This window comes from Nicotiana tomentosiformis, chromosome 6, assembly GCF_000390325.3.
Source record: "Nicotiana tomentosiformis chromosome 6, ASM39032v3, whole genome shotgun sequence".
Lineage (NCBI taxonomy): Eukaryota > Viridiplantae > Streptophyta > Magnoliopsida > Solanales > Solanaceae > Nicotiana > Nicotiana tomentosiformis.
Window position 1 is genome coordinate 15,824,216 of NC_090817.1, and position 72,089 is coordinate 15,896,304.

General features: G+C 39.2%; 4 protein-coding genes and 1 long non-coding RNA gene across 7 annotated transcripts; 1 reads left to right on the forward strand and 4 right to left on the reverse strand.

The window, feature by feature from the left end:
* Positions 1–10,552: 10,552 nt before the first annotated feature.
* LOC138893610 (uncharacterized) lies at positions 10,553–11,122 on the reverse strand. The gene is made up of 2 exons (XM_070178254.1): positions 10,940–11,122; positions 10,553–10,834 (listed from the first exon to the last, which is right to left on the reverse strand). Exons 1-2 carry the CDS (start codon positions 11,120–11,122, stop codon positions 10,553–10,555), a joined length of 465 nt encoding a protein of 154 aa, XP_070034355.1.
* Positions 11,123–15,671: 4,549 nt separating this feature from the next.
* LOC117279796 (uncharacterized) lies at positions 15,672–19,450 on the forward strand. Its single transcript, XR_011408365.1, has 4 exons — positions 15,672–15,900; positions 17,053–17,226; positions 18,754–19,172; positions 19,436–19,450. It is a non-coding gene; the product is annotated as an uncharacterized lncRNA (long non-coding RNA).
* Positions 19,451–19,519: 69 nt separating this feature from the next.
* On the reverse strand, positions 19,520–25,234 carry LOC104109069 (transmembrane emp24 domain-containing protein p24beta2-like). Its single transcript, XM_009618262.4, has 4 exons — positions 24,875–25,234; positions 20,920–21,106; positions 20,729–20,836; positions 19,520–19,919 (listed from the first exon to the last, which is right to left on the reverse strand). The coding sequence occupies exons 1-4, from the start codon at positions 25,088–25,090 to the stop codon at positions 19,786–19,788; spliced, it is 645 nt and encodes a 214-aa protein (XP_009616557.1). The 5' UTR covers positions 25,091–25,234; the 3' UTR covers positions 19,520–19,785.
* Positions 25,235–25,580: 346 nt separating this feature from the next.
* On the reverse strand, positions 25,581–26,114 carry LOC104109071 (agamous-like MADS-box protein AGL29). Its single transcript, XM_009618268.4, has one exon. The coding sequence runs from the start codon at positions 26,112–26,114 to the stop codon at positions 25,581–25,583; it is 534 nt and encodes a 177-aa protein (XP_009616563.1).
* A 1,569-nt stretch (positions 26,115–27,683) lies between these two features.
* Positions 27,684–43,586, reverse strand: LOC104109072 (uncharacterized). 3 transcript variants are annotated; one of them, XM_009618269.4, is made up of 6 exons: positions 43,084–43,586; positions 38,658–38,972; positions 38,523–38,571; positions 38,157–38,448; positions 30,414–30,492; positions 27,684–28,031 (listed from the first exon to the last, which is right to left on the reverse strand). In XM_009618269.4, the coding sequence occupies exons 1-6, from the start codon at positions 43,414–43,416 to the stop codon at positions 27,825–27,827; spliced, it is 1,275 nt and encodes a 424-aa protein (XP_009616564.1). In that variant the 5' UTR covers positions 43,417–43,586; the 3' UTR covers positions 27,684–27,824. The 3 variants fall into 3 exon arrangements, with proteins under 3 accessions (XP_009616564.1, XP_009616566.1, XP_009616569.1); XM_009618271.4 differs by having other exon boundaries at positions 38,157–38,442; positions 43,084–43,563; XM_009618274.4 differs by lacking the exon at positions 30,414–30,492 and having other exon boundaries at positions 43,084–43,563.
* Between the last annotated feature and the right edge of the window lie 28,503 nt (positions 43,587–72,089).

A 72,089-nucleotide genomic window follows, 5' to 3' on the forward strand; every position in this document is an offset into this window, starting at 1 on the left:
AATTTATGTACATTTTACTAGACACTATGCAATATGCCTGCTCGATTCTTCGTTCGTTCTTAACTATCATCCGTTGATCCCCGAACACGATCCCGGCTTAATTCCTTGGGCTTTTACTGAAACATCAAAGCTCAAAATCACTTGAATTCATTCCACAACATCTACATAGCTCGGAATCACTCCTACAAGGCATAAAAGACACAATTAGTGTAAAACACTGGCGATTAAAGCTCAAACTCAACTAAAGTGCAGTAAATTAGAATGTAATAATCGACTAAAACATGATATTATAGCCTACCATCAACTAACACATACTAACTCTAGATAAAATTCAGGCAAATGAATTATAACCCCTCATTTCATAAAAATAATAATATCAAGTGTATCTGAGCCCCAAGAATCAACACACATGATTTATGTCGAGGTCGTACGAACCGATCCAGAATAATGTGTATATTGCCGAGGGTCGAGCGGCACGAATCATAGATGCATCTATTATACTGCCGAGGTGTTCGGTCCGCTCTACAAGAAGAGAAAATACTCTATTAACATCCGATTTAAAAACTATTACAAGACTAATACACAAGGAAACACAATTTCTATTAACGGTCAAGTAACCCGCCAAAACTCAAAGTAAGTGAAATTCGGTCTTTTCGAATCCTTTATCAAGTTTCAATATAATTTAGGCACTTCAATTAACAAATAAAGTGCAAACAATACAAGTATTTCATGATTTGGGTCCTAAAACTACCCCGATTTAAGCATAATTAGTAGTTATGCATGGACTCTCGTCACCTCGTGCGAACAATCCGAGTTCGTACACACAAGACTTTAGATTTGGGTCCTAAAACTCACTTTAAAGTCTCAACTTGGTGCCGAACAATCCGAAGCAAGTCAACTATTATATAAATTAATCAATATACACTCACAAGTTCGTAATTTACCTATTAGAGTAATTACCCAACCCAAGTTGGAGGCTTCTTAAAATTTACCCCGAGCCCACGTGTCCGGATTCTGAAACTTTTCGAAGATAAATGTTACCCATAACCTCACGAACACAAATATATAATTTTTACCCAATTCCATAATTATTTTTGTGGTTAAATCTCATTTTTATCAAAACCAAAGTTTTTCAACTAAACCCACAATTTCTACAATTTATGTGTTACGAATCTACCCAAAAATGCATGTATTAAACTCATCTTGTATAGAAATTACATACCTCAAAGTGCTAGGTGAAAACTCCTCTTTACACAACTAAAAATTCGGCAAAAACAGACCAACTTTGGTGGGTCAAAAAACCGACCAAAGTTGGTCGGTTTTTCAAAATATTTTTTTTTAATTTTTTTTTTACGAAACCGACCAACTTTGGTCGGTTTTCTTTGGTGCAAAAATGCGGGAAACTATTTTTGAGTCCCGCAAAATTTATGTTTCAAGAAACCGACCAACTTTGGTCGGTTTTTTAATTAAAATAAATAAAAATTAATATTAAAAAAACCGACCAAAATTGGTCGGTTAATTCGGCGGGTCATTTAAAAAAATCGATCAACTTTGGTCGGTAATTTTACTTTTTAATAAAACCGACCAACTTTGGTCGGTTATTTTCGTGCGAAAATACAATTAAAGAGTATAAATCAAATAAAAGACAATCTTAAAACAAAATGTACCAATGGTCTAGTGTTAGAATAGTATCCTGCCACAGTACAGACCCCGGTTCGATTCCCAGATGGTGAATCTTTTTATTACATAATTAAAATACCGAACAACTTTGGTCGGTTTTTTTTTTTTGCAATATTTGTTTTTTGAATTTAATTAACCGACCAAATTTGGTCGGTAATTTCCGACCAACTTTGGTCGGTATTCCTTTCCGACCACAAAAATACCGTCCACACGTAAATGGTCGCGTTTTGATCGATTTTTTGCCATTACCGACCAACGTTGGTCGGTATTTTTGGTCGATTTTTACCGGATTACTAGTAGTGTTAAGAGCTCCAAAATCGTCCAAGAAGTGAAAGAAATGAACCAAAATAGCCTAAGTCCCGACCTTAAATGAACCTCACTTCCCTAGCGATTTTCGCTTATGCGGGTCCAGTAGAGCACCTGCGACGCCGCACCTGCGAAACATCCATCGCAGGTGCGGTCCTAGTCCAGGTTGCCTCCCTTCGCTTCTGCGGACGGGCTCCCACTTCTGCGGGCGCCCTTCTGCGGAAGTTCTGTCGCACCTGTGACCTAAGACTGGCCGGCCTCCATTCGCATCTACAGCCCTATCATCGCATAAGCGAGGCCACTTATGCGGGCCACTGACCACCAATCCAAGTCCGCTTATGCAATCAAACCTCGCACCTGCGGCCAAAATCTCACGGGTGCGGACGTACCAGAACTGGTGCACCAACAGTCCTTAATACAAATTTTCGAGTCTGATTCCAATCTGTTTCGCATTCGGGCCCCCCGGGACCCTATCAAATAACACTCACACATCCAACAATATCATAGGGACCCACTTGTGTGATCGAAACACCAAAATAACATCTAGAAATACGAATCGAACACCAAAACACATGAATCGAATTATGAAACTCATAAACTTCTAGAAACACTTCCGGGAGTCCGATTCCTATCAAATCGACTCAGAATTATGCCAAATTTTGCTTGCAAGTTATAAATCACCATAAAAAGCTATTCCCAGGCCCAGAATCCAAAACGGACCTCAATAACACCAAAACCTACTTCAAACCAAATTTAAAGAACTTGAAAACCTCCAATGCGCCAACTTTCAATATTAAGCGCTGAAACTCTCTCGGGTCATCCGAAACCCGATCCAAACATACGCCCAAGTCCAAAATCATCATACAAACCTATTGGGACCGTCAAATCCTGGTTCTAAGGTCGTTTATTAAAAATGTTGACCCAAGTCAAACTTACCTCTTTTAAGCCAATATTAAGGAACTAAGTGTTCTGATTTCAACCTGAACCCTTCCAAACCCGAACTAACATCCCTACAAGTCATAAAATAGTAAAAGCACATATGGGGAGTCTTATTTAAAGGAATATGGATCTAGAAAGCAAAACGACCGATCGGGTCGTTACATATTTGTAACGGGGCCAAAACTGAGTGCTCACCATCGGATCTGATGAGACAACACACCCCAAACCCAGAACGAGCTCTCAGACCTCGGAAAACATAGAAAACTACTGTGCACGACTAACAGAAAACTATGATATCCACATCCAACCGGATATCACGGCGTAGATCTCGCCCGATCTCGATAACAGATCAGTAATTAATGAGTAATGAGGATTTTTACTTTTTTTTAGAATTGTACTAGGGATGAAACTCTCCTACTATATAAATGGCAACCAAGGGTCCGATCGAGGGAAAAATTACTGTTCAACACAAATTCGAGCCCGACCGTAACATCACATTTGTGTTGGTTATTCATTCTATATTTAACTCGTTTATCTAACATTCTTGATTATTTGTATTGAATCAATTCACATATCCTTACAACCGCATATAAATTTAATTGTTATCCATTTTAAGGGTAAATACTTTGGCGCCCACCATGGGGCTGAGAATAGTAATGGTGGTTTAATATAAATCTCCATAACATGCTATATTTTACGTTTGTTCTTTAAAGTCTCAATTTCAGGTCAGCTTAAAGATTTCAAATTCTCAGTCTGCCCACTTGAACGTTGAAGCTGAGGCTGGCCATCATGGTGAAAACAACAATCTAGTACTTAGCAATGAAGTGCCCCATACTGATCCCAATAGATTCACAGTTGCCGATCCAATCGACGCCAAATCACAGGTTCCTATCAATGTCAACCTGCTGACTAACCCCTAAATAGTGTTCGTGGTGGTCCTCGAAAACCATGTCGAGAAACGCCCAAAGGCGAAGGTGATTGGGTAAGCCTATGACTAATCTTCGAAATGATGCAGTCTCAATAGGCGGCGATAGCACAACTACATAATCAAGCCCACGCCCCTAGCAGGGTCGAGCCCGAATGCTCTCGGGAGAACATCCGAAGAAACGAACAAACCACTATGAGATCGGGTGAAGCTGATCCCAGGGTCAACCCCGAGATAATTAAAATGCTTGAAGCATTGACAAAGCAGATAGAATCAGGTGAGAAAAAAATTGAGGTCAACGACAAGAAGGTGGAGACATATAATTCCAAGGTCGATCAAATCTCGGGAGCACCCTCGATATTGAAAGGACCCGATTCCAAGAATTTTATCCAAAAGGCTTTCCCTCCGAGCGTGGCACCAAAGTCGATCCCGAAGAGGTTTTGTATGCCCGATATTCCGAAGTACAATGGAACCATGGATCCAAACGAGCATGTAACCTCCTATACATGTGCCATCAAAGGGGAACGACTTGGAAGATGACGAAATCGAGTCGGTGTTGCTGAAATAGTTTGGGAAAACTCTGTCAAAAAGAGCAATGATATGGTATCACAACATACCCCTAAATTCTATTGATTCGTTTGCTATGATTGCAGATGCTTTTGTGACAGCCCATGCCGGGGCCATCAAGGTTGAAACCAAAAAATCGGACCTTTTTAAGGTTAAACAAAGAGATAACGAGATGCTCAGGTATTTCATGTTGAGATTCCAGATCGAACGATGGACCTGCCTCCAGTCGCTGATTATTGGGCCGTTCATGAATTCACTCAAGGACATAACCCCCGAAGCTCCTTGGTTTTGCAACAGCTAAAAAAACTTGGTAGAGTATCCAGCGGTAACTTGGGTCGACGTCCACAACATGTACCAGTCAAAATTCAGAGTTGAGGACGACCAACTCGGAGCCCCTTCAAGGTTCGTTTATCCCGCAGAGCCGACGACAGGTCAAGGAGAGTCATCGATCATGAACCAAAATCTGTTCGGGATCGATACCAACCACACAACGTGGATCGAAGGGGAAATGGGCTCCGGCGTCAACCCACAAGGAACGAAAAGACAGGAGATCGAGGGCCTAGTAGCCGAGGTCTGATGAAAAAAATGGGTTCGACAGGCCGCTCGGGGGTAAGGAAGCACCAAGATTTTTAGAATACAACTTCAACATTGATGCGGTCAACATCGTATTAGCTATGGGGCGCATCAAGGAAACCAAGTGGCCCCGACTGTTGCAGTCTGACCCTACCGAAAGAGATCCTAACTTTATGTGCAAGTATAATGGCACTGATAGACACAGGATTGAGGATTGCGAACAATTGAGAGAAGAGGTTGCTCGGTTGTTCAATAATGGGCACCTCCGAGAACTTCTTAGCGATCGAGCCAAAAATCACTTCAGGAACAGGGACGCCAAAAAATAGGCCGAACTTGAGGAGCCTCAGCACATCATCAATCTGATCATTGGAGGGGTCGATATCCCTCAAGGACCGATGATAAAGCGCACTAAAGTATCTATCACAATGGGAAAATGTACCCGAGATTATGTCCTGCAGGGAACTATCTTGTTCAACGACGAGGATGCCGAGGGCATCGTGCAACCACACAATGATGCACTGGTAATATCTGTACTTATCAATAAATCTCGAGTTAAATGTGTATTGATTGATCCAGGTAGCTCGGCCAATATCATCATATCAAGGGTCGTAGAGCAGTTGGGGTTACAAGAACAAATAGTACCGGCGATTTGGGTGCTGAACGGATTTAACATGGCATGCAAAACTACTAAAGGGGAGATAACCCTGCTAGTGAACACCACCGGGATGATCCAAGATACAAAGTTCTACGTGATCGAAGGGGACATGAGGTACAATGCCGAATTCGGAAGGCCATGGGTTCATAACATGAGGGCGTTACCTTCAACCTTACACCAGACACTGAAGTTGCCTACGCCGAGAGGAGTCAAGACGGTCTACGAAGAGAAATCGGCTATAAATGAAATATTCGCAGTCAACGAGGTAATCCCGGCACCTACGGTTTTGACATTAAGGAACCTATAGCCAATCAAAAATAAAGAAATGAAATAGCAATCACCGATGTCGGCCCTGACCGAACCGAAGGAGCGAAGAGTAGACGAGGAGGATGTTTATGGAGTTTCGAGGTCGTTCATAGCTCCTGATGATACCGACACCACTAAATCGACGGTCGAGGAGTTGGAGTAAGTCATATTGATCGAATACCTACTAGATCGAAAGGTATACCTAGGCACGGGGTTAACTCTCGAGCTCAGGAAAAAACTCACTGAATTTCTTAAAGCTAACATAGACTATTTTGTTTGGTCCCACCCTGACATGACAGGGATCCCCTCGGAAGTGACCACTCATAATCTGAGTTTGGACCTGAAGTTCCACCCGGTTAAATAGAAGAGGAGACCAAAGTTTGAGGTCAAGCATGCATTCATCAAGGACGAGGTATCTAAACTCCTTAAAATAGGGTCCATTCGGGAAGTTAAATACCCGAGCTAGTTAGCTAATGTCGTGGTAATGCCTAAAAACGGAAATAAGATAAGAATGTGTGTAGATTACAAATATATGAACAAGGCATGCCCTAAGGATTCTTTTCCTTTGCCTAACATCGATCGGATATTTGATGCGACGGTCGAACATGAGATACTCAACTTTCTCGATGCCTATTCCGGGTACAACCAAATTCGGATGGAACCAAGTGATCAAGAAAAGACTTATTTTATCACTAAATTTGGCACCTATTGTTATGACGTAATGCCATTCGAATTAAAGAATGTCGGTGCCACCTATCAATGCCTAGTAAACCGGATGTTTGAAAATAGATAGGAAAATTAATGAAAGTTTGTATTAACGACATGTTAGTCAAGCCCCTGCGAGCATAGGACCATTTGAAACATTTACAGGAAACCTTCGACATTTTGAAGAAATACAATATGAAGCTGAACCCGGAGAAGTGCGCATTCGAGATCGAATCGGGAAAATTCCTCGGGTTCATCGTATCCAATCGAGGAGTCGAGCTCAATCCCGACAAAATTGAAGTCGTAGAAGACATCACCGTGGTGGACAATGTCAAGGTCATTCAGAGGCTGACCGAGCATATAGCTGCCCTGGGCCGGTTCATATCGAGGTTCTTGGACAAAAACCATCGATTCTTCTCACTATTGAAGAAGAAGAATAACTTTTCCTGGACCCTAGAATGCCAATAAGATTTGGAAGAACTCAAACGGTACCTATCGAGTCTGCCCCTACTCCACACTCCGAAGGAGGATGAATAGTTATTACCTTTACTTAGAGGTTCCTGAGGTTGCGGTAAGTGAAGTCTTAGTCCAGGAAGAGAAAGGTAAATAATTTCCCATTTACTATATCAGTAGAACTCTAGGCGAGGCCGAAACAAGGTATCCACACTTGGAAAAATTGGTGCTCGCTTTGCTAAGCACCTCCACAAAGTTAAAATCATACTTTCAATGCCACCACATAAGTAATGTAACCTCTTACCCACTGAGGAACATCATGCACAAACCCTAGCTCTCGGGCCGATTGGCCAAATGGGCCAGCAAAATCAATGGATACGATATCGAGTATCGACCCCGAACCGCCATAAAATCTCAAATTTTGGTAGACTTAATGGCCGACTTTACGCCGGCCTTAATACCCGAAGTCGAAGAGGAATTATTACTAACCTTGGGGACTACCTCGAGAATTTGGACCCTTTTTACGGACGGTGCCTCGAACGCAAAAGGGTTCGGGCTCGGCATCGTGTTGAAACCACCTACGGGGTGTGTAGTTAGGCAGTCTATTAGAACTGTGAAATTGACTAACAATGAGGCCGAGTATGAGGAAGTGATTGCAGGTCTCGAATTGGCTAAAAGCCTTGGGGCCGAGGTGATCGAAGCCAAGTGCGACTCCGTACTCATGGTAAATCAAGTTAATGGAACGTTCGAAGTGAAATAGGAACATATGCGAAGGTACTTAGACAAATTACAGGTAATCCTGCATCAATTCAGGGAATGGACCCTGTAGCACGTTCCCCAAGATCAAAACAGCGAGGCCGACGCCCTGCCTAACTTGGGGTCGTCGGTCGATATTGATGAATTCAGTTAAGGAGCAGTAGTACAACTCATGAAATCAGTGGTAGAAGAAAGCCATGATCGAAGTAAACTCAACGAGTTTAACTTGGGATTGAAGGAACAAGTACATAGACTACTTGAACACATGAAAATTACCCTCGGATCCCAAAGAATCGAGAGCTTTGCATACCAAGGCTGCGGATTTAGCTTGGTTGAAAGGACATTATTCAGGAGAAGATTCGACGGCCCGCTAGCCAAATGCTTGGGGACGGGAGATACCGAATATGCCTTGAGAGATGTTCACGAAGGCACTTGTGGGAACCATTCGGGGGCAAAATAGTTGGTCCAAAAATTAATCAGGGGCGGCTACTATTGGACCGAAATGGAGAAAGATGCGAAGGACTTCATACGAAAATGTGACAACTGCCAGAGACATGCCCCAATCTTCCATCAACCGGGAGAACTACTCCACTTGGTCTTGTCCCCGTGGCCGTTTATGAAGTGGGGAATGAATATCGTCGATCCCCTACCATGGTCACTTGGTAAGGCTTAATTCATACTATTCATGACCGATTATTTTTCCAAATGGGTCAAAGATCAAGCGTTAGGAAAAGTCCGGGAGAAAGAAGTCATTGACTTCATCTGGGACCATATAATATGTCGATTCGGGATACCGGCCGATACTGTTTGCGATAATGGGAAACAATTTCTCGGCAGTAAGGTAAATAAATTCTTCGAAGATCACAAGATCAAGAAAATATTATAAACACCTTACCACTCTAGTGGAATGGACAGGCAGAATCAACAAATAAAACATACTTCAAAACCTGAAAAAGAGGTTGACCTATGCCAAAGGGAAATGGAAGGAAATCCTGCTCGAAGTCCTGTGGGCATATCGTACGACCTCGAAGTCTAGTATCGGGGCCACTCTATTTTCGTTGGTCTACGGGGCCGAAGCCTTAATACTAGTCAAAATGGGAAAATCGAGCCTCAGGTTCCAATATGCGACAGAAAAGTCAAACGGTGAGGCCATGATCACGAGCCTGGAACTATTGGATGAAAGGCGGAAGGTCTCTCTAGTCCGGTTGGCCGCCCAGGAATAGAGAATAGAAAGATATGACAACATAAGAGCCAACCTCTGATACTTTAAGATCGGGGACTTGGTGTTGAGAAAAGTATATTACACACCCGGAACCCAAATGAAGGGAAGCTGGGACCGAATTAGGAAGGACCATATCGAGTCATCGGAATTACTGGCAAAGGCTCGTACAAACTCAAAGCAGGAAACGATGTGCAACTACCGAATAACTGAAACGTGACACACTTAAAGCGGTACTACTGCTAAGGTACGAACTCAATTACTCTTTATTTATGTTATGAATCAGACTAACATTTACAAGCAAACGGCCAAGAATAGATGTGGCTATTAGGTCTGAAAGTACGCGTTGCACTCTTTTTCCCTTGAACCGGTATTGTCCCAAAATGGATTTTTCGACAAGGTTTTTAACAAGGAAACAGTAAAACGAGCTAACTTAGATTCGAAGACCGGTCTCAAATCGAAGTCAATGATCATTCACTTCATATCAACAATATTCGTGCCCTCTAAAGCTCGACCTCGAATATTGGGTGACATTACCCTCCGATTAACGTTTTTAGCAAGGAAAAAAGAAAAACCTTATATGCTAGAAGCTAATGCTTGGTGGTTAGGATTCATTTTAAGGGCCAAACGGTCGTATTAACCGTGCTCACATAGTCCACTCTAGCCATGATACAAGTTTTTATGCGCTTTCGATCATGTACTTTACACACTGAGAAATGAAAGAAATTTTTGCCTTGCTATCACGCATTTTCTTGCTTTTTCAATTCTGGATCCTAAGAGCCCACGGGCTACCCCTACTCGGGGACTATCGATCCCTTGAGCTACCCCAACTCGGGGACTATCGAGCCCAAGGGCTACCCCTACAAGGGGACTGTCGCCCGAAGAAAGTTCGGACAACCCGGGCTACCGAATCTTGGAGGTACGAAACCTATTAGGTGGTGCCTAAATACAAAAGGCTACGGCCACCCTAAAATGGATTGGAGACGTCTGAAGCTCGTAATCAGAGAGTAAGGCCTTTATAAAAACTCGAAACCTTCTAAAAGGTTACCCTCGGCAAAAGCATCGTCTAAAATCACTCAAGCGTCTTGAAAACTTCCATCTATGCTAAGGCATCAAAAACATTACATGAATAGAAATTATAAAAAGATGGTGGAAAAGTAAAGACACTATATTGCCAGAAAGGGAAAATTTTCATATATATTCCGAAATATATTTACAAAGGCCCAATAAAAATGGCTTCGAAATAAAAACAATATACATAAGGGAAACAAAATCTTAAAAAGTACTAAGGCATCTACGCTTGGTCTTCACCGGGTCCCGACTCATTTCCGAAACCGTTGGAACCCTCAGAGGCTTCGGCACCCTCAAAATCATAGAGCTCATTTGCCTCGGCCTATAGATTTTTGGCTTTCTCGATCTCGATCGAAAGATTGAAACCTCGGGCGTGAATCTCTTCGAAGGTCTCTCTTCAGGACAGCCGCTTCACATATTCAGTCTTTATCTTTAGGCCGGTCTCGGCTGCCTCCACATTGTCCTTGTACAAGGACACCATGTCCTCGGCATCAGCGGAGGTTGTGTCCAATTTGGACTTCAGTGCCTCATATTCTCTTCCGAGAACATCCCTTTCTGCGACAACCAAGCTCAGTTGTGCTCGAAGATCATCATTCAGCTGAGACCACTTATCATCTTTGTCATTTGCCACCGGGAGTTGGTTATCAACCGATGCCAACTCCGCCTTAGTAGTTTCCTTCTACGAAACCAGCAGGTCCATCCTGTCCTTCCACACTTCGACCATGGCCTTGACCTTGTTCATCTCAGCTTAAAGCTGGTCAATCAGGTCGATCTTCTATTGTACCTGCGAGGTTGTGTTATTAGTCACCACGACTAGCTTCTCGTTTTTAGCTTCAAAGACCTTTACCTTTTCAACTAGGTCGGCATGTTCCCGTGTTAGGATCAATGCCTCATTCTTAGCTTTGTCCAGCTCGGCCTGGAGGTCTTTAAGGGTCTCATCATGTTGCTCACTAAGAAGCATGTACATGTCCTTCTTCCGGGCCTATTCTTTGAGTTTGAACTCAAGTTGGCTGATTTCCAAGAGGTACCGGAGAAAGCTTTCATGATAAAGCACTGAAGCTTGTAAAACAGTGGAACTAGTAAGATACATTACGGGAAAACTTAAGCGGGATTCATGAAGGGAGTATAAAAGTGTTAGAACCTTACCCGGTTCAGCGCCTGTGTAGCCTCATTAAAGAGACTTGGCGTGCCCACCTTGTTCATTTTTGCCTGGTTCTCGTCGGTCATCAGGCATCGGAGGTAGCTGGCTACACCTACCGGAGCAGACAAGATCCGGGCATCCTCCGGTACTGCGAGAACAACCGTCCTCTTATGCTTAGGATCCACGCTCGGCTTGGGCTCATACTCGGTCAGTCAGCTCCCGAAGGCACATCCTTCTTTGGTATCTCCAGGTGACCCAGCCCGGAGAAATCTTCTAATGTGGACATGTCCATCCATCAAAGAAGGAGTGGAGAGGATCATCTTCACCCTGAACCCCTTCACTTGACTTTTCTGTGCCCGCTTGGGCCTCTTCAAGCATGGACTCAGTATAAGAGGGTGTCTCAATGAATTCTATCATATTGATCGCCTCTTTCAGAATAGGAACGGCTTCTCGGGAGGTCACAACCCTCGTCTCCACTCCGGCCTCTCAAATCGAAAGGGGATCAAAAGGCGAAAAAGTTGTTGTCTTCTTCAGGCTCATAGTATGAATATATGAGATCGAAATCGAAGCTGGGAGCTCTTTGTATCGAGGCCCAAACGGAGTGCTCACCATCGGACCGATGAGACAACACTCCCGGAACCCAAAACAAGCCTTGAGACCTCGGAAAATATAGCAAACGGATGTACACGACTAGCAGAGGATCGTGATATCCGTACCCAACCGGATATCACGGCGCAGATCTCGCCCGATATCGGTAACAGATCAGTAATTAACAAGAAAGAAGGATTTTTATCTTCTCTAGAATTGTAATAGGGATGAAACTATTCTACTATATATAGGGAAAGTTTTTTATTTAATAGGACACATTATAGCACGCATACCAAGGTAATACAAACTTATTTTTCTGCTTTCTAGTCATTGAAAAGTTCTTATTTTATTGTTGTTCTTTATATACATTTGGCTTCGAACCAAGGGTCCGATCGAGGGCAAAATTATTATACAAATCCGAGCCCGGTCGTAACATCACAATTGGTTTGGTTATTCATTCTATATTTAACTCGTTTATCTAACATTCTTGATTATTTGTGTTGAATCAATCCACATATCCTTAAAATCGCGTACAAATTTAATATATATATATATATATATATATATATATATATATATGTGTGTGTGTGTGTGTGTGTGTGTGTGTGTGAATCAAAAATATCTAAATAGGGTTGGTTTAGATGTCACGCCTCACGACCAGTTATCGTTATTCTAATCCCAAAATGCTAACTTATTGATTGGCCATAGTCCTACTAGTAAAGGAGAACTACATTACATATTCAAATTAATTTTCCTTTTAATGCGAAATAATTAAATATGCCAATGATTTTGGTTCCAAAAGAAGACAATTATCGTCTCAAACTGGAATTTAAAAGAAATGGGTGAATTACCAAAAGGAAATGAAATTACCTTTTGACCATTTACCTTTGATAATATTAAAAAGTTCAGTTGCCGGAATCGAACCCCGGTATCCTGGGTTAAAGCCAAATATCCTAACCGCTGAACGGCCATGGATTATTATTGCTGACAACGTTCTTTTTTACTTATTACAAATGTAGGCTAAAGCAATTACTGAATCTCCAGTAAATTTAGCAACCAAGTGAGAGAATTGTATAAGAGATACTCCTATAGGCTATAATATCCTCATGGTGGAGAATATGGTGTGCTTTAAAGGTGAATGCCATAACATTTGGCACGTAGCACCAAATGTTTTGAAGAGTTCAATTGAATTCCCTTTGTCGGATACAATTACGATACAAACAAACTTTTCTGTATATATATGAATTGTTGAATTCCCTTAATATAGTTAAGTGTATATATTCACTATGCAAGTTTTTATTATTTTTTGTATTTCTTCATATTAAAATTTTTGGTTCCGCCACTCACAACTAAGGGTGGTATGTGAGTCGGGTCCGGTCCTAAGTGGGCTTCGTGGACCAGTCCTAAGTGGACCCGGTCCCAAATTAAATGGTCCTAAGTGGACCTAGACTTCGCGGGCTTCTTGTTGAAATCGGACCGGGACCGGGACCACAAACTAATGGTCCCGAGTAAAGTGGGCCGGTCCCGAGCCTAAGTGGGCCCAACTGATACTTTCTATTTTTTAATTTTTTTTTATAGAAGTTAGAGAAAAAAAAATGGTAATAAAAATATCTAAGGCAATTCCTTGTAAATTATATTATAGAATTTTGATCTAAATTTTTTAATTCAAATTTAAAGACAAAAATATTGTAAAGAGATATTCAAAGCAATGCGTTATAATTTTATTATTGCATTAGAAAAATATGGCAATATATTTCTTAGTCTTCCTTCCTCCTATGGAATGAGCACAACAAGATGCTAATCACAGTTGTTGTGAAGACTTGAATACTTCAATTCACCAACTTTACAATTTTGTACAAATTGTAACAATAAAGTAAGCAATTATAGAAGAAATTTAGAGAGAGATTGATGATTTTGTGAGAAAAATAAAAGAATGAGGGGGTATTTATAGTTGAAAATAGAAAAAAAAAGTGTAATTATAAAAAGTTTGGGGTTAAAACAAAGTTGGAGGGGGTTAAATGGCTATTTTGTAAATAGCCAATGGCTATTTTGGTAGAGGAAACGGCTACATTTTAAATGCCCCAACGGGCAGATTTGTTTTTTAAAATTTGGAGGTGTTGGGACCGTTTGGGACAGTTTAGGCCTGCTAGGACCGGTCCCAAACGGTCCGGTCTCGCGGTCCTCGCGCAAAGGACCGGCCCACTTGCAGGCCCACCTCCCCCGGTTCTGGTCTTAAACGGTTAGAACTGTATAGGCCCACTACCCATATAAGCCGCGATCCTGGGCCGGTCCTGGTCCTGAACAGGCCCACTTGCCAGCCTTACTCGCAACATATATTCAGATGCAAATTAAATTTGCGATACAATTAAAAACATGGAATTGACAAGAGGATGATCAAGACTCACGAGGAATGGAATATCATGTATTCATGGGGAAAAGGCCATGCTACGCACGTACATTTGATTTGGAAGCATGTCCGTTGATCTACTATATTCATATAACTTGATGTTGTTTGATATAACCTTGTAATATTTGTAGTAGCGAATCCAACCACATGTCCGCGATCACAAAACACACTACGTTATGGTTGAAGCACGCACAAAATATAAGTCTAAATTGAATTAGATATACATTTCATAACTCAACCTCTTTACTAAAAACTCTTTTAACTTCTAAACTCTTAATTCACTATTCTCAACACTTGTACGTGATTCCACATTATATTGCAAGATAATTTCTAATGTCATTTTTAGTGTAACGATCCGGCCGGTCGTTCTGAGTATTACAGCCTCGTTCCCTCATTTACTGCTCAATTTATGCTTTACAGTTGTTATGTGACTTGTCGGGGTAATTGATTCGGGTCCGGTGAGGTTTTGGAATGAATTAGAACGCTTAGTTCCAAGGTTTAAAGTTTAAGTTGAAATAATTGACCGGATGCTGACTATGTGTAAACGACCCCGGAATAGAGTTTTGATGATTCTAATAGCTCTGTATGGTGATTTTGGACTTAGGAGCGTGTCCGAAAAAATTATTTGGAAGTTCGAAGTTAAATTAGGTTTGAATTGGCTAAAATGGAAATTTAAGTTTGGAAGTTTGACCGGGGAGTTGACTTTTTGATATCGGTGTCGGAATATAATTCTGGAAATTGGAATACATGTGTTATGTCATTTATGACTTGTGTGCAAAATTTGAGGTCCACAGTGGGTGTTGATTTCTTCGCGCAGTTGATTTTCTGGAGATTCTGAGGTAGCTATCGGTGTTTCGCAAACTTTGTCTCTTCTTCCCTATCTTCTTGCTTATTGTATTTAGTCTCAAACTATTATAGACCGTGTTTTCTAGACTTGTGATGTATAGATACTCATATACTCTGTGACACCCCGATAGTTGGGAATTCCGCGTTGAGTTTTGGGTTTCTATCCCTGTTCATGAGAATTTTTGTTATTTAAATTGCTTTAATTTATTTTTCTGCTAAAGGTGTTGTATTACTTCGTAATGTCGGCTTGCCTAGTATCACGATAGACGACATCACGACATGTTAGGATTTTTGATAATTACAAACCTATAATTCGTTTGTAGGTGTAACCACCTTAACAAACCCATAATTATAAGTTACACTTGGTAAATAATTATACTTTTAATTATTCAAACAACAAAATGAAATCAATACGCTCATCATAAAAGAAAAATAAAAAAAATAAAAAATTAAACCACCGGTGGTAACCAGTGGCTCACATTGAAGCCAGTTCAGTCTCTCTCTCCATTTTTTTCCTTTTTCTATCTAACGACATTTCCATAATTCAGTTGTAGAGTCCAAGAAAGAGAAAAAGGAGAGAGATTTTCTCTCTCTTTTTCCCCTTTTCTTGAGAACGACTCTCCCTCAGTTTTTGCTCCTTCCAAAAGAAAAGGAAAAAAGAAGAAGAAATACTAATTAATCAATCAATTATATTGAGCATTCACATTTTGACATCAAGTTTTTGAAACAATTTTCTGCCTTTCCAAACTCCAAAGACATGGCGGTATGATTCACAATTCTCTATATGTTTGTGTTCTTTGTAAGGTTTAAAAAATTGTCTTTTTGAATTCCAATTGTGTGCATGTGTTTTTGTTTTTTTCAAAATGCATTGTTGAGTTATATTTTTCTGTTCAATTGATGGTCGCCCTAGATTGTTTTTGGGAGATCTTTTCCATTTTTGTGGTTTTGAAGGGGAGCCTTGGAGCGATCCATGGTAAAGTTGTCTATGTGTGATTTATAAGTCACGGATTCGAACCGTGAACGCGAAATACTTTGTGTACTGGACTGATTTTTTTGCAATTTATGGTTCCCATATAATGTCTTTTTTAAGATATCTAGCGGCCTATTTTATGTATGTTCGATACCAATGTACAAATAATGGTGAAATTGGACTTTAGAGAACCTTTAGTTTTTTTCTTTCTTTATTTATTAATTTGGTATTTTTTTTATAATGGTGGTAAGCGCGCACCTCGACTATTTTACCTTATACTTACTGTCTCCTATCAGCATAGACTTAAGGATTAGACAGATAAAACGAAATCACCTAATATTGTTTTCCTCTATTGGGATTTGATCCTGATCCCATAGTTTTCATCCCACTTTATCGACCACCGGTCTGTCTAAATCAAGTTAAACTTAGCTCCTATTAGTACATAACACAATGGAAGTGAATAATTCGTTTAAGCAATATCAACTAGTTGGTTAAAGTTCAATATGTTGTTACTCGGTGTATGTCAAGATCTTTTTCCCGGTTAGAGACTTGCATATTCGCATATCAATTAGTTAGGAATATATGTTTTAGACATGTTAGTATGTTTACTTGAAGTCGTCTGCTTTCTACGAGTCATAGTCCTGTCTGAGTATATGCCAATAAGACTTGGTATAATTCTGGTTTATAAATTCTGTGTGCAGTTAATTATGTAGTATGTTACTATTTTAGCATCAAAATCATCGTAGTCTATACCACTCTGTGATGAGAGACAACTGAGGTTTATTACAACCTTTACCATTTATGTTTTCAATATTAGGAGTATCTTTCTCCTAACATGTAAAAGGCAAAGATTAAAGCTTATGTGATTCATTTTCATTTAAATATATATTTTGACATATATAGAACTCCATGATTCATATATAGTTTTTCTTATTCACTATATAGGAAGGTCGTCCACTTCCGAAGTTTGGTGAGTGGGATGTCAACGACCCAGCTTCAGCTGAGAGGTTCTCTGTCATCTTTAACAAAGCTCGAAACGAGAAGAAGACGGGCAAGATAGATCACTCCCCGCCAAAGAAAAACTACAAGCATACAGCAACTCTTGGAAAGCCTCAATCTGTAAGTTGTGGCTGATGATCTACCTGTTTTTATGTTATCGTTGCCTCAAGTTTTGACGCTTTTGTTGGGAAAATAGCACGTAGAAATAATATTCCCGGTATAGACTAGAGAACAACAATAAAAATGGAGAACCAAGAAATTATAATTAACAAGAATAAAAAGAGTTACTTATATGATGAGCAACAATACCAACAACATACCCAGTATAATCCCACAAGTGAGATCTGAGGAGGGTAGTGTGTACGCTGACCTTACCCCTACCCTGTGAAGATAGAGAGGCTGTTTCTAGAGACCCTCGACTCAAACATAATTATATGATGAGCATTGTATTTAATCTTCAATCTACGCCCATAAGTGATAAAGGAAATGTCACAATACTTTGATTTTGTATTGTGTTGGTAATAATTCATCATTTCATGTCATTTTAAAAGAAAGATAAATTATGTTAAGAGTATGTGTGCTCACATATGTATATGATGACTTGAATGTAGTTTGAAATGGTTATATTAAGACATTGAATTTGGTTATACAATTTACAAAAGCACTTGTGTTGGATTGGAACTGCAAATCTAATCCAAATAAAGTAGATATAATAGTAAGATTGGTTATATATCCATTGAGATCCTTCCATGAACTGTTTAAAGTTAGAAGTGGGATTCGTAATGCAGGTTACCTGTTACAATCGGTAAATATGACCCGATGGTGTAGGGCAGCCCGGTGTACAATGCGTCCCGCATTCACGCAGGATCCTGGGAGGGTCGCAACCCAAGGGGTATGATATAGGCAGCCTAACCTAATACAAATATTAGTGGATGCTTCCACGGCTCAAGCCCATGACCTATGTTGCGCGGACTCTCCAAAATGATATTGTAACCATGTCGGATCCTCCAAAAATACATTGCATTTGGAGGATCCGACACGCAACCCGCAATATTTTTTGGGAGAGTCCGAGCAACATAGCCCATGACTAGGAGTGGCAAACGGGCGGGTCGGGTTGGATATGGTTTGGGTAGAAACCGGTAATGAAAAAACGGATAAATTATCCGACCCGACCCATATTTGATACGGATAAAAAACGGGTTAATCGACGGATAATATGGTTACTTCTTGAATATGAACATTTTTGGGAGAATTTCTAGTCTCCCAAACTTGAGAAACCCCCAATTTGAGGTTTTACAAATGTAAAAGTTAAACTCATTAGTTATTCATTGGTTACCCATTGGTTATCCATTTTCTAAATGGATAATATGGTTCTTATCCATATTTGATCCATTTTTAAAAAGTTCATTATCCAACCCATTTTTAGTGAATAATATGGGTGGTTAACTGTATTCTTTTAACCATTTTGTCACGCCTACCCATGACCTATGGGTCACCGGGAGACAACTGTACCGTTGCTTTAATGGCCTGATAATGTAGAAAATTCTTTATACTAATAGTGTACATAACATAAACTCTTAAAGTTATACACAATCTTAGAGTCATTTTTTGTAGATAATAACATTGTGGACATGTTGCTTTTTTCAGAAGAAATGGTTCTGCTGTATGCGGTCCGGTGATGCCGATTGATGAACTCTGTTTGCTCCTAGACATTGCAATGTAAAGTATAACTTTTTTGAAAACTATATGCTAATAGTGTTCCAGAAGTCTGGAGCTGTATAGTCAAGCTGTGATGGATCCTGCTGGAATAAAACTTTGTTTATATTATAATATTACTCAGATTACAGCTTTTTGCTACCAAAATGTATTGTCTTATCTATGTGTTTAATTTTTTCTAATCTTGAGTTTATTATTGTTACTGTTAGTTTACAAGTTTAACAGCTGAAGCTTGACATGTTCCAAAAGGAGCTCGTTCTCTTCACTTTGTCATTTCCATTCACTCGGATTTCTTTTGTTTCATTGATTTTGTTCGGAGTCTCACATTTCTTCCGGAAAAAAAAGAGAAGGTGAAGGATCGTATTCAATGGATCTCTCTTGTTCCTGATTAGACTTTTTCCTGCATCCGTTTTCTTTTTATAGGATATGATAAAAAGGCCGCGTCAAAATAAATCCGTCTTTTACTCTTTTGTTTAGTATTCTTGACTATAGCTTATAAAATAAGACAAAGAACCATAAGAAAAAGATATCTTTAGATTCATAAGATCATCATAGGGCCCATTACTTTTTATTATTAAACCCCTCAATTAAATCAATATTCCAATTTATGCAGCAAATTTTGAATGGGCAGGAGCTAGGGAGTTTAAGAAAGAAAGGAAAACACCATTGTAAAGTAGAAAGTATTAAATGAAAGAAATTGTGCTACAACTCGTGACTTGTATATGGAACTTGTGAATCTTACAACCAAGAACCCTCCAGTGTTAGCAGTCAGTAAAATACCCTGTTTCACCACACAAGCTAATGAAGAATCCAAGTTGCCTGCTGCTTATGAGCTGGAAAGTTCGTAAATGCGGTCTATTTAATTGACCAACTGTGAACTATATGGGACTTGATTCTTTTTCGCTCACCTAATAAAGAGTGAAGTTCCGCCCACGTTTCAATGCTAGCTCCAAGAATGCAAGGCTAAACTCTAATAGTCCGAATCTTCTTTTCAAAAAGGCGTTGGAGGAGGAAGACCTGAAGAAAGCTGACACCAACAAGGGTAACTGATTCAAGGATGGCTTTGGTGATTGCTCTTTGGCTCATACCTTCATTCACTACACTTATAGCAGAAAATAGTTAGCCCAATATGAGTTAACACTAACAAAAAGCAACTTCTTTTCTTTCTCTATTTGTTGGATTAAGCTTAACATAATACATTTTCTACAACTAATTATGCTCCTCTACTCTTTAAATGGAATTAGACTGAGCGATCCTATATTGTTTGGACTCTCTGAAAATATCGTCGGGTGCGTGTCGGATCCTGTAAAAGTAGTATATTTTTAGATGATCCGACATGGGTACAGCAATATTTTGGAGAGTCCGCGCAATATAGGAGCGATCTACTATGAAGATACAACGGGGAGGAAGATTCTGACTTCGCCGCTATGCACCAGCACAGATATCGGGCAACTTTGTTCACCAAAGCTTGGATAGATGAGAAAAAATCGGCTAATGTTTTTGCCTCCGTTGGGGTTTGAATATGAGACATTATAGTTCTGAACTCACTTCATCGATCAATAGGTCACACCCTTGGGTGCAAATAGAAAAGATAATAGTATGATAGAACCAACGGTGCAGTAGAATCAGCACTTAACTTAAAAGTGAACTAGATAAAACGGAATCAAGGTGGTGGATACTATAATAAGATTCCATGTATATGTTATGAGGGATTGTTTCTGGTAATGGCCAATGGTACACACAGAATTTGTGCAAACAGTGTAGACATATTGTCACAATTCGATCTTTAAGTACGTTCAGATATAAGATTGAGTTGGTTTTGAGGCTTTACTTCCTGTCCGAATTGATATTTTGCACATTATTTTTAGAAAATATAGGTTTATTGTATATACAGAGAAACTGATACCTAATGCCTGGCGGTCAGTTTGTGCTTCAAGCCAATGCTGTTCAAACTGTATGTTGTAAAGAGCTGCTTCTAACTTTGATATCTGTTCCAGCAATGGATCAAAGTGCTCTGTAGCCATTTAGTCGAAAATATTCATACTTGTTAGTACGATAATAGAGTTGAAGAAAAGAAAAAGAACCAAAAGTATATACCATCCTTTGCATGCTGATCAAAGTATGTATAATGGACAACATGCACGTCGAAATCCAAGGTTTCATGATTAGGTGATTTATTTGTAAAGCAAAACTGGTAAACGCCTTTTCTGTGAGCGACAAACTCATACTTTTCACTAGTCTTGTCGGGGAAGTTGTGAATCTGCTCTCCAGAAGGCCCCTTAATCTGAAAATTAAAACAGATCGACTTCAGAACATTCAGAAACAGTTGGTATAATATAACAACAACAACAACAACAAACCCAGTGTAATCCCACGAGTGGTGTCTGGGGAGGGTATACATTTACCTTGAGAAGGTAGAGAGACTATTTCCGATAGACCCTCGTCAGAAACAATTGGTACAATGACGATAAGAGAAAAAGCAGTTCAAGATAAGATAGAGGAAACCAGAATCAACATGTTGTCTAACAAGCACCAACCAAATTTCACAGCTTCTACTTCAAATAAGAAAATAATGCCACTAAAATTGCAAGAAGCACTTCCTATTAGAAGCAAGGCGACTTATGTAATGGAATTAAGGAAATAGAAGCTAGGGAATTTCACAGCTTCTACTTCAAGTTGAACACCAACTTCTCAGGGAGTGGAGAACTAGTAGTAGGGGGCAGCCTGCTGCACGAAGCATTTCGTGTTCATGCAGGGTTCGGGGAAGGGCTGCATCCCAATGGATATGATGTATGAGCATCAATAGCTGATTAGAACCCGTGACCTACAGGTCACACGGAGACAACTTTATCGTTGCTCCAGGCTCCCCTTCGGAACGCAAAACTAGTAAAACTTTTTAATCAACCTTTGGAAAGTTCAGAAGCAACCAGAAAGCATGTATAATGCAAATTCAAGTAGATATCATGTCTCTGTTGATGTTTTCAGTTATCACATTCTAACTGTGAGACAAGAGTTCATTCTCTCAGGTATGTGTATCAAATCTCAATTTCGACTATCAAACTACATGGTTCTTTTTTAAGTACATTTGAACCATCAGATAAAAGTATTTTGCTTCTCTATTGTGTAAAATTCAATTTATATTGGCAGCCAAAAGAGTAGTTACATAATGTTACGATCACTGATACGAAGTAATAGAGGTTAATCATAAAATTACTTATGAAATTTATCCTCTTTCATAAGCATAAACATCTTTGCAAAGTGTAGACTTTGTTGGCAATATTCTTTGGGACCCAAAAATATTGTATTGTGTGGTGGACATCATTTGCACAAGTTGTATCTCTTCTTCTTTTTTGCCTATAAAAGAGAAGGTCATTAGTTCATTTTAGGCACACCAACAAGACTTGAGTCTTCATTTCTTGCTTCTTCCTTTCTTCCTTTGTTAAGAGTGTTTTGTATGAGAGTTAAGTGTAGGGAAGTACTTGTGTGAACCCTTTCTTTGGAGTGATCTTGTGAGGTTATTTTCTTAGGGTATTTGGGATTAATTAGAGTGTTTACTCTAATTTTGTACTCTCTTTTGTACTCTTATTGGTATAGTAAAACCGGGTTTGTTTCAGTAGCTAATATGACTTTAACAAAGACTTATGTTGAGAAATTTGATCGAAGTGCAAACTTCAGAATGTGGCAATTAAAGATGGAAGTTATCCTAATTCAAGATGGCTTAGATTTGGCGTTGCAAGAAAAGGAGAAGAAGTCGGATAAAATGACGGATGAGGAGTTTGTCGTTATAGACAAAAAGACAAAAGAAGGTATCATATTAAATCTCTCAAATGAGGTTTTACGTGAAGTTTCTGTAGAAACCACAGCTAAAGGCATGTGGAAAAAAATGAAAACCTTATATATGAAGAGGGCGGTGGAAAATAGACTTTACCTTAAGCAGAAGCTTTATACAATTCGTATGGGTGAAGGTTATTCTCTCTCATCTTGACACCTTTGATTTTATTCTTATTGATTTAAGTAACATAGATGCTCAAATTAAAGATGAGGATCAAGCCGTGTTATTGTTTTGTTCTCAACCCCCATCTTTGAAGCATATAAGAGATACTATGCTTTATGCAAAGGATAATATCTCTTATAAGGATATTAAATCTATCTTAAAATCAAAAGAACAGATAGATAGTGATACTACTGGGAAGCTAGTGGAACTCAAGCGGAAGTTGGCTTGTTTGTTAGGGGCAAATCCGACTCCACATCCAAATACAATAATTTAGAGTGTCGCTATTGTCATGAGAAAGGTCACATTATCTTTGAATACTATAAACTGAAAAATAAAGAAAAGCATAAAGAAAGAAAAAATGAGCACAAAAATACTGACACCGCCGAAGCTAGTGTAGCATCTAATGAGATTGATGGAACTATATTTTTAGCAACTGAAACTAGTTTCAGATTAAACAATGAGTGAATTTTAGATTCTGGTTGTTCATATCATATGTGTCCTAGCAAGGACTTATTTTCTATATATGATTCAGTTGCAGGTGGAGTTGTCCAATTAGGTAACAATGTTACTTGTAACGTTATTGGCAAAGGTACAATTCGGATCAGAATGCATGATAGTGTGGTGAGAACTCTCACCGATGTTAGATATGTTCCTGAGTTAGAAGAAAAATCACATCTCTTTGGACACTTTAGAATCCCTTGGGTGCCAATTCACTAGTAAAGGTGGAGTTCTAAAAAAAATTTAAGGTGCTCTTGTGATCATTAAAGCACACAAATATGGTTCGTTGTATACTTTATTGTGCTCCACTATTATATGCCCTACTACAGTTTCGGTATCACACAACTTGTCTGATTTTGATGGCATTAAATTTTGACATATGCCCATTGGGACTTTTGCGGAGAAGGTGGAGCAAATTTACTATATCAGCCAAAATTAGGCCAAGGTGAAGATTTATAATTATGGCCAATATTTTGGCTAATGTAGTCCATCTCACATAATCACAAGCATCTTTGCAAATTGTAGACTTTGTTGGCAATATTATTTGGGACCCAAAAATATTACATTGTGTGGTGGACATCATTTGCACAAGTTGTATCTCTTCTTTTACACCTAAGAGGCCAAGACTTTTTTGCCTATAAAAGGGAAGGTCATTAGTTCATTTTAGACACACCAACAAGACTTGAGTCTTCATTTCTTGTTTCTTCCTTTCCTCCTTTATTAAGAGTGTTTTGTATGAGAGTTAGTGTTATGAAATACTTGTGTGAACCCTTTTTTTGGAGTGATCTTGTGAGGTTATTCTCTTAGGGTATTTTGGATTAATTAGAGTTTTTATTCTAATTTTGTACTCCAGCCCAGATTTACCCAAAAAACGGATAGAGTTGAATTTATACGTAGTTCTAAGGATACGTGGTATAACTTGGTACAAATTGAAAAAATAAGTAAAGATATACCGAATATTAACGGTAAAAAGGAATGAATACAAACCCAAATTGAATAAAGAATGATTGATAAGTGAACAGGATGAATCAATGTTAAAAGCCCAAAAAAGGATAATATTTGCTAGATGTTATGTAAATTGGGGAATCCCGCGTTCACGCAGTCTGGAAAGGGTCGCACCCCAATGGTTGTAATTTTTTATGTCTGTTCGTAAGCTATATTTGGGAAAGCTTCAAACTTTGTTGTGAATCAATCAAGAAGCATTGAACGATAGAAATGGAAAAGAAAAGGGAAAGTGTAATCCCTGGTGAAAAAGAGAAAGTCAATACAACGGCGGATTATTTAGGGTTGGTTCAGCGCATTCAACTGGTCCACATATAATATGTGTATAACCATGTGTAATTAGTATATAATTTATATATACCGGTTAGAAAAAGTAAACAGTAAATCTAGCCGGCTATTTGCTTAAAGATCCCTAACAAAAATTCAGATGTATACATATAATGGGATCATCCTAAACTTGCTGACTCTAAATCTTCGATTTACCTCTGAGTAATCGCATCCCAGTTTCAGAATTTCAGAAGAACGGTAGAATTAAAATAAAATAAAAAGATTAATTACCAGAAGATCGACAGCACCCTCATTAGCAGAATGCCAGGGAGTGTCAGATTTGATAAAAACAAAGGAGACATGAATAGTATCACCTTCCAAATGAACATTGTGAGACAAACACTCTTCTCTCTCTATCACAAATCTAATCCCATAAATTCCCTGAAAACACAACACTAAGAGAAACAGTGCCACTCTTGACAGGTTTTCCAACGACCTAATTCGCATTTATGCTGAGGCGGAACCAGGATTTCAAATTATCGTAACTGAAAATGGAAGGAAAAAAAACACAAAATTTTTGAAAATGGTTATTATCTAACTGCCAAGACCAGGTTTATAGGTTCCACAACTGACACAAGGAGATTGTTTTTCTCCTACTAGAATACTTGAGAATTTTACACAAAAGATTTAGGAGCGTTAATTTCACTTTTATAGACATTTTCAAATAATTATTCAAATTTAGGTGTAAGATCACCCTTGATCATTAGGTCAGATTTTGCTGTGCTATTTATAAGAATATAAAAGATGTTGAATTTATTATTAAGAGACGTACTAGCTAATATACATATAAGATAACGCATTTAAAAACTATATTGGATATTATTAATGAAAATCATAGCAGAGTACATGCTTGTAGCATTGTCGAAATAAAATAAAACCACATCCCAATAATATGAATTTGAACTTTCTAGTTTAATTTTGTGCGTTGTCGGCATCTTTAGAAGTAGTTTGGTGACGAGGATGAAGCTCCAACTTCCAACTGATTCAAATGATTGTTCAAATTAAACATAGCATTGTCTAACCACGCTTCAAACTTTGTCATTTCATCTGCATTGAGCTGCTCAATTGACTCCCACCAACCACTCTCTCTAGTTTCTATCATCTTGTCATAGAAACGTGTTTGAGCAGTTGCAGCGTCTTCTCTTGTATCAAACTCTTCAAGCCTACTATTGAGATGGTTCACTTTGTTTCGAGCATGAGCCGCAACTAGGTGATTAATCTCACTTAACTGCATATCAGGACTCTGAAAACGAGCAATAACAACATCAGTTGTAGAGTGAAAAAATGAGAAAGGCTTACCAGTAGGGGAAGAAAGTACGATTCCAATGTCAACATCACATTGGGAAACAAGGTTGCCAGCCTTTTTGTATAAGCCCGTACGACGCTTTGAGAATGTGGCAAAGCGGTCGTCTTTGTTTTCTATTTTTTTAATTGCTATCTTTTGACGCCCTTTAGTCTTCTTGCTCACCATGGCTAAATTTATAAAGAGAGAACGATCCAGTAAAATCTCACTAGTGGAGTCAAAGTTTATTAATGAAACTTTTATCGAGAAATGATATTTAGAAGAAGCACAATATCACGGGTATTTATATACATCAAGAACTACATCACAATGGCAATATCGCGCCAAATATTGTAAGTTAAAAAAAATCTTTTCATCATACTAAAAAATTATAGTAGCAAAATGAAACCAATTTGATACCACATCAATGAAATCCAAAATTTTAAGCTAAATAGGTACTTATGAAATTTACCAAATTAGGGTCAGCAAGTATGGATATAATTTGAGGGAAGACCAACTACGTACCAAATCTCTCAAAACTTTCTATATAAGAACTAAGAAGCAAAATCAAATTCATCACTTGCATTAACAAAAGCAAATCTAAAAGCCAACCCAAATATGAAAATGTCTTAGTGTGCTTGCTAAAATTCATCAAGTCCAGGTTGACAATAGTGAACAACTGACTATAATTAGGAGTGATACAAATTGCAAATTAATCAAATCCTTGACTGCTTTAATATCAATAATATTTAGAACAGGATCCTAAATCTAACTTGAATAGGTAAATACTTTACCGAAACAACATAATAAAAACCAACTTTCCAAGTCATTAACATTAACTAAATCTGAAATTTGCTTTAACTGGAACATGTTTTAATGTGCTTGTTGAAATAAGTGTGAATGTAATTAGAAATGCATTGACGTCAATAGAAATGCAGTCACAATTTTGCTATATGCCGTTATAGTGAAAGGCTGTCATTTCAACGAATTGTTTTTCTTTTGGTTATTCCGCGGGCACTGTAAAATTTATACACCGCGCACACAGATTCAAAAATCATCTAAAAGTAACTTGAAAAACATACCAATAGTTTTATGTGTATGTCCTGCGCATTGCTTGAACTATCAATTGCTTGTTGATTCGCTTCTTTGTCATGTCACTACGTTTGAGAATTGAGAACCGCGCTTTATTTTTCAATCAGTAGGGGCTTATTAGGAATATGTTTTTAGATAAGTCAACTGTTCAACAGATCCCTAAAGTGTAAAAAAGATAGGCCAGTGCGCAAAACATTCCGCGTTCACGCAGAGTCCAGAGAAGCATCGCACCTCCTAAGGGTGTGATGTAGATAGTCTACCCTAACGCAAGTATTCGTGGCTGCATCCATGGCTCGAACCTACGACCTATAGGTCATACGGAGACAACTTTACCATTGCTCCAAGGATCCCCTCCGATCCCTAAAGTGTCTAAATGAAAAACTCTACTAATAAGTTCAGCAAGCCGTTTCCAGAATCATAACGTTGCAATTTCAATTATGACCTCTTTGGCCATTTGAGCAATTTGACATTGCAAGTAGGAGTTGCAATTACCAACATTTAACCATCACGCTTGCAATTTTTGACATTTAAACTAGGCATAGACAAAATACAAAGCGAGTCCTCAGTCAAAGAAAGTGTAAACAAGAATGCAGCATATGTGCTGCACTTGTTTCCAGTGCCACCTTCCCCGAGCATTGAAATTGAAAACCTGTGCACGAAATGAGATTGCTACAACGCGTTTTACCGGGTTGGTTAAAGGAAAAGAAATCTTGAAACATTGCAGAAACACAGCGGCCTGTTACCAAGCTAAGCACCTGTTATAGAGGTAAAGGTACAAACAGGGGTTGGATCACTCTATAATCGTTTTTAACATATATACGTATCAAAACTTGGTTGAAATTGTAGCGTCTGCAAAAATACACTCTCTTCCAAAGCTAACTTCTTATAGAGTCGCTGTTGATGAGTCATAAACTCCAAAAACAAATCTTTTGCCTGGTGTGCTCTTCTATATGCTTCACTTCCTGAGTGGACCACAATGAGGTCTTGGCAGATACTTTTAGCTTGACATATATCCTACACGAAAAAGTGAAGACGTAGGGGAGCGGGATCAACCTCAATAAACTGAAATCAAACAACAGATATCAAATGCGAAAAAACAAAACTGATACAAAATGAAAGACACCTCATAAAAACAAATGCACAGGGCTTGCCCCTCAAGAAGTTTAAAATTCTAAAAAGAATCCTTCCCTGTAATCACTTAAAGTATTTGCTAATTGCATCTAGAGCAGTCTTGGAGTGCAAGTTCAGTGGCATGACTCATGAAGCGGACGGGATGTGAGGCTGGATTCTGGATTCACAAGTCATCCCTAGGAGAAGAAGTTTCAAGTACCTTGGGTCAGTTATACAGGAGGATGGGGAGATTGACGAGGATGTCACACACCGTATTAGGATGGGGTGGATGAAATGGAGACTTGCTTCCGGTGTTTTGTGTGACAAGAAGGTGCTACCAAAACTTAAGGTAAGTTCTACAGAACGGTGATTAGACTGACTATGTTGTATGGGGTTGAGTGATGGCAAGTTAATAGCTCACATGTCCAGAATATGAAGGTAGCTGAAATAAGGATGTTGAGATGGATGTGCGGGCCTACCGGGATTGATAGAATTAGGAATGAAATTATTCAGGATAAGGTGGGCGTAGTCCATGTAGAAGACAAAATGCGGGAAGCGAGACTTAGATGGTTCGGACATGTAAAGAGGAGACACAGATGCACCAGTGAGGAGATGTGAGAGGTTGGCCTTGGAGGGCCTAAGGAGAGGTAGAGGTAGGCCGAAGAAGTACTGGGGTGAGGTGATTAAGAAAGACACGGCGATGCTCCAATTTACCGCGGACATGACCCTTGATAGAAAGGTGTGGAGGTCGAGGATTATGATAGAAGGTTAGGTAGCCGAGTAGTCTCATTGTTCATACTAGTAGTATTAGTACATATTCCTATATTGTTTTTTAGTCTTATTTTGGTCACCTTACTATCTTGTTATTATTAATGCTTCTTTTCCATGGCTCCTCACTGTTGTTTCTGGCCATTGTCTTTTCATTACTGTTGTTATGAATTACTGAGCGGAAGGTCTATTGGAAACAACCTATTTATCTCCACGAGGTAAGGGTAAGGCATGCATACACACTACCCTACCCAACTACATCTACATAAGGAATAGTCTAGTCCAATATTTCTTGTCCTTAAAATATCATATATGCACCGCTGCTGATCCTTTCTAAATCCAGCAACCGGATAAATTCACTTATTTCACACTGGATCTAGCGCAGATCGTCTCCCGCCCACTAGTTAGAAGTAGAAGTAGAGGGCGCCGTTTGCCCCACACTTCAGAAAAAAGTAAAAAGGTATGGATGAAGTAAAAAGCATCTTTTAAATCGTAAATAAAATGAACCGAAACTTTTTAGCATTCGGAATGCTCTTATGTGTAGGATTCAATTCCTGTATAAAGAGCTTCTTCAATAATTCCAATTCCTGGAAAGCCTAGAAGTAGCCAATTTTCCATTTTTGATAGAAGGTGTTGTCTTTGGTACTACTTTTATTTTACACGATCCAGGAACTTCCATAACGTTGGCGTGATTCGGTTATCTTATATTTATCTACTTAAAGACTGCTTGTACGAGTCTTAAGTGATTCCAGGGCTGGGATCACGAACGTAGTTCAGTCACCTTCCACCTTCAGCGAAGAAATAAGGTGACCAGCTGGAAGATTTTGAAATCCCAACAATATTTTCTATATAAAAAGAATCCGGAAAGCCATCAGGCTTTAAAGGATAGGGGAGCTGGGTATGTTGTTGTATCTAGAGCAGTCTTGATTGTTCAGATTGCATTGATTTTACCTGATATGAAGTAAACATTGGCCTAACTTTTCACATTCTATTTCTTTTCCTTCTATTTTTTCCTAATGCATACTTGTCGCTTAGTTATAGAGGTCAGGTGACCGAATCAACAAGGTCCGGGGCCACTATGCCCTAGCTCTTCCTTGGCAGCTCATCATGAGACACTTAGTTCCTACGTTTTAAGCACTTTTACAAGTACGTCTAAGGAGCATAATTTCCTCAAGATCATGAGTATACAAATTTTATCCAGATAAATTTGATTATTACAGCAACTGATCTCACATTCTAAGCTCTCCCATTTTCCTGCAGTTAAATGTAAATTAGGCTGTGAGTTGTGACAACTGGAGCATCCAGTTTTCTGGACTAGCTACAAGTAACAATTTAGATATGCATGCTGCTAGATTATCAAACAACCTCGTATATATGATATTTTCCAATGTCTTCTACCAAACTCCTCCGTGAAGTAGCTCTGACAATAGAATGTGCCATGCTGCATGTTTAACAAATGTGGGTCCTTGACCTACACCTTTTTCTAATCTATAACAAATAAAATGGTAGCAGTCTTACCTGGGATCCGTACACTAAGCTCCCAAGCGACAGCTTAATCATGGTATGCCTCAAATCTCTCACACTTATAACCACTGGCCTGTAAAAGACAAATGGAAATAGTACATGACTCCATAGGCATTTCTCAATCTAGAATATCGATGCACATGCATGAAAACATGCTTTTTACTCTTAAACTGAATTAGTATCTACACATCTAGCATAAAAATGGAGTTAGGACACTCACTTCAACTGTAGCACACTGACACCCCAACCCACCCCTTCACCACCACCATGAATCATGAATCCTAGGACTTCACCACCACCATCCGAGAGCCAACCCTGTCGCGACACTACCCCAGAAAGAATCGCCGAAATCTGACACCCCACGCACCGCCACGCGCGGCAGATCTCCGACCACCCCTAGCCCACGCGCCGGCGCGTGACGCCTTTCCAGGCCAGATCCCAACTTTTTTCCTTCAAACAGCCTCTTCGCGAGGCTGTTCCGACCCCACCCATCCATCAACCTCCAACTTCCGACCACTTTTGCTATTTTCCGGCGACGGAGGTGTCTTTTTCCGGCCAGATTTCACTCCCTCTCACTTTCTCTTCTTTAGTCAGTCTCCTAGCGGGACTTTAGGTTTAGCTATGACGGACTCTTCAGAGAGAAGCTCCTACTTCTCCCTAGAATCTAGAAAATTGGAAAACATGTCTTTTAGCAAAGCTGCATCTTGGCCAGCCCTCGAACTTGGGGGAAGATGCCAGCGAAAGCTTGACGTAGGGCAGGAGCCACACTTCTCGCTATCCGAGGAACACACTCTCAGGCGTAAAGGTTTCTTGGATTCTTGTTTGATTGGGTCTTTCTCCAAATGGATTGGTTCTCCAGAAGCTGTTAGGAACTGGGCAGCAGAGGCATGGAACGTCAAGGACGGGCTGAAAATATCGCAACTGGGGGACACGCAATATCTCTTTCGATTTGTCGACGAGTCTCGAGCTTCAGAAATTCTTGTTAGAGGAAACAGGTGGTTCGATGGAAATTTCTTAAAGTTAAACAGATGGGTGGAGCACGATGGGTGTCTCGGCCCTCGTTTCACTGGCGAAACATTGGTAGTCATCGTGGTGGATCTCCCGGTGCATCTCTAGTGTCTTGACCTATTCAAGAAGGTTGGGGAAATCTGTGGGGGTTTCATTGATGTCACTTGCAGCTTGCACGATCTCTCGCGAGTAAGGATTGTGGTAAGGAAAGGGGGGCAGAATCCCTGTCTCCACTGTGGTGGAAGATGGCTACTTGAGCTACAGGGTTTGGTTGAGCCCCGAATTTCGCCCTATCTTTATGCCTGTGATATTGGCGGAAGAAAAGGAAAGGTCAAATAGAAGGGAGGGAAGGGGAAATCAGTCTCTGAGGGGAGGGGAGGGCTCACCGGATCAGTGGACTAAGCTGGAATCAGACGGTAGATCGAGAAGTGACGGGAGGTTTCAATTTGGAAGAAGAAGACAAAATTTTAACAGGAGGAAAAGACGTGAATGGGTTAGTGATGCGGGCTGGAAAGGTAGAATGGGTCGATCCTCTTTTAACTATCATAGGGTCGGGCAAGATTTCAGCAAGTATAGGCCTGGGCCTCCACACATGGGCCCAGCAGCTTTTCCCAATTCTATTAGAATCGATCCAAAGGGGCCCAGATTATATCAAGCTGCGTCCGATAAGGCTCCTAAACATATGGTTGCAGTCACTCCTTCTTCTTCTGCCAATAATGCCTCGCACAGTGGTATTTTTTCACCAAACACTAGGGACTTGTGCCCCTCTTCGGCCACTGTTCCAGGGGCAGCACCGGCAAAAGCTGACGGTGTTATTCCACGGCCCCCCGCCTCTGATGGACCCAGCTCCATCGCCCTCTCATCTCCCACTGTGCTTAGATGTGCTGAGGTTACAATACAATCTCCTCCAAGAGAGGCGTTAATTTCAAAGGTTGGTGCCTCTCAAAGAAACGACGTGATCCACCCGGCACCCAGAGTTCCTACTACTAGCAATGCTATGGTTTTGCATTCCTCCGGTAGGGGCAAGGAAAAGGTAATTACAAAAGGCGCATGTCCAATTTCGTCACGAATTGGAGAAGGGGATATGTCCTTATGGATGGAGGATAAATTATTAAACTTTGGGAAGTTCTTAGGTGTTTCTTTTGAAGGGAAGGAAGGTAGGGTGTTAGAACTCTTGAGGGAGATTGAGCAACAGCCTTGTTACGAAGGCGCGGGGAGGGAGTTGGGTAAAGGTGTTAATCAAAACAAAATAGGGGATGTGGTGTATCAGAGAAGGGGTCGACAATGTATGTCATGGAGAAAGGGACCTCAGCTAGGGGGGTGGGGAAATAGGAGTTATTGTTGCTTATGGAAGTTAAGATCCTTTCATGGAATGTCAGGGGAATGAATGACCTAAACAAAAGGGTCATCATCAAAGTGGGAGTTAGGGAGTGGGGTGCCAACCTAGTTTGTTTTCAGGAGACCAAAATGGATGTTTTGTCGGATGCGATCGTGAGAAGTGTCTGGGGAGGTAGTTGGGTGAAATATGACTGGGTCCTAGCAGGGGGAAGTGCAGGGGGCATTCTACTTATGTGGGATGATAGAAGCTTGGAGATAAAGGAGATTAGGAAGGGAGTTTTCTCTTTGGCAGCTCTCGTCAAAGATAGAGTGAGTGGGGTGGAGTGGGGATTTGGGGGAGTGTACGGGCCGGTAGGGGAAGGGTCCAAGGTATTTTTCTGGGAGGAACTGGCCAATATTATGGGGGAATGGGACATTCCATGGGTTCTAGGGGGAGACTTTAACACTATTAGATTCCCGGAGGAGAGATTAGGGTGCAATTTGATTTCGAGGGCCATGGAGGAGTTTTCTGACTTCATCAATGATCACTTTCTCATTGATCTTCCTCTGTAAGGGGAAAGGTTTACTTGGGCCAGGGCGGAGGATTCAAACTCAAGGTCTAGACTCGATAGATTTCTGATATCATCCTCCTGGGATGAGTTGGTGCCGAATGTGTTGCAGATCCTTTTACCTAGGCCGACATCAGATCACTTGCCTATCTTGCTAGATGGATGCAGAGGGAGGGGGGTCCGTGCTCCCTTCCGGTTCGAGAACATGTGTTGAAAGTGCCAGGATTTTGTGACAAAGTGAAAGAATGGTGGACCATCTACGGGGTATCAGGGTCACCCTCATTCCGTCTGTCGAAGAAACTCAAATTGCTCAAGGGAGATATTTTTAGGTGGAATAAGGAGGTTTTCAGGAGGGTGAAGGTCAAAATGAGGGAGCTTATGCATGAATTGGGGGAATTAGAGAGAGTGGAAGGGGCGAGGGAGCTAGATGAATCTGAGAAAGTGAGACTGGGGGAAGTTAAGAGTGAAATAGTCGAGTTAGCAATAGCTCAGGAGACTAGTTGGCGACAAAAATCAAGGGCGCTCTGGTTAAAGGAGGGGGATTTGAATACCAAGTTCTTCCACAGGGTTGCGGTTGCAAATCGAAGGAGAAACTTCATAGAGTCCTTAGTTGTAGATGGGGTGAGGATCGAGGGAGAGGAGGAGGTAAAAGGGGCGATAGTGGGGTTTTATGAGAACTTATACAAAGAGGAAGTTAGTTAGAGGCCTACTTTGGGGGAATAGAGTTCAACCACGTAGGGGAGGGAGACAATGAGTGGCTAGAAAGAGCTTTCAAGGAAGAGGAGGTGCACGATGCTGTGTCGAGTTGTGCTGGTGATAAGGCCAATGGTTTCTCCTTGGCCTTCTTCCAGCTCTGTTAGGACACCATTAAGGGAGAGTTGATGGAAGCCATCGAATATTTCCACGTGAAATGCTTCTTTTATTACCATTGTGCCTAAGAAAGAAAGCGCATCTTGTATCAGAGACTATAGGCCTATCAGCTTGGTAGGGAGCATTTACAAGATTATTTCTAAATTGCTCTCCAATAGACTCAAAAAGGTTCTTGACGTGTCTGTTTCATCCTCCCAGAATGCGTTTGTGGAAGGTAGGCAGATCCTGGATGCTGCTCTGGTGGCAATGAACGTGTAGACTCCAGAAGGAAAAACAGAGAACCCGGCTTACTGTGCAAGTTGGACCTTGAGAAGGCTTTCGATCATGTCAATTGGGAGTTCCTGGACTTCATTATGAAGCGGATGGGGTTTGCGGAAAGATGGAGGGGATGGATCAAGTTCTGCATTTCATCAGTCAGATTCTCTGTCCTGGTTAATGGTAGCCCGTGTGGTTTCTTTGGCAGCTCCAGGGGGCTCAGGCAAGGTGACCCCCTATCCCCCATGCTATTCATTTTAGTGATGGATGCTCTGAGTAAAATGATGGATCGTGTAGCGAATGGAGGCTTCTTGAGAGGATTCTCAGCTCTGATCGGGGGGCTCAGTGCCCGAAGGGTCTCTCATTTGCTTTTTGCGGATGATACCCTGGTTTTCTATGATGCCGATATGGATCAGTTGAGGTGCCTGAAGCAGGTACTGCAGTGGTTTCAGATAGTATCAGGACTCAAAATCAACCTCGGCAAGTGTGAGATTTTCCCGGTGGGTGAGGTTGCTAACATTGAGGCTTTGTCTCATGTTCTCGGATGCAAGATGGGCTCTCTTCCCACTACTTACCTGGGTCTACCATTGAGCGTTTTGCAAAAGGATAATACTATTTGGAATCCAGGGATTGAAAAACGATTAGCAGGCTGACAAAAACGGTATTTGTCAAAAGGCGGTAAGGAAGTGCTTATTAAAAGCACTTTGTCGAGTATCCCTACCTATTACTTATCCCTGTTGCAAGCACATGTGAGCATCACAAAAAAACTGGAGCGGCTTCAAAGGAATTTTCTTTGGGATGCGGCAGATGGAACTAGAAAGTTTCATCTAGTGAATTGGCAGACAGTCACTTCCCCAAATAAATGGGGTGGACTTGGAGTAAAAGATCTCAGGGTATTCAACAGAGCTTTGCTGGGGAAGTGGTTGTGGAGATTCGGGGTAGAAGAGCATGCTCTATGGAGGGAGGTCATAGCAGAAAAGTACGATTCCACAGGAGGGGGTTGGAGGACCAAGGCAATCACAGCACCGTTCGGGTGTGGCATGTGGAGGAACATCATGAAGAACTTGGAAGATTTATATGGCAACATCACTTACAAGGTAGGAGATGGAAGGAGAATCAGTTTTTGAAATCACAGGTGGTGTGGAGAGGCTACTCTGAGGGTCTCTTTCCCCCACGTCTTCAGAGTTTCAAACCAGAAGGAATTGATGGTCCAACAAATTCGCAAGGAGTATGAAGGGGGATAGTATGGGACCTCTCTTTTAGAAGGAACATGCAAGACTGGGAGATTGCGGAGCTCCAAAATTTGTTGGCACTGCTATACAGGCAAGACATGCCCCATCCATCTTATGATTCTTGGAGATGGGGGTTGTGTGGCGATGGCTTGTTCACCGTAAAATCCTTCTACCAAAGTATGTTGGTGAGACAGGAGACTACTTTCCCATACTCATCGATCTAGATTCCTAAGGCGCCCACGAAGGTGTGCTTCTTAGCATGGCTAGCAACGAGGGGAGTGATCTTGACATCTGAAAATCTTAAAAGCTCATGGGAAGAAGTTGATAATCTTATGTTGCATTGCCATGTGTCCTGGGGTTTATGGAGGGCAATCCTGAATCTTTTTGGTGTTCAATGGGTGATGCCAAACACTGTAAAGGAAATGTTATATAGCTGGGCCGGTTTCCGTAGAAGAAGCAAGCAAAAGGCGTGGAAGTTCGCCCCGTTAGCTCTCATGTGGTTAGTCTGGGGAGAGAGAAATAGGAGAGTTTTTTTAGGGGATTGAGTCTCCGTTTTCACATCTTAAAAATAGTCTTTTATCTTTGATCGCGTTTTGGTGCACACATATAGCCTCTACTTGTGTAGAAAATTGGGCGTCATTTGTAGAGAATCATGTTCTTATGTAAATTCTCTACTTTTTGTATTCTTCTTGTATGCGGGAGTTTTTTCTCCCTTTTGATTAATACAATTTACCTTATCAAAAAAACATCTAGCATAAATTGCTAGCCATAGAAGTATGTTAAACAGCATTAAAGACTCAATGTAGTGGCACATAAAACCATAGTATTACACTTCCTTTGCAGCTCTCACTTTAGAAGTAGATACTGAGGGATTGAAAAGAATCAATTTTCATATTCTGAGAATGAGAAAGAAAAAGAAAACAAATAGGGCCTCAAAGTATATAACTTTTTCAAGCAATCATTACTTAGTAAATGGAAAGTAGTATGAGCAACCTTATCATTAGCATTGATTCTGGATACCTGTTTCATTAAGAATCCAGCTAGTTATTTCTAGAAGTTTAAACAAGGTAAAAATAACTTAACATTTCACGAGAAGTCCACTCCTTCTACATGATTGGCACATCAAGTCTATACATTCTAATTCTATGACAGATTGGAAAACATAGAGTTATATCGTAAGGAACTCCAAATGGCATTGACGGTGAAAAGTGAGCAGCATCAAAAAGCATTCGAGCAAGAAAGGAAGTAGCATTAAACGGAATGTGAAACAAAAAAGTAGCATTTAGAGCTGAGTATTCTTCTCCTGTACAGTACATTTCTTTAAAAGCTGATTTGCAGAGCAAAACGACACTTTCAACTTCATAAGCAGAGAACTAAGGAAAAACAAAACAGTGCAGAATGCATAACACTTCAAGCAATCCCCGAATAAATTATAACTCTTAGCGGCTCCAGAAACAGGGGAATTAGCAGGTGAAACTACGCATTTACTCTAGAGAGATCTTTCAAAAACGATCCCAACTAGTCACAGAAAGTGTAGTACATTGAGTGCAACTTCAGATTAATTAATATATAAAAGGCTCTTTACAAGGACTCAACCATTTCAAATTCTGTGCTGTTCTTTTTCTAAATAAAGATAGATACCATTCTAGAACCTCTAATTCAACTTTGGATCCATTTTAACAGTCACACACACACACACACACACACACAGAGAAGGGTGGCTAACTGCAGAAGCAGCTCAAATATCTGCAGTTCAGGTGTCAATTGCAGAAGCAACTATACTATCAACAAGAAAAGAAGAAATTGCAGAAGCAACTAATATCAGATGGCATTGAGCATGTTTTCACTGTCACGGAAGTCAGTTCAGGACCAAGGAAAAAGACATGCTATTTATGTAACCACAGAGCAGACCTCAAACAAGTGGTGCAGCAGAATTGCACTAAGGTATTTGAGCAAATCACAAGCTCAGGAAATATAAGCATGCCATATGACAGTTCTTTCTTCCAAGAAAAATAAAAAGCAAAAATTTCAGAAGACAAGTATGCTTGAGAAACTTTACATCATGACTACATGCACTATTCTATCCAAAAGAAATTGACTGGCTGGGTAATTGTGGCAAGGAATCTCTAAGCAGAACAGCCTAAAACCTGTCTTAGCAAGTTTGATCCAGGCCAAACATGATCCTAAGCTGAATGAAAATGTGTTTGAGCTCATAATCTGTCTAGAAGCAGGGAACCAGTGCTTCTGACACACCCGAAGTCCAATAACTAGAAGAAACAACGCAATTCTAATGGGAGCTAGATTCTAATCTATTCAAGTCTAATACATGTGGGAATAATATATAACACAATAATAACTGAAGCCTAAATATTTTATTGATACTAATAACATATAAATCTTTCCAAGGAATACATTACAATGAAAGAAGAGAGATGACAAAAGGATCAACGACAACTTTAAGGAAGAAACTGATTTAGAAAACGCACCTTCCCCTGGAGGACACAATAAGGTGGATTGGATTATCCAAAAACTGTTGTATCTTCTGAAGCTTCTTTTCACAATCTGCCACGATAATGCCTCTTGCATAGGGCATATATGACGGGCAGGCAAAAACATGTACTTGTGACAAAACAGAAGTGTGTTCATGTATGAAATCCCTCAGTGAAGATGGCAACAAGTTCCTCTCCAAGTTTTCAACCAGAATGAGATGGTAATTTGAACACTGCCCTCCGAGATCTTTATCATGATCCCAGTGCCTGCTATAGTTACAATCTGTTGCTGCAGTTCACAATGAAGAACTTAAGAAAGTGCAATTACCACATCGTAACAGGTGATGGAGTTCCGTAGCACACCTTCTGTTGTGCATCTCGCATCAACCATATTCTTGGCAATGCTTATACCCTACATGAAAGGAAGAGGAGAATGATTTAGGCACCTTCATGTGCATCATCACTCAAATTCATGAACATTATTAGGTGATAACTTGCCTTGGAGGACGAATCTGGCTTTTGTACAGAAGACAAATATCTGCCTCTTTTATTAAGAGGCAATCCTCTAGATGCTGGACTGCCATGCTCAGAAGTAGAAGTCGACTTGCAAGAGGATTTTCTGAGTTTCTGGTTTGCCAATTTCACGAAGGAAGCTAGTCTAGGATCAACTTGCGGTGTGCCCTTTATGATACATATGCCTTCAATTCCAGAAGCAGTCAAGCAATCCTTCTTTGGACCATGAAGCCAGGATAAGACAAAGGTACATAAACACTCCTCCATTCCACTGTGAAATGAATGGTTCACATTGTGTATCTACCAAAGAGTGGAATAAGACAATTTGAAGGAAGTGAATCAAAGCCAACAAACCAATTTGAATTAGGTAGGCCCCTCCCTTTCTTCTTTGAATCATGCTACTTTTACTGTATATTTATGACAAAACCACAATTTAAAGTAACAAAACAACAGAAGGTAATGACCGACACAATAACGAGGTTCAGCAGTAACACCTACATCCTAGAACAAGAAGGTGCGAAAATTTCACTATGGTGAAAGAACAACGGTAAAAATCTTTCCCCAATTCTCAGAAACCTTAGTTCCCAATATGTTCACAAACACTCTCCGCTTAGTTTGTCTCACACTCTTTCTCTTCCTTTTCCTCTTTCTTTTCACACCCTAAACTGAAAAGAAACCCTCCTTTTGTACAAGAAGATAATCTTGTCGTTTTAAGAAAAACATTTTTGAATATAAGAAAATATTAGATAATCACATACCTTCCAGACGAACTTGTTCCATGTATTTTTAGGTCTATGACTATGTTGTCCCTTTTTTTAGGCACCATGATTTCACACGCATTAATTGGTGCATCCTAAGGCCGAAGTAGGACATCACCAAACCATCCCAAACGACCTTCTCTCGCTATATATTCTTTTTTAATCAGCAGCTCTTATTTTCTTTTTTTGGATAACTATGGTATCCGGGTAATCTTGTGCGCACCTCAACTAATTTCACAGGATACTAGCTACAACTCAAGTCTCACCAGCACAAGTACCGGATAACTCTATCCACCAAGACTTGGCCAGATGGGAAGAAATCACCTAGTGTTCCTCATGATTTTCAATCCACTTCATTGACCACTAAAATACTCTCATTTTATAGATATATGTATATTACTTGCACCTCATGTTCAATGTGATCATTTGTGATCTTGAATGACCATGCATTCATCTTAACATTTGTTTTGTGTGACACTCATCTTGTGGATGTGTTGGACCTTAGAGGCCCACATTTACTCTAATAGCATTATTGGTCTTACGAACATTCTAAGAACTTTCCTACTAACTTTGTTAGATATCCTCATATAGCATCACTTCAGAAACGCTTATTCATTTCAACTACCCAATTCTTGATATGTGTAGTTGCATCAACGATTATACCTTTCTATTGGAATATCAAGCCTAGATATCTCAATTGTTTGCATTTAGAGATTGGTCAAATCCAGCAATGCTTCATTTATTGCACTTGTCCCCAAGAAAAAGGTGCAATAGAGCTCAAGGACTTTAGACCAATAAGTCTCATTGGAAGTATGTATAAAATAGTGGCTAAACTTTAAGCAGAAAGGATAAAGACAGTGATGGGGAAGCTTATCTCGGGGGAACCTAATGCATTCCTAAGAAAAAGACAGATAACTGATGCAGCAATCATCGCAAATGAACTACTGGATGAGAGACTAAAAAGTGGAGTCCCTGAAATTTAATGCAAAGTGGATATAGAGAAGGCATTTGATCAAGTGAGTTGGTCTTACTTACTGTCAACACTAAGAGGAATGGGTTTTGGTGAAAGATGGATCAGGTGGATTAAGTTGAGCCTCACCAAAGTCAAGTATTTGGTCCTTGATAATAGATCTTCAATTGGCTTCCTCTCCCCTCAGAAAGGGATTAGGCAAGGAGACACCCTCTAAACTTTTCTCTTCATTGTAGCAAGGGAAGGCTTGAGCAAAATGCTTGATAAAGCAAGGCAGTTATAATGGATTGAAGGGTTCAGGATAAACAACTCATGGAATTCAATCTCAGTCTCCCATCTACTATATGCATATGACACACTAAATTTCTGTGGGGATGAAAAAATGAAGCTATAGTACCTTAATCTAACCCTCCTTATTTTTTAATCTATTTCAGGTCTGCACATAAACATGTTGAAAAACATGATAAGTGGAGGTGTGGAATGGTGTGATTGAGAAAGTGGAGAAAAAGTTAGCAACACGGCAGATGCAATATCTCTCAATGGTTGGAAGGGTGACTCTGATTAATAGTGTCCTGGACAGCATACCAACTTACATCATGTCCCTCTTTCCTATGCTAAGTAAAACCCAAAAGCAACTGGACAAATTGAGGAGATCCTTTTTATAGGATGGTAACAGTGAAGGTCACAAATTCCATCTGGTGAAGTGGGCAACTGTAATTCAACGAAAGTCACAAAGAGGACGGGGCATTAGAGATCTTCCAGAGCACAACAAGAGTTTGCTAATGAAACGGCTTTGGATATATGGGCAAGAAGGCACTAACCTATGGAAGGAAATAGTGAAAGCCAAGTATGGTCAGCTGGATAATTGGAGCACTAGAACTGCTAGAGCTCCTCATGGGTTTGAACCCCGGAAACACATCAACAGCTTGAAGGAAGTCTTCCAACAAGATGTGTCCTTCAAAGTTGGTAATGTTCACATGTGAAATTTTGGAAGGACAAGTGGCTAGAAAACTTCACACTGCAAGAAACTTATCCATTTTTATTCCAATTAAAAGTGATCTCAACATTAGCACATAATAGATCAGACAACACTTGGATGTCCTTTCCAAGAGAAACATACAAGACCGGAGATAGGAGGAGTGCTTGATCTACTTGGAAGGTTAGGAAACTTTACAATGAACATCCAGCACACTAATAAGCTAAGATGGGGCATCTCTAAGTAAGGTGTATAACAAACTATGTGCGTCGAATGAGATTATTGACCTATGGCCTTGGAAGTTAATTTGGAGAACCAATCTGCCTACAAAGGTTAGTTGTTTTGCATGGATGACTCTTAAAGGTACTATTTTGACTCAAGACAACCTTTGTAGAAGGAGCTTCCAGATTGTGAATAGATGCCACATGTGCCAACTCAATTCAGAATTAATCAACCATCTATTTTTGCATTGCACAGTGGCTACTGATCTCTGGCATATGTTCTTTTCAATTTTTGATATCAGCAGGACACTACCTCAGAGCGCCAAGGAAGCAGTTGAAAGTTGGAGCTTTTGGAAAGTCAACGGGCCATCAAAAGTATCTAGAAAATGATCCCAGCGTGCATATTTTGGTGTCCTTGGATAGAGAAGAATCGAAGATGTTTTGATGGCATGTCCTAATCACTTCTTGAGAGCTAGATGTCTGTTGTATCGTTTTAATTGGAGTACTCTCTCCCCTGAGAATAATGTTATTCCCTTTCTAAACTTTGTTGGCTCACTGAGCCTGGCCTGATGGCGTACTTTTTTGGTTAGCTCCCTGTGATTAGAATAAAACATGAAGTACTGGAGCTAACACCTCTTCTTTTGTACTATTTGCATCTTCTTGATGCCAGCAATACACCACCTTATTTTATAAATAAATAAATAAAAGAGATTGGACTTCATCTATCTCACTCTATTTATATTGTTAAACTTTATAATGCATAAATTTTGTTTTGCTTCTCCTTATGTTAAAATCCTTACTCTCTAGAGTGCTTCTCCATAATTCAAACTTTTGGTTGACACCCTCGCTAGTTTCGTCAAAACACAATTTCGTAGACAAAATAACTTAAACCATGGGACTTCATCATGTATATTGTTAGTTAATTGGATAAGCAAGTACCACTCTTTTTACACTAATGAAGGTATTTTGGTCATCTTGTTAATAACATAAATCTCAACATCCTTCTTTCTTGGTACTTTTGAGTTTTGATAGTTGAAAAAGCAAAGAAGATTACTTGCAACTATTGATAACAAGGAAATAAACAATCTGTTAACACCTGAAACATATCAATGAAGAGTATATATGGCATGAGAATGTTTTACTTATCAAATTTTGCTCTGGTGAGCTGACAATTCGAAATGACTATGAATAAACTAAGTATCAAATAATATTAATCAAGATGCCTCAATCCTGAATTAGGTGTGATCAACCACATGAATCTTCTATATCCTAGAATTCAAAGGATTCATCATAGTTACACTATGTCAACCTACCTCACCTTCCTCCTTTATCCGTGCTATGCATAAAGCATCACAAAAGCGAGTTGATTAAAGCAACAAATATTCAAATAAATTTCCGAATACCTAAGCTCGTATCAACATCCATAACTGAGAATTTGACAGCATCATAATGTAATAGATATCATTAAAAAAAGAAAAAAGCTTACGGCTTCAACAACGGCATCGTAAAAGAGCATATCATCCTTGCAAAAAGCATTACACGCCGCACAGACAATCATCCCTTCCTTCATAACACTACCACATTCGCTATCCTGCAGCTGAGGCGAAATATTCCTAAACCTACCAACGAATTCATCGATTTCTTCCTTTGATTTGAAATCCTTAGCGGCGATTTTCGAATCGAATGTCTCCGGATAGCCCTCGTACTTCACCGTTAACGTCTCGCCGTTCACCACGACTAGTACACCGTACCATGAGTCGTCCTCCTTAGCTCGGTACTCTAGGTCGTACGTTGCCGGCCTTCCGCCGGAGTTTTTCATTTCCGGTGACGTAGATTTTGGAATCTTCTAGAAACTGGGAGCATATGTGTTATGTGTATATAAATTTGAATGATGACGTGTAGTAGTGGAGGTACCTGGGGGAAATGGAATTTGCAGACACGCACGAGCAGTGAGGTTGGGTGGGGGTGGGGAGGGCATGCAGCAGGAACACGTGGCCTTCTATACACGAAAATATTTAAATCGGAAAAGGCCAAAAATGTGTTTTAACTATTTGAAATAGCTCAAAAATATCTTCTTCTTTTTTTACCAAAAATATTTCCGCCGTTTATGTTTTGGACCACAAATACCCTTAATATGTTAGTGTTACAATTGAAGGTGACATAACTGTCTATCTGGGATAGATTTGTTTACATAGTCATCCACTTAAACAATCCAGCATGGCAAAATTATTTTTTCAGAAAAAAAAAATTTCCAGAAATGTTTTTAAAATACAAAATCACCAATTATTCCGAAAAAAGTAAAAAAAAAAAAAAAAAAGGAAAAATTATTTTTTTCGAATTTTTTTATTAAAATACAAAATCAACACTTATTCCGAAAAAAGTAAAAACAATTCCGAAAAAATAACCCCAAATAACTTTAAATTTAGTTGTTGTTTTTTCGTCAGCTTTTGTTACTTAAATAATTTTAAGTTAAGAAATATAAGAGATAAAATTTGCTATGTATATACATAGAAAATTGATTTCTACGTCAACTAAATCAAAAAATAAATATTTTTATATATTTTATTTTATTTAGAATGAGGAGATATGTGTCTATTTTCATGAACCAATTCGGATTTATGCCGGAAACGATAAACTACGTAAGTCATTCATCTTTTGAGGAAATTATTGGAGTAGTATAGGGATAGGAAAAGAAACTTACATATAGGGTGTGATTAGTATGAAGGAAAATATTTTTCGAAAAATATTTTTCAAATTTTTCATGTTTGGTTGGCATTTTTCTCACGAACTCATTTAATGTTTTCTCTACGAAGAGAAGGAAAAATATTTTTCAAAACTCCTTCTCAACTTTCCCCACCCTATTCCCCATCCCCGCCAACACACCCCCACACTCAACCCTTACCACCCAAACCCCAACCCCAAACCCCCCGCCTTCCCACCCCACCCCTTTCAACAATGAGTATTTTTTTCATGATATAAAAAAAGTATTTTTTTTCATTTTAACAAAAAAAATACTTTCTTTTCATGTAGAAAAATTATTATTTTTTTATTTCAACAAAATGAGTATTTTCTTTTCATGATGTAGAAAACGTATTTTCTTTTATTTCAATAAAATGAGTACTTTATTTTCATGTTGTTGAAAGAGTGCTTCTTTTTTCAACCAAAAGAAGAGTATTTTTTTTTAGTTATGGAGTACAAATTTCTAACATTATTTTTGCATATAAAAGTAAAGCAATGCATTAGCTCCTTTGGGGTTTTATGAATTTTTAGGGACTTGGGGGAGGGGGTGAGTAAAGTAGCATAAAAAAATATTTTTCTAAAAAACATATTTTCTACTCTCTAACCAAACACTAGAAAATATTTTTCAACCTTCCTCCTATTCCCCATCCCCACCAACCCACCCTCACATCCCCCACCCACCCCAACCTCATCCTAAATAGCGATATTATTAATAGTACTTTATTTTCATGTTATAGATAGATTACTTTTTTTTATTTCAACAAATGAGTATTTTCTTTTCATGATATAAAAAAATTATTTTAACAAAAAAATATACTTTTTTCATGATATAAAAAAATAATCATTTCAACAAAATGAGTATTTTCTTTTCATGATATAGAAAAAGTATTGAAGAATTAACCCAAATAGTCGTCCACCTAACGGCTTGTCACGACCCAAGACCTAACCCGTCGTGATGGCGCTTATCGTGATATTAGGCAAGCCGACATTTCCAAAATACTTTCAACATTTAACAGAAATAAATTAAGTCATTTAAAATAACCGTAGTTTTTCATAAAAATGGGGTAAAACCCAAAGCATAAATGCAAAAAAATAGCCCAACATCGGGGTGTCACTGAGTACATGAACATCTATACCAAGAGCAGTCTAATACAACATCTAAAGAATAAGAACTGAAATGTGAATAGGATAATGAAGGAGAGCCAAGGCCTATGAATGTCATGCAGCTACCTCGATGGTCTCTGGAGTCAGCTACTCAAATAACAACACCCACTATGACCGGGAACACCTAGATGTGCACACGAAGTGCAGGGTGCAGTGTGAGTACAACCAACTCAGTAAGTAACAAAATAAATAAGGAACTGGGAATGTAGTGACGAGCGATACAAATACACTTCATTTTTAATAATTCCAGCAAAGAATAAATATGCTTTCAAATCCGGCAGTTTAAGTCGAAGCAGTTTTATACAGTTCAAGTTCAGGTAATCCGGATATAAAATCTTACAGAAATTTCACGACAATGACAGATAGCAACTAAGTGCATCAACAAATGAAAAGCAAGTACAGCCTCTCAGGGTAACAATCACTGAACTCGTCATAACAGCTCAAACACTCGACTCTCAGCCCTCAATACTCACACTCAATAGGTACCTGTGCTCACTGGGTGCGTGCATACTCCGGATGGGCTCCTTTCAGTCCAAGCGCTATAATCTGCACGGACAACTCACGTGATATAGAATCAATATGTGGATCCGCACGGACAACTCACGTGCCATAATATCAATACCTCACAGACAGGCCCTCGGCCTCTCTCAATCATCAACCTATCTAGTCTCTCGGGCTCTCGAAAATCACAAAGATCAGCCCAAACAAAGATAACATAGGTTATCAATAAGAATCAAGAAGAGACTAAGATATGATACGCAAGTAAAACTATGATTCAGTACCAGACAACAATTAGCAAATAATTCAATAAGTATGCGACCTCTGTGGGTCCCAACAGTATCATCACATAGCCTAAGCATGATTTCCAACATGATTTGCAGTTGAATTCCTATAATACAGGGAGATCATATATCTAGCAACAAGTTATTCAACTTTACAGTTTTACGGAATGGACCAAGTCTCAATTCCTACGGAGCACGCCCACACGCCCGTCACCTAGCATGTGTGTCACCTCCAAAATACTCACATAATCAATAATCCGGGGTTTCATACCCTCAGGACCAGATTTAAAACTATTACTTACCTCGAACCGTGCAAAATCCTACTCCTCAATGTCTTTTCCCCTCGAGTAAATTCTCAAACGTCCTAAATCTAGCCATAAGCAGTACGATATAATTAATACAAGCTAAAACAATCAATTCCATAAGAAAAATACGAAATTATAATCCAAAATCCGAAATAGGCTCACCCCCCCCCCCCCGTGCCCACGTCTCTAAATCCGACAAAAGTCAAAAAATGTGAACGCTCATCCACTCACGAGTCTAATCATACAAGAATTACTCGAATCCAACCTCAAATCACCTTCCAAAACTCGAATTTTTAGCCTATGAAGTTTCTACCATTTTTTTAAATTTTACAACTCAAATCCCTAATTAGATGATGAAAATAACAATAGATTCATGAAATATAGTCCAATCCGAGTTAGAATCACTTAACCCAACAATTTTCTTGAAGAAACCTCGAAAATCACCTCGCACCTGCGAAATTCCCCTCACAGGTGCGGAAATGACTTAAGGGACTGGGTCCACATCTGCTAGCAAGTGCTCGCACCTGCAGACAAAGGTCCGCTTCTGCGATCTTCCCCTCCAACTCATTCTCCGCATGTGCGGAGCTTCGAGCGCATCTACGGGCTCGCAGGTGCGGAAATACCCGCGCACCTGCGACCCCTTACCATCTCCTCAACTCCCACTTCTGCACTTTGCCTAACGCACGTGTGTGCCTGCACCTACGGCCACCCACTGCAGGTGCGATTATACCAGAAGCTTCAAAGGTTCAGCAATTTGCCTAAGTCCAAATTCAAATCGCTAAGCATCTAAAACACACCCGAGGCCCCCGAGACCTCAACCAAATATACCAACTAGTCCTAAAACACGATACGAACTTAGTCGAGCCTTCAAAACACGTCAAACAACAACAAAAACCCGAATCACCCTCCAATCCAAACTTAATGAACTTCAAAATTTCCAAATTATACAAACGATGTCGAATCATACCAAACCACGTCCGATTGACCTCAAATTTTGCACACAAGTCATATTCAATATTACGGACCTACTCCAACTTCCAGAATCGGAATCCGATCCCGATATAAAAAAAATCAACCCCCAGTGAAACTTCCCAAAAATTCGACTTTCGCTATTTCAAGCCTAAATTAGCGACAGACCTCTGATTCACAGTCTGGACACGCTCCTAAGTCCGGAATCACCCAATAGAGCTAACAAAACCGACAGAACTCCATTCCAGAGTTATCTTCACACAATTCTGACTACGATCAAAATCCTAAGACTTAAGCTTCTGTTTTAGGGACTAAGTGTCCCAAAATACTCCGAAACCAAAAATAAGACCTCCCGACAAGTCACATAAGCAGAAATAGATACGGGAAAAGCAGTAAATAGTGGATTGGGTCTAATACACTCAAAACGACCGGCCGAGTCGTTACATCCTCCCCCTCTTAAAACAATCGTTCGTCCTCGAACGAGCATAGAGACATACCTAAAGTGGTGAAATTATGAGCATAACAGATGCACATATCATGCTCGGTCTCCCAAGTCGCCTCCTCGACCGGCTGGATCCTCCAATGAACCTTCACGGAAGCAATATTTTTCGAACTCATCTTTCGAACCTGCCTATCCAAGATCGCCACTGGCACTTCAACATAAGATAAATCCTTGTCCAACTGGACTGAGCTGAAATCCAACACGTGAGACAGATCGCTGTGATACTTCGGAGCATAGAAACATGGAATACTAGATGAATTCTAGTTAGACTGGAAGGCAAGGCAAGCTCATAGGCAACCTCTCCAACACGTCACAATACCTCAAATGGACTGATAAACCTCAGGCTCAGCTTACCCTTCCTACTGAACCTCATAATGCCCTTCATAGGCGAAACCCAAAGCAAGACTTGCTCCACAACCATGAATGCAACGTCGCGAACCTTCTGGACTGGTATGTGCGTAGTCTATCCTAAATTACCTTAAACTTCTCCAGAGCATCCTGTACCAAGTATGTACCCAATAATCTAGCCTCGCCAGGCTCGAACCAACCCAATGGAGACCTACACCGCCTACCATACAGAGCCTCATATGGTGCTATATGGATGCTTGACTGATAACTGTTGATGTAGAAAAACTCCGCTAGTGGCAAGAACTAATCCCACGAACCCTCAAACTCCATCACACATGCACGAAGTATATCCTCTAATATCTGAATAGTGCTCTCAGGTGGTCGCACCCTCGAATCAAACCCTCGAAATCCCATTTTTTGCTCAGTTATTTCGCATTTGCGGACATACTGTCGCTCCTGCGACGCCGCACCTGCGGAATTCCCCTCGCAGGTCAAGAAATGACTTAAGGAACTGGGTCCACATCTGCGAGCAGGTGGTCGCACCTGCGTGTGCACATCTACGGACAAAGGTCTACTTCTGCGATCTTCCCTTCCATATCACTCTGTGCATCTGCGGGCTTGCAGATGTGGAAATACCCTCGCACCTGCGACCCCTGGCCATCTCCTCAAATCTCGCTTTTGTGCTTGGCCTAATGCACGTGCGTGCCCGCACCTACGACCACCCACCGCAGGTGCGATTATACCAGAAGCTTCATAGCTTCATCAATTTGCCCAAGTCCAAATTCAAACTGTTAAGCATTTGAAACACACTCGAGGCCCCCGAGACCTCAACCAAATATACCAACTAGTCCTAAAACACAATACTAACTTAGGCGAGCCCTCAAAACACGTCAAAAACAACAAAAATACGAATCACCCTCCAATCCAAACTTAACTAAACTTCGAAATTTCCAAATTCTACAAACGTTGTCGAGTCATACCAAACCATGTCCAATTGACCTCAATTTTTAACACAAGTCATATTCAACATTACGGACATACTCCAACTTTTGGAATCAGAATCCGACCCCGATATCAAAAAGTCAACTCCCGAACAAAACTTCCTAAAAATTTGACTTTCGCTATTTCAAGCCTAAATTAGCTATAGACCTCAGATTAATAGTCCGGACACGCTCCTAAGTTCGAAATCACCCAATGAAGCTAACAGAACCGACAAAACTCCATTCCGGAGTCGTCTTCACACAATTCCGACTACAATCAAAATTCTTAGACTTAAGCTTCTATTTTAGGGACTAAGTGACCCAAAACACTTCGAAACCAGAAACAAGACCTCCCGGCAAGTCACATAAGCAGAAATAGATACGGGGAAAGTAGTAAATAGGGGATCATGGCTAATACACTCAAAACGATCGCCCGGGTCGTTACACTACTTAAGTCAAAATAGTTGGTGTAGGTATAATATATGCATAATTTATGTATTATATGTGTATAATTATCTATAATCAATATATTATATGGCTAAAAAAAGTAAATAATGAACATGGCGGGATATTTGTGACATAGAAAACTTATTTTCTTTTATTTCAACAAAATGAGTATTTTATTTTTATGATGTACAAAATGTATTTTCTTTCATTTCAACAAAATGAGTATTTTATTTTAAAAATAGTATTTTCTTTCATGTTGTAGAAAGAATACTTTCTTTTTCAACCAATAAAAAGAGTATTTTATTTTAATTATGGAGCACAAATTTCAATGTTATTTTTGCATAAAACAATAAAGCATCACATTGGTTCATTTGGGTTTGTGTGAATTTTTAGAAGAAGAATTAAATTTCTGAAGATAATAGCGTCTTGAAAATATTGGGTATTTGGAGAGGGGGAGGGGGGGAGAGCATATGATACATGGGGACTTTTGGGAAGGGGGAGGGATGAAGAGAGTAGCATAAAAAATTATTTTACTAAAAAATATTTTCTACTCTCTAACCAAACACTAGAAAATATTTTCCGAAAAAAGTTTTGCACTCACCAACCAAACAAGGAAAAATAAGTGATAAAACCACTCATTTTTCATGAAAATATTTTCAACCAAATACACCCATATTGTTTATTGACCTAGAAAAGATATACGACAAAGTCCTAGGGGAGTTTTTGTGGAGATGCGTGTAGTCAAGAGGTATACTTGTAGCATACATTAAAGAGACTAAGGACATGTACGTTAGAGCGAAGACCCGAGTGAGAACAATCGGAGGAGACGCGAAATGTTTCCTAGTCAAGATGGGGTTGCACCGGGAGTCAGCTCTTAACCCATTTTTATTTACCTTGGTTATGGATAAATTGACATGGCATATTCAAGGGGGTACCTTGGTGTACCTTATTGCAGATGACATAATATTGATTGACGAGATACGTTGTGGAGTTAATAAAAGACTAGAGTTTTAGAGACAAACACTAGAGTAAAAACATTTCAGGTCGAGCAAGATTAAATAGAGTATACAGAGTGCAAGTTAAATGACGTGTCACATGAGGTGGATGTGGAAATGAGGATTGATACACAAGTCAACCCCCAAGAGAGGAAGCAACAAGTATCTTGGGTGAATAATCTAAGGTGGAGAGATCGGTGACGATGTTACACATCGCATTGGAGCGAGTATGAAGGCTCGAATCCGGTATCCTATGTGATAAGAATGTGTACTTAAAGGTAAGTTCTATAGAGTGGTTGTTAAACCAATTATGTTGTATGTGACACGGTGTTAGCCAATCAAAAACTCACATGTTCAGAAGATAAAAGTAGTGAAAATGAAGATGCTTAGATGGGATATATAGGCATACTAGGAGAGATGAGATTATGAACGAAGATATATGAGGCAAAGTGGGAGTGGCCTCCGTGGTGAACAAGATATGGGAAATGAGGTTGAGATGGTTCGGGCACGTGAAAGGAAAAACATAGATGCCCTAGTGAGGAGGTGCGAGAGGTTGACATTGATAGGTCTAAGAAGAGGTAGAGTTAGACCGAGAAAGAATTCGGGAAAGGTAATTAGAATGGACATGGAACATCTTCAGTTCACCTAGAACATGACTCTAGATAGGTAAGTATGAAAGCCGATGATTAGGGTAGAAGGTTAGTTGGAAGTTGAACGATTTCTCTCTTTTTCGTGGGAGAGCTTGGTTAAATTTTAGAGCACCTTATTTGCTCTGTCTCCTCTTTATCAGTATTATTATTAGTATAATTATCATTGATCTTTTATTATAATATTCTTCAATTTTATTACTGTTGTTGTTTCTTTTACTTTGATAATATTTACTATTTTTGTTGTCAATACTTTTCTTTTCTTCAGTATTTTCATCATATATGTTTTACTCTTGTACTTTTAAACCTATTTTGAAAATGCTTTTCTTGATCCGAGAGACTATTGGAAACCAACCTCTTTACCTCACATAAGGTAGAGATAAAGTTGCATACACCCTACTCTTCCCAAATCATACTGAGTATGTTGTTCATGTTTCCTACATTATAAATAAGATAAAAACGATCATATTAAGAAAATATCCATATTAAACTATATAGCAACAAATAATAATACTAAAAAATATATACATTATTAAAACGTGCTGTAATTCCCCCCTAAATTGATCTTCTGTTTAAATCAATTAAAATTCGTTGATAGTTCATATTGTTATAAATATATTATATTATGGATGTTCATTTAATGCTCCGTTGTAAATAAGCTTCCTGAAGAAGCTTATCCATATGAGACTCCGCCGTAAATATGTTTATCTATTTCATACTCTATTAGAAAAAAGCCTCCTGAAGAAACTTATTATTTTGGTACTCCGTTATGGATAAAAATTACCCCGGTTGAAGATTATCTATATCTGGTACAGTAGCAGCTTACAAGCAACTTAGCAGCTTACACAACAACTTACAAGAAACTTAGTAGCTTACACAATAACTTGCAGTAGTAGCTTACACAACATCTTCCTTTCTTCTATAAATAGAGGAGATTTCAAATCATTATGTACATGAGTTTAAAGTTGAATAAAAATATCAATCTTCCTCTATACTTGTCTTCGGTTTCCTTACTTTATAGTAGTTATTTTATAACACGTTATCAACATGAGACTCTGTCATTTTGAGCAATTACTTCGAATTTAATTTCTATTTCAGTGTTCATCTCTGATGTAAGGCGAAACTCTTATGTCCGTGGTTAGATCTTGTTCATTCCGAGCATCATAATGCAGATTATATCCTTGAGGTGGTATGTTTTTCTTTTTGGTAGTAGTGATGTAGATATCACTTACATATGGAGTGGCCAAATTTGCGTAATTTTATTTGAACATTTTTCTTATATTTTAATATCTTTATCATCGTTTTCTTGGTTATATGTTACATATGAAGTACCTATTTTGTATTTGTTTTCATCCTAATTTTCTTAATAAATGATTACAAAGTGAATAACTTTGTTAGATCCACTTAAACTCCAGCAGAGTTTGCAAGACATATACGACCACCAGAAGTGGTTATGTTTCATATATCTCATTGTAACTAAATTTTGTTAACCACCAGAAGTGGTATATGCCTATGACCACCATAAGTGATAATTTAGCCTTTCTATGATTACAATTAAAGATATTCTAGAGATATATTTTTTATATTACATGCACACCTCGATTTGCTCCTAAAGTAGTAAATATTTTACAAAGAGGTTGAAGTATCACAATTTGATGTGATTAATGCGCGTTTAGATAATTATGTTCTATTTCCTGAAGGATGATAAATATTAATCCATTCCCTGAAGTGAATATGATAATATTAATAAAGCCATAAATATGAACTCGCTCTTGATGTAAATATATTACAATTCACCTCCAGAAGAGTTAATATGATTGAGAGAATATATACACAATATTTCGTATTTGAAATTTACTCCTGAAGAAGTAACACAATTGAAATTTCCTCCTCAAGTAGGAAAATATTATGAAGAGGTGTTTTCTTGTGCTTAAACAATTGTTTTATATTATTTATTTGTTATAATTTTCTCTCATGATACCAGAAGTGTCTGAACAATATTTGATAGTGTAAAATATATCAACAACTCATGAAGAGCTAGATGTTTGTCTAGAAGACACATGACACTAGTAGTGTCCGATAAATATTAAATTGTGGATAATAAACGAAGGCTCTTGAAGAGCTTATATACAAATATGTCATTCATATTATATGATTATGGTCAAAATATATGTTGTAGTAAACCTGAGGTTTTCTAATATAAATGGCTATCATATATTGGAAGATTGAAAATTTTCATATTTCCACAATCGTAGGGGGTAAAATAATATGTATGTGAGAAGTGACCCCTTATTCTTCAATTTGTAATATATCATGTATCATAGTAAATGTCACGACCCAAACAAACCCCTGTTGTGATGGCGCCTATCGTGAAACTAGGCAAGCTGACTCATTTCCAGAACAAATCGATATTTTCATTTCAAAGATAACTTCAGTGCTATTTAACATAAAAACCATCGCAAAGGAGTTCAAATCAAAACAAAAGTGCGGAAGGAAAAGCCCGACATCGGGGTGTCACTAGTCATGAGCATCTACTACAATCTGTCTATCAATATCAAGGCTAACTCATCCTGGAAAATAGCCAATTACAACTAGAGGAAGATAAGAGGGAGAATAGCATGGGCTACAGTCGCCAAGCAACTACCTTGCTATCCCCGAGAAAATCTGCAACCAAAAGAATCAACAACCGCTACCGTGTCCAGCGACACCTGGATCTGCACACAAAGGGCATGGAGTAACATGAGTACGCCAACTCAGTAAGTAACAAAAAGAAATAAAGACTGAGTAGTAGTGACGAGCAATAAAGCATATAACGTTCATATCGGGAAATCTCAGTAAAATACCACATATTTTTAAAATTAGGGTTTGAATCAAAATATCCCGTTTAAACCTAGTTTTAGTAAATATCATTTAAATATATTTTTCAACAGTTTTCAAACAGAGGAAAAATGCAAAGGTGAGCAAAAATGATGAGATCATAAACAACCCCTCGGGTAAAACATCACTCATATACAACCCCTCGGGCAAACCTCACAGTCACTCGTGCTACTCGGGCATACCTCACCATCACTCTTGCCACTCGGGCATACCTTACAATCACTCATGCCTCCCAGTCACTTAGAACTCGACACTCAGCACTCGCACTCAGTAGGTAGCTGCGCTCATTGGGGGTGTGTGTAGACTCCAGAGGGCCCCTTCAACCCAAGCGCTATAATCTGCATGGACAACTCATGTGCTATAATAATAAAGTATGTTGCAGGCGGACAGTCCCGATCCACACTCATCCTCATGATCAGGCCCTCAGCCGATATCAACATGTTACGGCGTGCAGCCCGATCCCATAAATATCCTCACAAATCAGGCCATCGGCCTCACTCAGTCATAAACCTCTCAAGCCCCTCGGACATTTCAGTAAAACAGGGCATTCGGCCCAAAACATTTATATGCATCAAAATAGAGTCATAAAACTGAGTTATGCGGTAAACAAGTATAAACATGACTGAGTATAGATTTTTCAATCGAAAACCATGAGAGGATAGTAAGAAAAACAAACCTAAGGGTCCAAACAACATTGGCGCAAGACCCAAACATGGCATTCAACCCAATTTATAGAAACTCTGTCTAAATCATATAAGTATCATATAGTTTTAACAAAGTATGCAACTTTACGGTTGCTACGGGACGGACCAAATCACAATCCCCAACAGTGCATGCCCACACGCCCGTCACTTAGCATGTACGTCACAAAAAATAGTAGAATGATAAAAAATCTAGGATTTCGTACCCTCATGACAAGATTTACAATCGTTACTTCAAGCAGTGAAATTCTTATTCTGCAATGTCCTTTCCAGGTAAATTGGTCTCCAAAATGCCTCGAATCTAATCATAAATAATTTGTTTCTGTCAATAAAATTTATTGGAATTAAATCAATAAGAAAATAATGATTTTCCATAAAAATCCAAAAATTAGCTCAACAATCGCCCGTGGGGCCAATATCTCAGAACTCAACAAAAGTTACAAAATCCGGAAGCCCATTCAACCACGAGTCTAACCATACCAATTTTTCCAAAATCCGACCCCAACTCGACCCTTAAATCTTCAATTTAAACCAAAAGGGTTTTCAAAATTTTCCAACTCAATTCACCAATTAAATGATAAAAACAACCATGTATTCGGGTAATTTAACCAATATTGAGTTAAGAATACTTACCCCGTTGTTTCCTCTGAAAATCACCTAAAATTCGCCTCAATCGAAGCTCCAAATCGTTTTCAGAACTTAAACTCATTGCCCAGGCTTTTCTTCTTCGCGAACGCGGTCAGTGCCTCGCGTTCGCGAAGCACAAAATAGCTCCCTTCCAAATTCCTCCTTTACGAATGCGACATCACCCTCGCATTCGCGAAGCACAAAATGCCTCTTAATCAATGCCTTCTACGCGAATGCGTTCATCCCATCGCGAACGCGATGCTTCGTTCCCCCTCACTACGCGAACACGTAGACCAATTGCCTAGGGTCCTCGACTGCTTCCTCTCTTCTTCGCGAACGCGTAACACCTCTCGCGTTCGCGATGCATACTCAGTCCACCCTTCGCGAACACGTTCTTCTCTTCACGAACGCAAAGAGAAAATATTGCCAGCCTCTCAGTTCCTCTTTGCGAACGCGGGGCTCCACTCACGAACACGATGAAGGAAACCAGATGGTGCATCAGAACAATTCCAGCAGAGTTCCAAGTCCATAATCCAACCCGTTAACCATCTGAAACTCACCCGAGCCCTTAGGGTCCTCAACCAAATATACCAACAAGTCCTAAAACATCATACGGACTTTGTCGAACCCTAAAATCACCTCAAACAACATCAAATCATCAAATTACCCTCAGATTCAAGCCTAAGAACTTCTAAATTTCCAAATTCGGCAACCGATACCGAAATCGACCAAACCACGTCCGAATGACCTCAAATTTTGCACACACATCACAAATGACACTAAGAACCTACTCCAACTTCTGGAATTCCATTCCGACCCCGATATCAAATTGTCCACTGCCGACCGAAATCGCTAAATTTCTAATTTCACCAATTCAAGCCTAATTCTACCACAGACATCCAAATCACATTTCGGACGCGCTCCTAAGTCCAAAATTGCCTAACAGAGCTAACGGAACCATCAGAATTCAAATTCGAGATCATTTACACATATGTCAACATCCGGTTGACTTTTCCAACTTAAGGTTCTAAATAAGAGACTAAGTGTCTCATTCCACTCCGAAACCACTCCGGGCCCGAACCAACTAACCCGGTATATCATAATATAGCTTAAGAGCATAAAGGAAACATAAATTGGGGGAAACGGGGCTATAATTCCTAAAATGATCGACCGAGTCGTTACATCCTCCCCCACTTAACCATACGTTCGTCCTCGAACATGCCGAGAGTTGTTCCAAATGGCAAGAAATGGCTGTGTAACTTTCCCATGAATGTACCCGGGGGTGATCCCACGTCACCCTATCCTATACAGGTCTGATAGCACAGCATAACTGAAATTTCTCAATTCAACCTAGCCCACAAACGTTTGAATCACATTTCTAACATCCGAAATTTCCTATAAGATCAGAGGTTCGCATCTACATACCGTATAAGTTTGAACAAGCTGTACCAAAAGCCATAACCATAACTCAAATACACAAATTCAAATACCGCATAACTCGATTACTCGAAGCAATGATTTCAAATCACAGTATCGACTCAAATCAACCAGTGCTGGTAATAAACCTCATATCAGAAAAAACCTCATTCTAAAACTTTTGTACATTGCCGATGATGAAAGAAACACACCGAATTCATAACCATTCGTTAGACCAACAAGTCATGGAGTTGCCGTTCCTTCTACAAAAACTATAGCCAATTTCAAAGCCGACTTCCGATATTATCTTCCCAATTATATCACAATCACATCTGATAGCATCCATTCTAGGCCCAATGACCTCGTCTCATCCAACACGACCACTCTAGTGACATGACACATCAATACAATCTAAATCCACAACCCGTGCAATCCGTGCACCAGATAGCAAAATTCCAAATGTACCCAATCATAACAATGACCCAAATAGGAGAACCTTTCCGCAAGATCGAGGAGTACCACCCTGACGCAATGCTAAGAACCCATCAGACATCGCAGAACCATAACATACGAATCTTACACGGGGGATCATATTTCCACATAACTCTGTTGCAATACACGACCCTATCCAAATACCGGTCCATATGAAACACCTCTAGCCACCCTACTAAAATCAATAACCATGCGCAATTCGACATCAAGTACCCAAGGTGCATTACCATAACCACAGAGAAGCAAACGACACCATGCCAAATAAAAACTGAAAGAACATAACCAATACATCATCAACCAAGCAATATCCAATACTATTCTCGCTCAAATTTTGCTATAAGGTCATAGTAGAACCGCACCATATGTGAATATAACCAATGAATCACAACTCCTCGTAGCATGGAAGAGTAACTCACAGATCATTTCAGAACATGAATAAGCTTCACATCAACCGAATGGTACATCCTTCAACAATAGCAGTATGGAGTCAATCAATCCGGCTCGGTGTAGAATACACATCCTAATTAGGCCTACCAATGGGCCCTAAATCAACTATGGTAAGCCACCAATAGATAAAAACCCTCCGAAAGTCCACAATGATGGAATCATAACACCTTCTATCATCTGTCTAGCCCCGACCACAACTTCACAGTCCACAACCATGAAACAATCTGCTCCTAAGAGCTCCCAATCTCCAATTCCATAGAACACATGAATCACCATATTTGATTCCACCTCCACCGCCTTAATTCCTAACACCTCTCTCATACATAATCATCCCACGAGAAATACTTTAAAAATTCTTCCGTGCCACCTGGCAAAAGTTTGAATATCAACAGTCGATCAACCAGGAGAGTGCCGCAATACTAGCGAAGTACCCATAAATCAAAACACACTGCCCCTTCTGAAATATACACTCTCATCAAGCTATACTAGATATTAATATAATTTACCTGGTCATCGGAAACCGTTCATGCTGCCTAAGAATTTATGTCCTTCCCTTCAAAACTGAACTGTGACCTTGTACATGTAAATCCTATTCCCGCACAACACACCACATCTATTATGCCATCATTTGACAAGCATAAGAATTCCATTATCAACTCTGAGTCACTAGCAAATTAAATACCTTATTAGTCAGAAACCTCTTTATTGCTTCTTTCTAGGAGGAAATCATAATACACAACACGTTTCGTACATTGGTAGAAAATATCCGGTTCAAACCATGGTAGAACCCATCATGAACACTTTGAAATCCATTCGCACAAAACCAAGTTGTCCTATTTCTCCAAGTTCTTTCTAAATTGCTACTTTTTCCTTGTTAGAACACTACTATCCTTAACTAAAACTTACCCCACAAACACTAGCATAGAATCACGCCACCCTAAGGCTTATAAGCCACCGAATTACCTTTTTATGTATCCCAAAGGTTCCATAACCAAAAATGCTTACTTCGAAGAGACTTTATGTGAACCTAAAACTGTTTCCTTCACCTTCTTGATACTGAAATGCATAATTCACAATGATATAAGACGCCATGAGTCTCAACACCGTTCAATGCAACTTCCAGTTTCCTAGCCATATTTATAAATCTTGAATCCATTGGAACCATTATCGAGAGTCATCCACTCTACTCAAATCTCGAATTAACCGACCAAACAGACCGAAACGACATGTGCCCCATTAGTACACCAACACCCAAGGGAAAAAAGAGTAACCCACACTCCTACACAACCGAGCAAATTCCCGCTCCATGTACACTACATTCTCTGTGAATAACCACTCAATTATTTTACGGTCCTCCTATAACCATAGAGTGTAATACAACATGTGTCTAGAAATTCCTTTACTCGAGTCATCCTCGATCTCGACCTCTGCAAGTCATAACTGATTCACCGGTATACCCCGAACTGAAACTAATACGACCCATAACTGTGCAATCAACTCGTCGATAGTAGACTCCCCCACTTAGCCTTAAGTTGTAATTATATAAAATTAGAACCCGTAAGGATTTATCCTTCTCAATTACCAAGGTCTCGCACCGTTAACCTGCTAAACTTCTCGAAGTCTTTTATTAAGCCTTTTATGAACATTTTGAATCTCCAGCCAAAATCACACGCGACCTCCTACCAGGTAGCAAGTAATATTCCTCACAAAAGTTTCATTAACATCATGCCACCACTAGCTGCATACAAGAGATAACCCACATGTGAAATTCCTTACCGACATCTTCCAATGACACTGCACTGAGTGCAACAACCACTAAATCCATAAATTCTCCTGAGTTCATGCTCGCCCACCATTTGTATAAGTCTGCACTTTCCCTATTGACATCAACTGTACGTCAACAATACCTTCCGAACTCAAGTCATATTACACCTGACACGATAATCAGATCTTCACGCCTCTATTCATTTCAAACATACTCTTTTCTGCCATATTCAATTTTCCTTTGTACACTAATCATCACTCCAAATAGAGTCTGCAGGCCGATTCACATACTAACACGATTCCAAACCATTCAACACTTTCTCAAGGTGCACGACTACCCTACTAGTGAATTCATATGCTAATCTGCCAGTCTCACTTCGGTTAAATCATCTCCTTTAAGAAACTTCTCAACCTTTACTTCACCTACTTGACCTGTTAGTACTTCAACCACCGCGAAACACTTCTCGTCATGTCTTCCCTCATACTTTTCTACCCAACTGCTGCATCAAAATCGAAATGTATCTCTGTCGCACCTGAACCAAAAAAATGTTACCGACTCTAAGTCTCTTCGGAGATCATTTTTCTCGAGCCATCAACATAAAAAATACCCATTCGCAACCACAATTACTACATAATCACTTACTCTTCTTGAGTCCAAACTCATTGACAAGACATGAGAATTTAATTTGCCCCAAAATTTAACAACATGAAAGATCCTTCAAAACATTCACACTCGAGACCGTACGTCACATCAAAACGAAAATCAAGTGCCCAATGGCCTTCCTTTACATTTCAAGGAAACACTTCTCATCACATTCAAATCGTCTTAACACATCTCGCAATTACATCATACTCATCACAAAGCCATTCTACCGCTCATCTAGCCACGAATTCTACTAGTAGGAGCATTACCGGATATATGAATCCAAATGTACAGCTTACAACTGAAGCTACCGAGCCAAAACTACGTTTTAAACCTAGCCTCAAGTCCTCCAGGCTAGCCCATCACTAAAACACATAATACACATCTCGAACCTCGTTCATAGAATCACAAGCCGTCGATGCACAACTGATACCGAGTGCTCCTGTGCGCATACGAATGCGTGGAAGGCATTCAAAGACTTATGTTTCAAGCTGAATCAATTTCGCATGATAGAATACAGGAAATTGAAATTTTCCTAAGGGTTATGCAACCTCTCGAAGATAAGTACAAACGTCTCTGTACCGATCCGCAAGACTCTACTAAACCCGCTCATGACTCGTAAGACCTATGTAACCTAGGCTCTGATACCAATTTGTCACGACCCAAACAAACCCTTATCGTGATGGCGCCTATCTCGGAACTAGGCAAGCCGACTCATTTCCAAAACAAACCGATATTTTCATTTCAAATATAATTTTAGTGTTATTTAACATTAAAACCTTCGCAAAGGAGTTCAAATCAAAACAAAAGTGCGGAAGGAAAAGCCCGACATCGGGTGTCACTAGTCATGAGCATCTACTACAATCTGTCTAACAATATCAATGTTAACTTAGCTTGGAAAATAGCTAATTACAACTAGAGGAAGATAAGAGGGAGAAGAGCATGGGCTACGGTCGGCAAGCAGCTACCTTGCTAACCCCGAGAAAATCTGCAACCAAAATAATCAACAACCGCTACCATGTCCAACTACACCTGGATCTGCACACAAGGTGCATGGAGTAATGTGAGTATACCAGCTCAGTAAGTAACAATAATAAATAAAGGCTGAGCAATAGTGACGAGCAATAAAGCATATAACGTTAATATCAGAAAATCTCAGTAAAATACCACACACTTTTAAAATCAGGGTTTGAATCAAAATATCTCGTTTAAATCCAGTTCTAGTAAAAATAATTTAAAGATATTTTTTAACAGTTTTCAAACAGAGGAAAAATGTAAAGGTGAGCAAAAATGATGAGATCAGAAACAGCCCCTCGGGCAAAACACCGCTCATATACAGCCCCTCGGGCAAACCTCACAGTCACTCATGCCACTCGGGCATACCTCACAATCACTCATGCCTCCCATCCACTCAGCACTCGGCACTCACACTCCGTAGGTACCTGCGCTCACTGGGGGTGTGTACAGACTCCGGAGAGGATCCTTCAGCCTAAGCGCTATAATCTGCACGGACAACTCACGTGCTGCACGGATAACTCACGTGCTGCACGGATAACTCATGTGCTATAATAATAAATTATGTTACAGGCGGGCTGCCCCGATTAACACTCATCTTCACGATCAGGCCCTCGGACGATATCAACATGTTGCGGCGTGCAACCCGATCCATAAATATCTTAACAAATCAGGCCCTCAGCCTCACTCAGTCATAAACCTCTCAAGCCCCTCGGGCATTTCAGTAAAATAGGGCATTCAGCCCAAAACATTTATATGCATCAAAATAGTGTCATAAAACTGAGTTATGCGGTAAACAAGTATAAACATGATTGAGTATAGATTTTTCAATCGAAAACCATGAGAGGATAGTAATAAAAAAAACCTTAAGTGTCTAAACAGCACTGGCGCAAGGCCCAAACATGGCATTCGGCCCAATTTACAGAAACTCTTTCTAAAACATATAAGTATCATATAGTTTCAACAAAGTATGTAACTTTACAGCTGCTACAGGATGGATCAAGTCATAATCCCCAACAGTGCACACCGACATGCCCGTCACCTAGCATGTGCGTCACTAAAAATAGTAGAATGATACAAAATCTAGGGTTTCGTACCCTCAGGACTAGATTTATATTCGTTACTTACTTCAAGTCGTGAAATTTTTATTCTGCAATATCCATTCCTCGTGAATTGGTCTCCAAACGCCTCGAATATGATCATAAATAATTTGTTTCAGTCAATAAAGTTCATTGAAATTAATTCCATAAGAAAATAATGATTTTCCATAAACATCCGAAAATAAGCTCAAAAATCACCCGTGGGGCCCATATCTCGGAACTCGATAAAAGTTACAAATTCCGTAAGCCCATTCAACCACGAGTCTAACCATATTAATTTTACCAAAATCTGACCCCAACTCGACCCTCAAGTCTTCAATTTAAACCAAGAGGGTTTTCAAATTTACCCAACTCAATTCACCAATTAAATGATAAAAATAACCATGGATTCGGGTAATTTAACCAATATTGAGTTAAGAACACTTACCCCGTTGTTTTCTCTGAATATCACCCAAAATTTGCCTAAATCCGAGCTCCAAATCGTCAAAAACTAAAAATGGGACTAATTTTCAGAACTTAAACTCACTACCGAGGCTTTTCTTCTTCGCGAACGCGCTCAGTGCCTCGCGTTCGCGAAGCACAAAATAGCTTCCGTGCAAATTCTTCCTTCGCGAACGCGACATCACCCTCGCGTTCGCAAAGCACAAAATGCCTCTGCCTCAATGCCTTCTACGCGAATGTGTTCAACCCATCGCGAACGCGATGCTTCGTTCCTCCTCACTACGCGAACGCGACACCCCCTCGCGATCGCATAGACCAATTGTCTGGTGTCCTCGGCTGCTTCCTCTCTTCTTCGCGAACGTGTAACACATCTCGTGTTCGCAATACACACCCAGTCCACCCTTCGCGAACGCGAAGAGAAAATATTGCTAGCCTCTCAGTTCCTCTTCGCGAACGCGATGAAGGAAACCAGATGGTGCATCAAAAAAATTCCAGCAGAGTTCCAAGTCCATAATCCAACCCGTTAACCATCCGAAACTCACCCGAGCCCCTCGGGACCTCAACTAAATATACCAACAAGTCCTAAAACATCATACGGACTTTAACGAACCTTCAAATCACCTCAAACAACATCAAATCATCAAATTACCCTCGGATTCAAGCCTAAGAACTTCTAAATTCTAAATTCGGCAACCGATGCCGAAACCAACCAAATCACGTCTGAATGACCTCAAAATTTTCACACACATCACAAATGACACTTCGAACCTACTCCAACTTTCGGAATTCCATTCCGACCTTGATATCAAAATTTCCACTGCCGATCGAAATCGCCAAATTTTCAATTTTATCAATTCAAGCCTAATTCTACCACGGACCTCCAAATCACATTCCAGACGCGCTCCTAAGTCCAAAATCACCTAATAGAGCTAACAGAACCATTAGAATTCAAATTTGAGATCGTTTGCACATAGGTCAACATCCAGTTGACTTTTTCAATTTAAGGTTCTAAATAAGACACTAAGTGTCTCATTCCACTCCGAAACTACTCCGGACCCGAACCTACTAACCCGGTATATCATAATATAGCTTAAGAGCATAAAGGAAACAGAAATGGGGGAAACAGAGCTATAACTCTCGAAATGACTGGTTGGGTCGTTACAGTAAACCTAAAGTTTACTAATGCAAAAGCAGTCATAGTAAATCAGAAGTTTTACTGAGGCAAAAGTAGCTACACTAAATGATAAATTCATTGATATAAAAGTAGCCACAGTAAATCAGAAGTTTACTAATGCAAAAGTTTATGCTATAGTAAACTAGAAGCTTACTAAGAGATAACACATATCATGATAAACTTGAAGTTTTCATTTGTCATTTTTAAATGAGCTATTTGAGAATTCAGATAAGCATATACCGAAGAACTAGAAGATTCTTCAAGAATTCTCTTGTGTTGCCTGTTTTTATAATAAATTAATTATACCAGCTAGAGTTGGGACTAAGACCCCTAAATTCAGGAATATATAAAAGGTGAATATAGGCACATGCACCTATCATGTGAACCACTTATAGATGTATATATGCGATGGTTATATGTGTGTTTATTGTTAACATGCAGTTTGACATTTGAAATTGCTTTTCTCAATTAAGAGCATAATTTTCAAATTATGAAATCAAGATAGTTCATCTTGATGATGCTAGTTTATATCCAAGCTAGTTTAGTATTGAATACCTCTTATTAATGACTAAACTATTGCTTATGAGAACAAAGCCTCATGTGTAGGTCTAAGATTTTCTAAATTGCATACAACAACACTTGTATGCATCAAACAAATAAAATATGATAAGTCCTCCCCTCACAATTGGTTTAGGATTAGAAACCAAATATTTTTACTATCTAATAACTTTTGATGTCTGGTATATGATTAATTTCTCTACCACAATGCAAAAAGATAAGTTTCCCAAAGAAGATTGGGGATATGTGTTAATTTTTCTAACATAAGGGGGATGGAATAAACAACTGGAAAATATTCTATATGAATCGAAATATCATTAATATGATCCTCACTTAGAAGATAATTCATGTCAAATGCCAGAAGCATTTGCTGATCCAAAATTAATATCATATTTCAGCTGCAAATGCTCCTATTAAAATTAAAGTCCCTAAATGATAAGTTTACTGCACGCATGAAGCGTAGTAAACCGATCGGTTCCAAGGGTAACAATCCTTGAAAAATGATAGGAGCAAATGATCAAAATGAGGAGGAAATGAGATCTATAGAGCCCACTACATAACATTTCATGAAACACCAGAAGAAGTTCAAGTACCTGAAAATAAAAAAATGTTGAGATCTCAACAAATTATGTCACTTAGGAACCGATACAAAATGATCGTCAACGATATATTTGATACATTATAATTCACAATATTGTAAAAGATTGTGAGGATCAGGCCTGTAGTTCAGGCACCTGAAGATGTCATGCCATCTAAATGCAAGTCATAACCTATATGACTCATTTGATTAAGTCTATATGAAGATCCCTGAAGGATTTAAAATGCCTGAAGTATATAGTTCAAAGTATCGTGAAATGTACTCAATCAGATTACAAAGATCTTTGTACGGATTAAAGCAATCTGGGCACATGTGATATAATTGCCTCCGTGCATATTTGCTGAAAAAAGGTTACATAAATGATGTTATTTGTCCATGTATTTTTATAAAGAATATGACATTAGAATTTGTTATACTTGCTATTTATGTTGATGAGATGGAATAAACAACTGGAAAATATGCTATATGAATCTAAATATCATTAATATGATCCTCACTTAGAAGATAATTCATGTCAAATGCCAGAAGCATTTGCTGATCCAAAATTAATATCATATTTCAGCTGCAAATGCTCCTATTAAAATTAAAGTCCCTAAATGATAAGTTTACTGCACGCATGAAGCGTAGTAAACCGATCGGTTCCAAGGGTAACAATCCTTGAAAAATGATAGGAGCAAATGATCAAAATGAGGAGGAAATGAGATCTATAGAGCCCACTACATAACATTTCATGAAACACCAGAAGAAGTTCAAGTACCTGAAAATAAAAAAATGTTGAGATCTCAACAAATTATGTCACTTAGGAACCGATACAAAATGATCGTCAACGATATATTTGATACATTATAATTCACAATATTGTAAAAGATTGTGAGGATCAGGCCTGTAGTTCAGGCACCTGAAGATGTCATGCCATCTAAATGCAAGTCATAACCTATATGACTCATTTGATTAAGTCTATATGAAGATCCCTGAAGGATTTAAAATGCCTGAAGTATATAGTTCAAAGTATCGTGAAATGTACTCAATCAGATTACAAAGATCTTTGTACGGATTAAAGCAATCTGGGCACATGTGATATAATTGCCTCCGTGCATATTTGCTGAAAAAAGGTTACATAAATGATGTTATTTGTCCATGTATTTTTATAAAGAATATGACATTAGAATTTGTTATACTTGCTATTTATGTTGATGACATAAATCTTGTTGGAACTCCAGAAGATCTCCAAAAATTGAATATCTTAAGAAAGAATTTGAGATGAAAGATCTTGGAAAGACAAAACATTGTCTTGATCTGCAAATTGAACATTTAGCAAACTGAATTTTTATCCATCAATATGACTATATAGAAAGGGTCTTAAAATATTTTTACATGGACAAAGCACATTCATTGAGTACAACAGTGGTTGTTCGATCACTTGAAATGAATAAGGATCCGTTTCGACCTCCAGAAGAGGATGAAGAACTTCTTGGTCCTGAAATACCCTATCTTAGTGCAATTGGTGCACTTATGTATCTTACTAATACTACAAGGCATGACATAGCATTTTATATTAATTTACTAGCAAAATATAGCTCTTCTCCTACACAGAGACATTGGAACGAGATTAAGCATATATTGCGATATTTAAAGGGAACTCTTGATATGGGTTTGTTTTATGCTAACAAAGATAGTGCAGATCTTGTTGGTTATGCATATGCAGGTTATTTATCTGATCCCCATAAAGCTAGATCTCAAACTGGGTACATGTTTACATGTGGAGGTACTGTCATATCATGGCGCTCCACAAAGCAATCTATTGTTGCTACTTCTTCAAATCATGCTGAGATAATAGCCATTCATGAAGCAAGTAGGGAATGCGTATGATTGAGATTAATAATTCATTTTATTCGAGAAAAATGTGGTTTGGATTGTGAGAAAAGACCCACAATTTTATACGATGACAATGCTGCATGCATAGCCCAATTGAAGAGGGGATTTATAAAAGGAGATAGAATGAAGCACATTTCACCAAAATTATTCTACACACGTGATTTTCAAAAAAATGGTGACATTGATGTGCAACAAATCCGTTCAAGTGACAATCCGGCAGATTTATTCACTAAATCTTTGCCAACTTTAACTTTTTAAAAGATGGTATACGAGATTGGAATGCAGAGACTAAAATATTTGAAACAAGGTTTTTATTAGGGGGAGTAAAATACGTACTATACTCTTTTTCCCTTACTAAGATTTTTCCCACAAAGTTTTCCTTATAAGGGTTTTAATGAGACAATTAGTTATGCGTATTACTAAATATGTGTACTCTTTTTCCTTCACTGGGACTTTTTTCCCATGGGGTTTTTCCTAGTAAGGTTTAATGAAGCACATTATCTTTTAATGAACATCCAAGGTGGAATGTTATAAATATATTATATTATAGATGTTCATTTAATACTCTGTTGTAAATAAGCTTCCTGAAGAATCTTATCCATATGAGACTCCGCCGTAAAAATGTTTATCTATTTAGTACTCTATTGGAAATAAGCCTCCTGAAGAAGCTTATAATTTTGGTACTCCGTTATGGATAAACATTACCCCCAAAATCGAGTGTCACTAAGTACATGAGCATATAATATACAAGTCTGTAAAATACGGTCAATAATAGTCTAAGACCAAATGCAGTAAACAAGGAGATAAGGAAGGAGAGACCAGGTCTGCGAAATACGACACCTACCTCTGAATCTCCGAAAAATCAACTGTGCGAGAGAATTAACACCCACTATATCCGGAAACATCTGAATCTGCACACGAAGTGCAGGGTGTAGTATGAGTATAAATAACTCAACAAGTAACAATAATAAATAAGGAACTGAACATAATGACAAGCTTCATAGTTATAGTTCATTTTCAGTAATTCTAGCAGAGAGTAGACATGCTTTTAATTCCATGAGTTTAAGTTAAATCAGTTTTATACAGTTCAAGTTCATGCAATACAGATATAAAATCTTTCAGAGAATATCACAACAATGATAGATAGCAAATAAGTGCAACAAAAAATGAAAAGCAAGTACATCATCTGAGGGAAACATTCACTCAACTCGTCACAACAGCTTAACCACTCGACTCTCAGCCCTCAGTACTCACACACAATGGGTAGCCGTGCTCACTGGGATGTACACACTCCGGGGGGCTCCTACAGCCCACGAACTTTAATCTGCACGGACAACTCACGTGCTATAATATCATGCACCTACAACTCACGTGCCATAGTATCCTTACCTTTCTGACATGCCCTCGGCCTTACTCAGTCCTCAACCTCTCTAGTCTCTCGGTTCTCTAAAATCACAAAGATCATCCCAAACAAAGATAACATAATGTATAAAAGAAAATCAAGAAATACTGAGGTATGATACGCAAGTAAAATCATGATTGAGTACAAGACAACGATTAGCAAATAATTCAACTAGTACGCGAACTCTGCAGGTCCCAACAGTACTATCACATAGACTAAGCAAGATTTCTAACATGATTTACAGTCAAATATCTTCATCACATAGAGAGCATATATCTAACAACAAGTTAATCAACTTTCCAGTTTCATGGGACGGGCCAAGTCATAATCCCCTTGGAGCACGCCCACACGCCCGTCACCTAGCATGTGTGTCACCTCCAAAATAATCACATGATACAAAATCCAGGGTTTCATACCCTCAAGACCAGATTTATAACTGTTACTTACCTTAAACAGTGAAATTCTTATTCCGCTAAGCCTTTGCCTCGTGAATTTGCCTCCAAACGCCTCAAATATAGTCACAAATAATTCGTTTCAGTCAATAAAATTTATTGGAATTAATTCCATAAGAAAATGCTAATTTTCCATCAAAATCCGAAATTTAGCTCAAACATCACGTGTCGGAACCCATCAAAAGTTATGAAATTCGGAAGCCCATTCAATCACGAGCCTAACCATACTAAATTTACCAACATCTGACCTCAACTCGACCTCCAAATCTTCAAATCTTATTTTCAAATCCCTAATTTCAAACCCCCTATTTACACCTAAAAAATATGTGATCTAGTCAGATTATTCAATGATAATTCAATATTATGGAGTATAAATGATCACAAGGGACCTACCTCAAGTTTTCCCGTGAAAACCTTGCTAAATAATCGCCCAACCCGAGCTTGAAATGCCCAAAAATGGCAAAAGCTCGGAACCCCTCTGTTTTTGGTACTACCTAGGGTTTTTCGCACCTGCGCCCCTTTTAGTGCTTCTGCAAAAGCCGCACCTGTGCACATATATGCGCTTCTGTGCATGCCATTTCCCCTTCCCATGTCCACTTCTGCGTGCATTGCTTCGCACATGTGGCCACGCATGTGCGGAAATTTAGTCGTGCCTGTGACCACTGCTTCTCTTCACGTTGGATGCATATGCGATGGAATGCTTGCTTTTGCAAGCTCGCACCTGCGATGGAATTTCCGCAGGTGCGATTGCATGAGATGGCAGAAACTTCAGCTTTTTCTTCTAAGTCCGAATTTGATCCGTTAACCATTTGAAACTCACCCGAGGCCCCCCGGACCTCAACCAAATATAACAACAAGTCCTAAAACATCATACAACCTTAGTCAAGTCTTCAAATCATATCAAACAACGCTAAAACCATGAATCATACCCCAATTCAAGCTTAAGGAACTTAAGAATTTCCAACTTCTACATTCGATGCCGAAACCTATCAAATCAATTCCGATTGACCTCAAATTTTGCACACAAGTCATAAATGACATAACAGAGATGTGCAAATTTTCAGAACTAGATTCCAACCCCGATATCAAAAAGTCAACCCCGATCAAACTTTTCATAAATTCGACTTTCGCCATATGAAACTAATTCTACTACGGACCTCAAAATAATTTTACGGACACGCTCTTAAGTCCAAAATCACCATACTAAGCTATTGGAATCATCAAAACTCTATTACGGGGTCGTTTATACATAAGTCAACATCCAGTCAATTATTTCAACTTAAGCTTCCAACATGAAATTTATTCTTCCAAGCTAACTCCGAAATACAACCAAAACCGACAATGCACACAAGTCATAATACCTCGTAGGAATTTATTCAAGACTTCAAATAGTTTAAATGAGCTTAAATGCTCAAAACGACCAATCGGGTCGTTATAATCTCCCCTACATAAATATATGTTCGTCGTCGAACGTGTCAAGAGTTGTTCCTAAGCCTTTAAATCACTATTCCTCCTTACCATGCACATACTTTGGGCAGATACCACGTCACCCTATTCTATATAGTCCCGACAACATAACACAACTGAAAATCATTAATTTAACCTTAACCCAAAACTTGGAGCCTAATTTCTAACACCCAGAATTCTTTCCAAGATCTAAATCTCACACACCGTATAAGTGTGAACAAGTTGTGTCAAGCCATAGCCATAACCCCAAATGTAATCATATTACATACTGCACAACTCACATGCTCGCAATACCATTCCCTATCACAATCACAGTAATTACCCCAAACCAACCAAGTACAAGTATTAAACCCTATATCAAGCCAAACCTCATTCCTAAACCTTCGTACTGCTGATAATAAAAGAAACATGCAGAAATATCATGACCCATTATCAGAGCAACAATTCATGGAGCTCTCTCGCCCCAAACAGAATCATAATCACGTTCTAAGCCGACTTTCAATATTATCCTCCCGAATATACCGTAATCAAACCTGATAGTACCCATTATAGGTCCAATGACCCTATATTATTAAACACAACTATCCCACAAACATGTCACATCAATATAACTCAAGCCACAACTGCGTAATCCGTGTACCCAAATATGGGAGATGTCTCAAGAAAGAGAACCGTATTGCAAGTTCAACAAGCACCACCACAACCGTAATGTTACAACCAATACCTCAAATTTTGTGAAGGGGATAACCGTAGGTGCATATGCACAATTGTAGAGGACGGAAATTAATAAATTAGATAAATTATCATAGAAAGAGAATTCCCACACACGACACGGACAACTCACGTGCCAATAATATAAATCACCGGGCATGGTCACAGGCCTTCAGTCCCAGTATATCATACAAGAGCAATTAAATAAGTACACATGTATATCATGATGAAATAATATTCTCATGCTCCTGAACTGGTATATATAACATGCCATAGCGTAAGCATGTGCAAAGTCTGACATCACACTTCAAATCGGCAAGTTAATGCAGAAATAGTAACTACCCTGTTTATCCAGGGGAATTAGTCTCTTTGTAACCTCAAATGTATCCCGGATAGTTCTCAACAAAGGTACGAATACGATAAACATTATAACTTTGCGCTTAACAGTCAACTCTAGGTATATCATAGCCTAAGCATTCTTTCGAGTATAAATACTTGCCCCGATGCCCGCACATTGGCTTAAACCTCACATATATGCACACTTATAGCACGTAGCTATCAAAAATGCTTAACGCCACTAGTGCCTCCACTGAGTTAAAATAAAATACTCACCTCAAACAGGACGTAACCCGAAACAATATTCTTCTGAGAACTCCCAGTCTCCAAATTCATCAAACACATGAATCACCGTAACTGATCCCAATTCTAGCACTAGAATGACTAACACATCTTCCATTTACGATCTTCCCATAAGAAATACTTTCATAATTTTTCCGTTCCACATAACAATAATTTGTATATCAACAGTCTATCAACCAGCTGAGTACTGCAAGACCAATGAACATTCGTAAGTCA

Coding starts and splice junctions, on each gene's coding strand:
- LOC138893610 (XM_070178254.1), bottom strand. CDS start 11,122: ATGTACATGCTTCTTAGTGAGCAACATGATGAGACCCTTAAAGACCTC. Junction 10,835..10,939: donor CTAATAACACAACCTCGCAG/GTACAATAGAAG, acceptor CTGGTTTCGTAG/AAGGAAACTACTAAGGCGGA.
- LOC104109069 (XM_009618262.4), bottom strand. CDS start 25,090: ATGCGAATTAGGTCGTTGGAAAACCTGTCAAGAGTGGCACTGTTTCTC. Junction 20,837..20,919: donor TGATCAGCATGCAAAGGATG/GTATATACTTTT, acceptor AAATGGCTACAG/AGCACTTTGATCCATTGCTG. Junction 19,920..20,728: donor AACTGACCGCCAGGCATTAG/GTATCAGTTTCT, acceptor CTATAAGTGTAG/TGAATGAAGGTATGAGCCAA.
- LOC104109071 (XM_009618268.4), bottom strand. CDS start 26,114: ATGGTGAGCAAGAAGACTAAAGGGCGTCAAAAGATAGCAATTAAAAAA.
- LOC104109072 (XM_009618269.4), bottom strand. CDS start 43,416: ATGAAAAACTCCGGCGGAAGGCCGGCAACGTACGACCTAGAGTACCGA. Junction 38,973..43,083: donor ACGATGCCGTTGTTGAAGCC/GTAAGCTTTTTT, acceptor ACTCTTTGGTAG/ATACACAATGTGAACCATTC. Junction 38,449..38,522: donor TGCGAGATGCACAACAGAAG/GTGTGCTACGGA, acceptor TGTGAACTGCAG/CAACAGATTGTAACTATAGC.